Source organism: Salmo salar, chromosome 18, assembly GCF_965601325.2.
Source record: "Salmo salar chromosome 18, fSalSal1, whole genome shotgun sequence".
NCBI classification, from domain to species: domain Eukaryota; kingdom Metazoa; phylum Chordata; class Actinopteri; order Salmoniformes; family Salmonidae; genus Salmo; species Salmo salar.
In genome coordinates, this window is record NC_138308.1 from 97,569,691 (window position 1) to 97,641,779 (window position 72,089).

At 39.4% G+C, this 72,089-nt stretch overlaps 3 protein-coding genes across 3 annotated transcripts; 2 read left to right on the forward strand and 1 right to left on the reverse strand.

The window, feature by feature from the left end:
- The first annotated feature begins 20,239 nt into the window (after positions 1-20,239).
- Positions 20,240-22,020, forward strand: LOC106598088 (equistatin-like). The gene is made up of 5 exons (XM_045701706.2): positions 20,240-20,276; positions 20,784-20,847; positions 21,492-21,623; positions 21,718-21,813; positions 21,897-22,020. The coding sequence occupies exons 2-4, from the start codon at positions 20,796-20,798 to the stop codon at positions 21,795-21,797; spliced, it is 264 nt and encodes an 87-aa protein (XP_045557662.1). The 5' UTR covers positions 20,240-20,276; positions 20,784-20,795; the 3' UTR covers positions 21,798-21,813; positions 21,897-22,020.
- Positions 22,021-29,347: 7,327 nt separating this feature from the next.
- LOC145861682 (equistatin-like) lies at positions 29,348-31,130 on the forward strand. The gene is made up of 5 exons (XM_082964533.1): positions 29,348-29,384; positions 29,894-29,957; positions 30,602-30,733; positions 30,828-30,923; positions 31,007-31,130. The coding sequence occupies exons 2-4, from the start codon at positions 29,906-29,908 to the stop codon at positions 30,905-30,907; spliced, it is 264 nt and encodes an 87-aa protein (XP_082820659.1). The 5' UTR covers positions 29,348-29,384; positions 29,894-29,905; the 3' UTR covers positions 30,908-30,923; positions 31,007-31,130.
- Positions 31,131-53,232: 22,102 nt separating this feature from the next.
- Positions 53,233-55,009, reverse strand: LOC145861683 (equistatin-like). Its single transcript, XM_082964534.1, has 5 exons — positions 54,973-55,009; positions 54,406-54,469; positions 53,630-53,761; positions 53,440-53,535; positions 53,233-53,356 (listed from the first exon to the last, which is right to left on the reverse strand). The coding sequence occupies exons 2-4, from the start codon at positions 54,455-54,457 to the stop codon at positions 53,456-53,458; spliced, it is 264 nt and encodes an 87-aa protein (XP_082820660.1). The 5' UTR covers positions 54,458-54,469; positions 54,973-55,009; the 3' UTR covers positions 53,233-53,356; positions 53,440-53,455.
- Positions 55,010-72,089: the final 17,080 nt, after the last annotated feature.

The window sequence follows — 72,089 nt, forward strand, 5'->3', positions numbered from 1 at the left end:
TGGTCTATTGATTCTGTATCCTCACAACAAAATCTGCAGAGCTTCGATGATTTTATTACCCAAATATTCAGCATTTTGTTGGTAGCAAGAATTCTATATAATCATTTTAGCTGAAAAGCACGAAGTCTTGAATCTTGTGTTTCATATATCAACTCAAATCTCTTCCCAACTATTTTGCAATCTGTATGGCGCAGTTGTCAACATCCTGGTCCTCAAATGAAACTGGTATACTTTCCTATTTATGCTATTTTTATTCCTCCGCAAGTTTTGATCCTTTATGTTGGGCAGACAGACCAGTTCCCTACCTCCTCCCGCTGCCACTTGCCTCCTCCATTTTTGGGGTAATGCTGTAATCAATTGGTTGTACTCTTGGATTGAGCAGACCTTTCCTTACAGTTCTGATAACTCCATGAAGGCCATAATTCTACCATTCCAATTTACAATATCATTTATGAACAAAATACCCTGTTCAAACATATTTCCCATAAATACAGGTATTTTATCAACCAGCACATTTGACTTCAGCCATAATATGTGTTGTAATATTTGTTTTATCTTTTCAGGGGGGTGACATAGAACTTGTAGCCAGCTCTGCAATGCTTGTTTGAAAAAGAGAGATACTTTGAAAAAAGTATCATTTTCAATTAATCGAAAATGAGACATGGCAATCTGCACAAAGGCAAAATGGCCATTTTTAAACAATGGATGAGCTTTTCTTAGTAATCTACTTGAGAACCATATAGGGTTCAAGTAAAACCTTTGAATGAGTGAAGCTTTTAGAGAGAGGTTTAGTGCTTTTATGTTGAATAATCTCAACCCACCCAATTCATATTCATTATATAGATGGGCACATTCTATTTTGAAATTCATTGTGTAGAGCTTATTTATATCTTTTGTGATATGAATACTGAGTATGTCCACTTCACCATCAGCCCATTTTATGGGTAAACTGCAGGATAATGTAAAAGTCGAATTTTTGAAGGATTCAATACATAATATTGAACACTTATCATAATTAGGTTTATGTCCAGAGAGTACAGAAAAGTTATCTAGATCTTCAATGACACATTGCAGAGATCTAGCTTGCGGACTTAATTTAAAACTTGAGCCATCGAAATACATGGACACCTTTGTTTTAAACCTTGGATATCTAATCCTCTAATGTTGTTATTGGATCTGATTTTCATAGCTAACATTTCGATGGCCATAACGAATAGATATGGTGACCACGGACACCCTTGTTTATTCCTCTTGACAATTCAAAACTCTCTGAGAAGTAGCCGTTATTTTACACCTGGGGTTGCTATACATTATTTTTACCCATTTTATAAGAGAATTGCCGAAATTGAAAAAATCCAGGCATTTATAAATAAAATCCAGTTTTACTTTATCAAATGCCTTTTCAAAATCCGCTATAAATACCATTCCTGGCTTATTATACGTTTCATGATGTTCTATTATGTCTAGTAGTTGTCGTATATAATCTCCAATGTATCGTCCATGTAAAAAAAAATGTCTGATCATGATGAACAATACCAGGTAAAACCCTTTAAATTCTGAGTGCTATGCATTTTGCTAGTATTTTTACATCACAACATTGAAGTGTAAGGGGCCTCCAGTTTTTTAGATAGACTGGGTCTTTATATTTGCCATCTGGGTAGTGTTTTAATAATAGAGAAATCAGACCTTCCTGCTGAATACCTGACAAACTACCATTTCTATAGGAGTAGTTAAAACAAATCTAACAATGGAGCTTTTAGTATATAACAAAAAAAACTTGATATACCTCTACCGGTATGCCATCAAGCCCTGGGATTTTCCCAGACTGAAAGGATTTAACCTCTATGGGCTATGTGGGACGCAAGCGTCCCACCCGTGGTGCACTCCATCAACAGCAGGTGCATTTCAAGAGCGGCAAATTTGAATCCAAATAAATGTCAAAATTCAAATTTTTCAAACATACAACTATTTTACACCCTTTGAAAGATAAACATCTCCTTAATCTAACCACGTTTTACGATTTCAAAAAGGTTTTACGGCGAAAGCATAAATTTAGAGTATGTTAGGACAGTACATTTACAAGAGTTGTGTGTAATGTTGTGCCAATTCAAAGACAGGCGTCACCAAAACCATAAAATCAGCTAAAATTATGCACTAACCTTTTACAATCTCCAACAGATGACACTCCTAGGACATTGTGTTAGACAATGCATGCATTTTTAGTTCTATCAAGTTCATATTTATATCCAAAAACAGCGTTTTACTGTGGCGTTGATGTTCAGGAAATCGTTTCCCTCCAATAACCGGCATTCAAGTCAGCACCACAAATTAAATAATTAAAATGAGAAAACATTGGTAAAATATTATATTGTCATTTAAAGAATTATAGATTTACATCTCTTGAACGCAATCAACTTGCCAGATTTAAAAATAACCTTACTGGGAAATCACACTTTGCAATAATCTGAGCACTGCGCCCAGAAAAATACGCGTTGCGATACAGACTAGCCGCCATGTTGGGGAGATCTAAAATCGAAAATACTATGTAAATAATCCATTACCTTTGATTCTCTTCATCAGATGTCACTTCCAGGTATCACAGGTCCATAACGAATGTAGTTTTGTTCAAAAAAGCTCATCATTTATGTCCAAAAATCTCCGTCTTGTTAGCACATGATCTAAGCCCGCCGGACTTCACTTCATGAACGAGGGGAAAAAATATATTTACGTTCGTTCAAACATGTCAAACGTTGTATAGCATAAATCATTAGGGCCTTTTTTAACCAGAACATGAATAATATTCAAGGTGGACGAATGCATTCTCTTTTATAACGTATTGGAACGAGGGTACCCAACATGAACTCGCGCGCCAGGTGTCTAATGGGCCATCATCGTTCCATGGCTCTTGTTCGGTCAGATCTCCCTCCAGAAGACTCAAAACACTTTGTAAAGGCTGGTGACATCTAGTGGAAGCAATAGGAAGTGCCAAAATATTCCTCAGCCCCTGTGTTTTTCAATGGCATAGGTTTAAAGGTAATACAACACATCAGGTATCCACTTCCTGTCAGAAAATGTCTCAGGGTTTTGCCTGCCAAATGAGTTCTGTTATACTCACAGACACCATTCAAACAGTTTTAGAAACTTTAGGGTGTTTTCTATCCATATATAATAAGTATATGCATATTCTAGTTACTGGGTAGGATTAGTAACCAGATTAAATCGGGTACATTTTTTTATCCAGCCGTGCAAATACTGCCCCCTAGCCCTAACAGGTTAACGGGTGTGACTTAATTTGTGGAATTTCTTTCCTCAATGCGTAAGAGCTGATCAGTTGTGACAAGGTAGGGGTGGTATACAGAAAATAGCCCTATTTGTTATTTTAAGCCCAAGTCCATATTATGGCAAGAACAGCTCAATGCAAAGAGAAACAGCCCATTACTTTAAGACAGGAAGGTCAGTCAATGCGGAACATTGCACTTAAAGAAACGTTCAAAGTTCTTAGTCTCAAAAACCAAGAGCTACGATGACTCATGAGGCTCACCACAGGAAAGGAAGACCCAGAGTTACCTCTCTTGCAGAGGATATGTTCAATAGAGATACCAGTCTTAGAATATGTGTTTCACAGAGTTCAAGTAAGACACCTCAACATCAACTGTTCGGAGGAGACTGCGTGAATCAGGCCTTCATGTTCGAATTGCTGCCAAGATACTACTTTCCGGAACAGACTATGGGAGGTGCACAGTACTACATGGAACTCTATTCCACATCAAGAAACTCATGCCAGCAGTAAGATTAGATTTTAAAAAACGGAGAAAAATACACTGAAGCAACACATGCATACAAACACACGATAACATACACCCATGTACGCTTGGATTTTGTGTTATAGATATGTGGTAGAGTAGAGGCCTGAGGGCACACACTTAATATGTTGTGAAATCTGTTATGAATGTATGGTAATGTCTTTAAAATGTATAACTGCCTTGATTTTGCTGAACCCCAGGATGAGTAGCTTCTGCCTTGGCAGCAGCTAATGGGGATCCATAATAAATACTGCATTGGCTGAGTCCTTTTTTATTAAAATATTTTATTAATTATTTTTTTTTTACTTTATTGAATATTCGAAACATACAATATACTTGCAGTGAAGCCGCTCAATAACTACATCATCCCAGTCGTCCAACAGATTCCCATTCAGAGCGACACACAGAAGCATCCAGGGTCAATTCTCTGCTCAAGGGCATGTTGAGCCCTCCCTGTGGCTCAGTTGGTAGAGCTTGGTGTGTGCAATGCCAGGGTTGTGGGTTCGATTCCCAGTACAAAAAAAAAATGCATGAAATGAAATGTATGTATTCACTACTGTAAGTCGCTCTGGATAAGAGTGTCTGCTAAATGACTAAAATGTAAATGTAATGTTGGCCGATCTACCACCAGGCCAAAAACTTGATCCCGAACCCTCCAATATCCCCCCCACAGTTCCCCAATAGCTGTCCCTCAACCATTCGAGACCCCTCCCACAGCCCCCCCAGGAAGAAAATAATAAAAAATACAATTAATTCCATTCCCCACCCCCAAGAACCCCCCAATGCACCAACAACCATGAGAATGAACTAAAGAGAGAAAAAAGGAAAAGACAGAAGAAAACAGCAAACAACAACGCAATTTAAAACAAAGGATATCAAGGACAATTAAATCATAACAGCAACGCCAACTGTAAATGTTTGTGTGCATGTCTGGCACTATTACATGTATGTGTTTATTTGAATGAGAGTGTGTGTATATGCATGTTCACAAACACTTGCACGGCATCAGCCTCAGGCAAACCGGCATTTGTTGTAAAAACACTGCCACTTAGTGTCATTCAAATGTACTTTTTTAAATGTTTTATTTGGACTTTTATCTTTGACCATCATTCTATCTCCCACACAGCAACTCCACTCCCACTTGTCTCCAATTCCACATACCAACCCTCAGCTTCCCTCAGCCCATCCCATGTATCTCTGCTGGCCACCCACTTCGGGTTTCCACGCAACACATATCTTTCAACTATGCTGTGATGTTTAACGTACAATATCAATCTATGTAATCGAATAGAATCCACAGATTGCGAGTTGAAGATAAATACTTTTACTAAGAGTTTTAGTATATTAGTAATTGACTGCATTTTCAGCCATTCCTGAACCTGAGACCAGAAACAGGCTACCTGAGGGCAATACCAAAACAAATGGTCTATTGATTCTGTATCCTCACAACAAAATCTGCAGAGCTTCGATGATTTTATTACCCAAATATTCAGCATTTTGTTGGTAGCAAGAATTCTATATAATCATTTTAGCTGAAAAGCACGAAGTCTTGAATCTTGTGTTTCATATATCAACTCAAATCTCTTCCCAACTATTTTGCAATCTGTATGGCGCAGTTGTCAACATCCTGGTCCTCAAATGAAACTGGTATACTTTCCTATTTATGCTATTTTTATTCCTCCGCAAGTTTTGATCCTTTATGTTGGGCAGACAGACCAGTTCCCTACCTCCTCCCGCTGCCACTTGCCTCCTCCATTTTTGGGGTAATGCTGTAATCAATTGGTTGTACTCTTGGATTGAGCAGACCTTTCCTTACAGTTCTGATAACTCCATGAAGGCCATAATTCTACCATTCCAATTTACAATATCATTTATGAACAAAATACCCTGTTCAAACATATTTCCCATAAATACAGGTATTTTATCAACCAGCACATTTGACTTCAGCCATAATATGTGTTGTAATATTTGTTTTATCTTTTCAGGGGGGTGACATAGAACTTGTAGCCAGCTCTGCAATGCTTGTTTGAAAAAGAGAGATACTTTGAAAAAAGTATCATTTTCAATTAATCGAAAATGAGACATGGCAATCTGCACAAAGGCAAAATGGCCATTTTTAAACAATGGATGAGCTTTTCTTAGTAATCTACTTGAGAACCATATAGGGTTCAAGTAAAACCTTTGAATGAGTGAAGCTTTTAGAGAGAGGTTTAGTGCTTTTATGTTGAATAATCTCAACCCACCCAATTCATATTCATTATATAGATGGGCACATTCTATTTTGAAATTCATTGTGTAGAGCTTATTTATATCTTTTGTGATATGAATACTGAGTATGTCCACTTCACCATCAGCCCATTTTATGGGTAAACTGCAGGATAATGTAAAAGTCGAATTTTTGAAGGATTCAATACATAATATTGAACACTTATCATAATTAGGTTTATGTCCAGAGAGTACAGAAAAGTTATCTAGATCTTCAATGACACATTGCAGAGATCTAGCTTGCGGACTTAATTTAAAACTTGAGCCATCGAAATACATGGACACCTTTGTTTTAAACCTTGGATATCTAATCCTCTAATGTTGTTATTGGATCTGATTTTCATAGCTAACATTTCGATGGCCATAACGAATAGATATGGTGACCACGGACACCCTTGTTTATTCCTCTTGACAATTCAAAACTCTCTGAGAAGTAGCCGTTATTTTACACCTGGGGTTGCTATACATTATTTTTACCCATTTTATAAGAGAATTGCCGAAATTGAAAAAATCCAGGCATTTATAAATAAAATCCAGTTTTACTTTATCAAATGCCTTTTCAAAATCCGCTATAAATACCATTCCTGGCTTATTATACGTTTCATGATGTTCTATTATGTCTAGTAGTTGTCGTATATAATCTCCAATGTATCGTCCATGTAAAAAAAAATGTCTGATCATGATGAACAATACCAGGTAAAACCCTTTAAATTCTGAGTGCTATGCATTTTGCTAGTATTTTTACATCACAACATTGAAGTGTAAGGGGCCTCCAGTTTTTTAGATAGACTGGGTCTTTATATTTGCCATCTGGGTAGTGTTTTAATAATAGAGAAATCAGACCTTCCTGCTGAATACCTGACAAACTACCATTTCTATAGGAGTAGTTAAAACAAATCTAACAATGGAGCTTTTAGTATATAACAAAAAAAACTTGATATACCTCTACCGGTATGCCATCAAGCCCTGGGATTTTCCCAGACTGAAAGGATTTAACCTCTATGGGCTATGTGGGACGCAAGCGTCCCACCCGTGGTGCACTCCATCAACAGCAGGTGCATTTCAAGAGCGGCAAATTTGAATCCAAATAAATGTCAAAATTCAAATTTTTCAAACATACAACTATTTTACACCCTTTGAAAGATAAACATCTCCTTAATCTAACCACGTTTTACGATTTCAAAAAGGTTTTACGGCGAAAGCATAAATTTAGAGTATGTTAGGACAGTACATTTACAAGAGTTGTGTGTAATGTTGTGCCAATTCAAAGACAGGCGTCACCAAAACCATAAAATCAGCTAAAATTATGCACTAACCTTTTACAATCTCCAACAGATGACACTCCTAGGACATTGTGTTAGACAATGCATGCATTTTTAGTTCTATCAAGTTCATATTTATATCCAAAAACAGCGTTTTACTGTGGCGTTGATGTTCAGGAAATCGTTTCCCTCCAATAACCGGCATTCAAGTCAGCACCACAAATTAAATAATTAAAATGAGAAAACATTGGTAAAATATTATATTGTCATTTAAAGAATTATAGATTTACATCTCTTGAACGCAATCAACTTGCCAGATTTAAAAATAACCTTACTGGGAAATCACACTTTGCAATAATCTGAGCACTGCGCCCAGAAAAATACGCGTTGCGATACAGACTAGCCGCCATGTTGGGGAGATCTAAAATCGAAAATACTATGTAAATAATCCATTACCTTTGATTCTCTTCATCAGATGTCACTTCCAGGTATCACAGGTCCATAACGAATGTAGTTTTGTTCAAAAAAGCTCATCATTTATGTCCAAAAATCTCCGTCTTGTTAGCACATGATCTAAGCCCGCCGGACTTCACTTCATGGACGAGGGGAAAAAATATATTTACGTTCGTTCAAACATGTCAAACGTTGTATAGCATAAATCATTAGGGCCTTTTTTAACCAGAACATGAATAATATTCAAGGTGGACGAATGCATTCTCTTTTATAACGTATTGGAACGAGGGTACCCAACATGAACTCGCGCGCCAGGTGTCTAATGGGCCATCATCGTTCCATGGCTCTTGTTCGGTCAGATCTCCCTCCAGAAGACTCAAAACACTTTGTAAAGGCTGGTGACATCTAGTGGAAGCAATAGGAAGTGCCAAAATATTCCTCAGCCCCTGTGTTTTTCAATGGCATAGGTTTAAAGGTAATACAACACATCAGGTATCCACTTCCTGTCAGAAAATGTCTCAGGGTTTTGCCTGCCAAATGAGTTCTGTTATACTCACAGACACCATTCAAACAGTTTTAGAAAATTTAGGGTGTTTTCTATCCATATATAATAAGTATATGCATATTCTAGTTACTGGGTAGGATTAGTAACCAGATTAAATCGGGTACATTTTTTTATCCAGCCGTGCAAATACTGCCCCCTAGCCCTAACAGGTTACCAAAATGTCTTAAGCCCGGTATCGGGATTGTTTGACAACATCCGGCGAAATATGACATTAACCATTCTTGAAAATACATGTGTCTTACACCCTTCAAAAGATTAGAATGTTGGTAATCAAACTCCGTTGTCCGATTTAAAATAGCTAATACAGAGATAAAATTGCATGCTTTTCTTTGAGAAGAGCGAAAAACAACAACAAACTTTTTCTGCCATGACAGGTATGACACATTCACATCCGACGGTAAAAATATGACATACATTTTGATATCTTGCTCTTATTTCTCATCCTGGCGGTCCCAATGATCAAATGAAGTGCCGTTTTCTTTGATAAAATCCATTTCTATAGCCTAACACGAAACATTTTGTAAACCGCTTGTGTCGTGAATTCTGTGTCTATCAACTTTTGACGATGCGTTTGGTCTAATTACACACACTAAGCAGACGTGTATCTAGTCATGGTTGGTTTCGTTGCAATCCTCTGGATGTTTGTAACACAGCCAAACTTGCTGTTTTTTTTTTGTGGGGCATATTGACCGAGATAATCTGATTTGAAGACAACGAGCAATGACGTCATTACGCACCAATAATATTCGCGATGTTTTGTTGATTGACAGTATTTTTGTCCAATGGTCATAGATTTTTTTGAAATCTTGCTTGGTAGATAGCCAATGAGCTGAGGGTAAAGCCAGTATGGGATGGTTATGGGTTGGAACACCAGCCCTTATCAGTAAATGCACGCGTAACGAACTTCATTCGTTCTTGAAGATCCGACTTGTTGCAGGCTTACACCGTTACGCACAGTTGTATTTTGTGAAGAGTAGTTTCAGCGATTTTTAGCGATTCCAAAGAAAATATCATGGCGATGAAATCTGGAAAAGCGAAGTCTAAGGTTAACTTTACTGATTTGCAAATTTTAGAAGAAATGGATAGAGAAAGTGAGACCGAATATTTGCTTGACGATGACTCGTCATCCAGCCATAGCTTTGATTCGGAAGCTGAAGAACTGTTTCTACAGGGAGAGGACATTCTTCTGGATCGGTGAGTACGAATGCCATTGTTTGTAATATAAATACGTTGTAATTTTTTGGCAAAATAGTTTTTTTGTGTAATTTGTTGGGGGAGAACAGCAAAAAAACACATGGCCACTGTTGGGGGAGGGCAGGCAGGCAGGCCCACAACGGTCATAGTTGAATGAAACAGCACTTGACCATAGTGACTGCTCTATATATTACATATGACCCATAACCTATGTGTTTGTTTTTGGTGAATGTGTGTGTGTGTGTATGTATGCATTACATTTTTTATAAAAATATAATGGGGTCGTAGAACAGCAAAAAAGCACATGGCCACTGTTGGGGGAGGGCAGGCAGGCAGGCCCACAACGGTCATAGTTGAATGAAACAGCACTTGACCATAGTGACTGCTCTATATGACCCATAACCTATGTGTTTGTTTGGGTGAATGTGTGTGTGTGTGTGTATGTATGCATTACATATTTTATAAAAATAGAATGGGGTCGTAGAACAGCAAAAAAGCACATGGCCACTGTTGGGGGAGGGCAGGCAGGCAGGCCCACAATGGTCATAGTTGAATGAAACAGCACTTGACCATAGTGACTGCTCTATATGACCCATAACCTATGTGTTTGTTTGGGTGAGTGTGTGTGTGTGTATGTATGCATTACATATTTTATAAAAATAGAATGGGGTCGTAGAACAGCAAAAAAGCACATGGCCACTGTTGGGGGAGGGCAGGCAGGCAGGCCCACAACGGTCATAGTTGAATGAAACAGCACTTGACCATAGTGACTGCTCTATATGACCCATAACCTATGTGTTTGTTTGGGTGAGTGTGTGTGTGTGTATGTATGCATTACATATTTTATAAAAATAGAATGGGGTCGTAGAACAGCAAAAAAGCACATGGCCACTGTTGGGGGAGGGCAGGCAGGCAGGCCCACAACGGTCATAGTTGAATGAAACAGCACTTGACCATAGTGACTGCTCTATATGACCCATAACCTATGTGTTTGTTTGGGTGAATGTGTGTGTGTATGTATGCATTACATTTTTTATAAAAATAGAATGGGGTAGAACATGTGTTTATTTTACGTGATGATACAAGGCTCATATAACAAATATTTTTTGAAATGTTTTCTTTCAGTGGTAGCGACTCTGACTGGGAGCCCCCGGTGTCAAGGTGCCCATCCCCCGATGAAGCTGGTTCGTCCAGCCAGAGACCTGCTGTCTCTGGCGCCACACCTACCCCCGCCCGGCCATCTCGAGGTGGGAAGAAGTCAAATAAGCGGAGGAAGGGAACCGTGGAACCTGCTGGCAGAGAGGTAGATGAGCGTTGGCACACTGTGCTGGTGGAGGATGAAGATCAAGTTCCACCAGTATTTTGGCCGAAAAGGCAGCCTGGGCCACAACTGGACATGACAGCGAAGTACAGCCCCCTTCAACTATTTCAGCTGTTTTTCACCCCGTCAGTTATTGATTCACTTGTGTGCAACACCAACAAGTATGGAGCAAAAAAGCTAGCAGGCAAGAAAGATGCATGGAAGCCCATTTTCATGCAAGAGCTTTTCTGCTTCCTTTCAATTGTAATTTACATGGGGCTGGTGAAGCTGAAATCCCTCAAGGCTTACTGGAAAACATCCCCGCTCTATCAACTGCCTTTCCCACCCACTGTGATGTCCTGTAAAAGGTTTTTATATATCTTACGGGCGCTTCACATCAGTGACCCTAAAGTTGATGAGGCCAATGACAAGAGGAGAGGCACCGCAAAGTTTGATAAGCTATGTAAAATCAAACCTCTCTACCCCAGCATGGTTGAGGCCTGCAAGACTTATTTTCAGCCCGCCCAGAACTTGTCAATTGATGAGAGGATGGTAGCCTCAAAGGCCCGAATCAGTCTAAAGCAATACATGCGGAACAAACCAACAAAATGGGGATACAAGCTGTTTGTTTTGGCGGATTCTGTGTGTGCGTACACCTGCAATTTTTTTGTTTATGAGGGGAAAAGCTCTTTTGCAACCGGTAAGGGACTGAGTTATGACTCTGTGATGGATCTGTTGGATTTTAAACTTCTGGGGAGTGGCTACAAACTCTGTGGACAATTTTTACACAAGCCCTGCCCTTTTCACAGACCTCAGGAAGCTGAATGTGTGGGCTTGTGGCACCATTCGGTCCAACAGAGTGGGTTTTCCGAAGACGAAGGTGAATGACATGCCTAAGCGGGCTGAGCGGGGAGCGATACGATGGATTCGCCAAGATGGCCTGCTCTTCGTGAAGTGGATGGATACCAGAGAGGTGGTGATGTGCAGTACTATCCACAAGTCCTTCAGTGGCGATCACGTCGTTAGGCGTGTGAAGGGCGCTACTGGGGAATGGGCCACAAAACATGTCCCCATTCCTGCGGCTATCAAGGATTACAACAAGGGCATGGGAGGTGTGGACCTTTCAGACGCACTGATCGGATATTACAATGTTCTCCACAAGACCATGAAATGGTACAAGACATTGTTTTATCACTTCATCGACATTGCTGTCGTCAATTCCTTCATACTCCAGAAGGAAATGGCTAAGAGCTGTGGACAGCCCCCCATCTCCCAGCTAGCCTTCAGGGAGCAGCTCATCCAGGAGCTTGCAGACTACAGCACAAAGTCAACTGCATCACCTTCTGCCCCCTCTACCCCTGCCCCCTATACTCCGGCCGCCAGTAGTGTTCACATGCCGAAGTTTATAACAGCAGGGATGAATGTGCCTCCGGGCCAAAAGGCCACAGCATGGAGGCGGCGTTGTGTTCTTTGCCGCATGAAGTCCCCCATCACCTGCAACACATGTTCGGTTTGCCTGTGCTTTACATCAGAAAGGGACTGCTATGGGACATGGCACGAGCAGCGGAATATTGTGTAGAGGACTGAGGGTCTTCCAAGGGTCTACCTACCACTGTTATTTTTTTGTAAATATTTTTTTATTTTTTGGGGGGCATTTTGTGTAGGTATTTGCATAAAAATGTACCTTTTTTTTGTAAATATTGTTTTATTTTTGGGGGGGCATTTTGTGTAGGTATTTGCATAAAAATGTACCTTTTGGCAGCTTTTCTGACCAATGTTTTTTGCACATTTGCATTTTCCTACTTTGTATATAGTTATTTGCACAAAAAATGTACCTTTTGGCAGCTTTTCTGACCAATGTTTTTTGCACACTTTCATTCCAAAAATTGTTGGATTAGCATTTTCTTACTTTGTATATAGTTATTTGCACTAAAAATGTACCTTCTTTTGACAACTCTTTTCTGACCAATAACCTCTGCACATTTTTACAAAAAAATATTTTATAGGTATTTGCATAAAAATTTATAAAAAATAAAAAAGTGCCACATTTTTATAAAAAGTGTTTTTTTTTATGATACAATTGCATATTGTTATGTTGTATATAGTTAGTGGCATAAAAATATCACTTCACCAATTCGGCCACTTGGACACATTAGGGAAACTTGTGTGGGACACCTGGGTGACTTCATGCTAAATGTCATGTAGCTCACTCATTTTTTAAGTTATCAATCTGAAACTTTGCACAACTACAGTTGCCCTCATGTGTTCTCCAACTAAATTGTCCCCAGCATCCTATCTGACTGTTTGGCATTTCTTTTACATTGAAAGATGATGCTACAACAATAACAAAACAGAAAATGTATGCTCTTTCTCTTTTCTTCTACCAGATCTATTGTGTTACATTCTCCTACATTCAAATTTACATTGCCACAAACTTCAGAATGTTTCCTTTCAAATGATACCAAGAATATGCATATCCTTGCTTCTGGGCCTGAGCTGCAGGCAGTTAGATTTGGGTATGTCTTCAGGCAGAAATTGAGACGAAGGGGGGGGATCCCCAACAGGTTAACGGGTGTGACTTAATTTGTGGAATTTCTTTCCTCAATGCGTAAGAGCTGATCAGTTGTGACAAGGTAGGGGTGGTATACAGAAAATAGCCCTATTTGTTATTTTAAGCCCAAGTCCATATTATGGCAAGAACAGCTCAATGCAAAGAGAAACAGCCCATTACTTTAAGACAGGAAGGTCAGTCAATGCGGAACATTGCACTTAAAGAAACGTTCAAAGTTCTTAGTCTCAAAAACCAAGAGCTACGATGACTCATGAGGCTCACCACAGGAAAGGAAGACCCAGAGTTACCTCTCTTGCAGAGGATATGTTCAATAGAGATACCAGTCTTAGAATATGTGTTTCACAGAGTTCAAGTAAGACACCTCAACATCAACTGTTCGGAGGAGACTGCGTGAATCAGGCCTTCATGTTCGAATTGCTGCCAAGATACTACTTTCCGGAACAGACTATGGGAGGTGCACAGTACTACATGGAACTCTATTCCACATCAAGAAACTCATGCCAGCAGTAAGATTAGATTTTAAAAAACGGAGAAAAATACACTGAAGCAACACATGCATACAAACACACGATAACATACACCCATGTACGCTTGGATTTTGTGTTATAGATATGTGGTAGAGGCCTGAGGGCACACACTTAATATGTTGTGAAATCTGTTATGAATGTATGGTAATGTCTTTAAAATGTATAACTGCCTTGATTTTGCTGAACCCCAGGATGAGTAGCTTCTGCCTTGGCAGCAGCTAATGGGGATCCATAATAAATACTGCATTGGCTGAGTCCTTCTTTATTAAAATATTTTATTAATTATTTTTTTTTACTTTATTGAATATTCGAAACATACAATATACTTGCAGTGAAGCCGCTCAATAACTACATCATCCCAGTCGTCCAACAGATTCCCATTCAGAGCGACACACAGAAGCATCCAGGGTCAATTCTCTGCTCAAGGGCATGTTGAGCCCTCCCTGTGGCTCAGTTGGTAGAGCTTGGTGTGTGCAATGCCAGGGTTGTGGGTTCGATTCCCAGTACAAAAAAAAAATGCATGAAATGAAATGTATGTATTCACTACTGTAAGTCGCTCTGGATAAGAGTGTCTGCTAAATGACTAAAATGTAAATGTAATGTTGGCCGATCTACCACCAGGCCAAAAACTTGATCCCGAACCCTCCAATATCCCCCCCACAGTTCCCCAATAGCTGTCCCTCAACCATTCGAGACCCCTCCCACAGCCCCCCCAGGAAGAAAATAATAAAAAATACAATTAATTCCATTCCCCACCCCCAAGAACCCCCCAATGCACCAACAACCATGAGAATGAACTAAAGAGAGAAAAAAGGAAAAGACAGAAGAAAACAGCAAACAACAACGCAATTTAAAACAAAGGATATCAAGGACAATTAAATCATAACAGCAACGCCAACTGTAAATGTTTGTGTGCATGTCTGGCACTATTACATGTATGTGTTTATTTGAATGAGAGTGTGTGTATATGCATGTTCACAAACACTTGCACGGCATCAGCCTCAGGCAAACCGGCATTTGTTGTAAAAACACTGCCACTTAGTGTCATTCAAATGTACTTTTTTAAATGTTTTATTTGGACTTTTATCTTTGACCATCATTCTATCTCCCACACAGCAACTCCACTCCCACTTGTCTCCAATTCCACATACCAACCCTCAGCTTCCCTCAGCCCATCCCATGTATCTCTGCTGGCCACCCACTTCGGGTTTCCACGCAACACATATCTTTCAACTATGCTGTGATGTTTAACGTACAATATCAATCTATGTAATCGAATAGAATCCACAGATTGCGAGTTGAAGATAAATACTTTTACTAAGAGTTTTAGTATATTAGTAATTGACTGCATTTTCAGCCATTCCTGAACCTGAGACCAGAAACAGGCTACCTGAGGGCAATACCAAAACAAATGGTCTATTGATTCTGTATCCTCACAACAAAATCTGCAGAGCTTCGATGATTCTATTACCCAAATATTCAGCATTTTGTTGGTAGCAAGAATTCTATATAATCATTTTAGCTGAAAAGCACGAAGTCTTGAATCTTGCGTTTTATATATCAACTCAAATCTCTTCCCAACTATTTTGCAATCTGTATGGCGCAGTTGTCAACATCCTGGTCCTCAAATGAAACTGGTATACTTTCCTATTTATGCTATTTTTATTCCTCCGCAAGTTTTGATCCTTTATGTTGGGCAGACAGACCAGTTCCCTACCTCCTCCCGCTGCCACTTGCCTCCTCCATTTTTGGGGTAATGCTGTAATCAATTGGTTGTACTCTTGGATTGAGCAGACCTTTCCTTACAGTTCTGATAACTCCATGAAGGCCATAATTCTACCATTCCAATTTACAATATCATTTATGAACAAAATACCCTGTTCAAACATATTTCCCATAAATACAGGTATTTTATCAACCAGCACATTTGACTTCAGCCATAATATGTGTTGTAATATTTGTTTTATCTTTTCAGGGGGGTGACATAGAAATTGTAGCCAGCTCTGCAATGCTTGTTTGAAAAAGAGAGATACTTTGAAAAAAGTATCATTTTCAATTAATCGAAAATGAGACATGGCAATCTGCACAAAGGCAAAATGGCCATTTTTAAACAATGGATGAGCTTTTCTTAGTAATCTACTTGAGAACCATATAGGGTTCAAGTAAAACCTTTGAATGAGTGAAGCTTTTAGAGAGAGGTTTAGTGCTTTTATGTTGAATAATCTCAACCCACCCAATTCATATTCATTATATAGATGGGCACATTCTATTTTGAAATTCATTGTGTAGAGCTTATTTATATCTTTTGTGATATGAATACTGAGTATGTCTACTTCACCATCAGCCCATTTTATGGGTAAACTGCAGGATAATGTAAAAGTCGAATTTTTGAAGGATTCAATACATAATATTGAACACTTATCATAATTAGGTTTATGTCCAGAGAGTACAGATAAGTTATCTAGATCTTCAATGACACATTGCAGAGATCTAGCTTGCGGACTTAATTTAAAACTTGAGCCATCGAAATACATGGACACCTTTGTTTTAAACCTTGGATATCTAATCCTCTAATGTTGTTATTGGATCTGATTTTCATAGCTACGTAACAGCCACTTGCAGCCTGTGGCGCGAATTTCAAAACCTTAAAAATCCTATTACTTCAATTTCTCAAACATATGACTATTTTACAGCTATTTAAAGACAAGACTCTCGTTAATCTAACCACACTGTCCGATTTCAAAAAGGCTTTACAACGAAAGCAAAACATTAGATTATGTCAGCAGAGTACCAAGCCAGAAATAATCAGACACCCATTTTTCAAGCCAGCATATAATGTCACCAAAACCCAGAAGACAGCTAAATGCAGCACTCACCTTTGATGATCTTCATCAGATGACAACCCTAGGACATTATGTTATACAATACATGCATGTTTTGTTCAATCAAGTTCATATTTATATCAAAAACCAGCTTAGCATGTGACGTTCAGAACTAGCATACCCCCCGCAAACTTCCGGGGAATTCGCTAACATTTTACTAAATTACTCACGATAAACGTTCACAAAAAGCATAACAATTATTTTAAGAATTTTAGATACAGACCTCCTCTATGCACTCGATATGTCCGATTTTAAAATAGCTTTTTGGTGAAAGCACATTTTGCAATATTCTAAGTACATAGCCCAGGCATCACGGGCTCGCTATTTAGACACCCGGCAAGTTTAGCACTCACCATAATCATATTTACTATTATAAAAGTTTGATTACCTTTTGTTGTCTTCGTCAGAATGCACTCCCAGGTCTGCTACTTCAATAACAAATGTTGGTTTGGTCCAAAATAATCCATCGTTATATCCGAATAGCGGCGTTTTGTTCGTGCGTTCCAGACACTATCCGAAATGGTAAAGAAGTGTCGCGCGCATGGCGCAATTCGTGACAATAAAATTCTAAATATTCCATTACCGTACTTCGAAGCATGTCAACCGCTGTTTAAAATCAATTTTTACGCCATTTTTCTCGTAGAAAAGCGATAATATTCCGACAGGGAATCTCCTTTTCGGCAAACCGAGGAAAAAATCACAAAGGCGGGGGCGGTTGGGTCACGCGCATAAGCCCAGAGTCCCTTGATCGGCCACTTGAGAAAGGCGATAATGTGTTTCAGCCTGGGGCTGGAATGACGACATTCTGTATTTTCCCGGGCTCTGAGCGCCTATGGAAGACGTGGGAAGTGTCACGTTAGAGCAGAGATCCTTAGTAAAAGATAGAGATGGAAAAGAAGTTCAAGAAATGGTCAGACAGGCCACTTCCTGTAAAGGAATCTCTCAGGTTTTGACCTGCCATTTGAGTTCTGTTATACTCACAGACACCATTCAAACAGTTTTAGAAACTTTAGGGTGTTTTCTATCCATATGTAATAAGTATATGCATATTCTAGTTACTGGGTAGGAGTGGTAACCAGATTAAATCGGGTATGTTTTTTATCCAGCCGTGTCAATACTGCCCCCTAGCCCTAACAGGTTAAAACAAATCTAACAATGGAGCTTTTAGTATATAAAAAAAACACTTGATATACCTCTACCGGTATACCATCAAGCCCTGGGATTTTCCCAGACTGAAAGGATTTAATAGTTTCAAAACGTTTTTCTTCTGTAATTTGGTCTTCGCACTGATCTTTCTGTACATTTGTTAATTTTCCAGTTTTTATATTATTTGGAAAGAATTGCTTACCATAATACGGGGAAAAAAAATGTATGAAATGTACGAAATGCATGCATTCACTACTGTAAGTCGCTCTGGATAAGAGCATCTGCTAAATGTTCAAATTTAAATGTAAATGTACAATCTTCATTCAGTGGGAAAGGATGAGACGGAAAAGTGAACATCTGCCTAAAATAATTAGCTTCCTCTTCTAAAATATCATTGGGAGAATCATAGATGACTCCGTCTTCAGTAACGATTTTATGCAAATCATTTTTGTTAGCGTTCCTGTATGGGAGATTCAGGAATAATTGCTGCATTTTTCTCCATATTCCATACACTTTGCTTTATTTTTGTAATAGATTACATTAGATTGTTCTTGAATAAGTTCCACATGTTCGATTTGTTTTTTCTCTAACTTATTTTGTACCTCTGTAGTATATTTTTTTATTGCTATCTACCTGTACTATTAGTTCATGGATTTCCCTTGTTAGTCTTGTCTCTTTAGCCAGAAACTGTTTTTTTATGGGTGGTGGTCCCCAACAACAAGATATGGGTGGTCCCCAGTCCACCTGGCCATGCTGATGCTCCAGTTTCAACTGTTCTGCTGCGGCTATCGAGCCCTGACCTGTTCACCGGACGTGCTACCTGTCCCAGACCTGCTGTTTTCAATTCTCTAGAGACAGCAGGAGCGATAGAGATACTCTGAATGATCGACGACAACTGTGATTATTATTATTTGACCCTGCTGGTCATCTATGAACATTTGAACATCTTAGCCATGTTCTGTTATAATCTCCACCTGGCACAGCCAGAAGAGGACTGGCCACCCCTCATAGCCTGGTTCCTCTCTAGGTTTCTTCCTAGGTTCTGGCCTTTCTAGGGAGTTTTTCCTATCCACCGTGCTTCTACACCTGCAATGCTTGCTGTTTGGGGTTTTAGGCTGGGTTTCTGTACAGCACTTTGTGACATCAGCTGACGTAAGATGGGCTTTATCAATCAATTTGATTGATTCGATTGATTGCATGTGACGCACAATCCAGCTACGCTCTGAAGATGCAAGTCTACATGGGCTAGGATGCAAGTCTACGTGAGCTGAGTTCTACCGCATGGGCTTTGTCCTACAGCAGGCCGGCAGCCTGGGAAAACGGGACACTATCGTTCATCACACCTTATAACTCTTCTGCGGTAAAATCTCATAACCCAACGAGTTATCTGCAGCTACCGCCACAACATATATTTTCAGTGATTTATGTTCCATTTCTGCGGTACAGTTGATAACCATGGCTATGAATGCTAAGAAACCAACCTTACTGAAACACATGTTATTCCTATCACTCTCTATTGGCCTCGGCATACTCACAGGGAGCCTCTCAGGATCCCTTGAAACTGGACCCATCTTCCTCTACTACTCTCTTCACTGCCTATGAAGATTCCTTCAGAGAAAATGACTCAAGTAAAAGTGTAAATCACCCAGTAAATATTACTTGAGTAAAGTTTTAAAAGTTTCAGCAAATATACTGAAGTATCAACATGAAATGTAATTGATAAAATATACTTAAGTTCAAAAGTAAAAGTATAAATCATTTCAAATTCATTATATTAAGCAAACCAGACGGCACCATTTTCTTGTTTTTTTATTTGATTACGGATAGCCAGTGTCACACCAACTCTCAGACATAATTTGCAAAGGAAGCATTTGTGTTTAGTGAGTCTGTTAGATCAGAGGCAGTAGGGATGACCAGGGATGTTCTCTTGATAAGTGTGTGAATTAGACCATTTTTTTCTGTCCTGCTAATCATTCAAAATCTAACGAGTACTTTTGGGTGTCGGGGAAAATGTATGGAGTAAAAAGTACATTATTTTCTTTAGGAATGTAGTGAAGTGAAAGTTGAAATAAATAGAAGTAGTAAAGTAAAGATACCCCAAAATACTACTTAAGTAGTACTTTAAAGAATTTTTACATAAGTACTTTACACCACCAGCTAATGGCCGACATCGGGATCTCTTGTTGGGTTAATGAGGCAACTAGTCACACCTGTGACAGATCCTTTAAAAGGAGAGGTGGAAGAGGTAGACCATAACTCACAGACAACAGAGAGACAACCAGTGAATCCCTTGGAAGAGTGCAGAAGGTGAGCTTGTGATATTATTTAGTAGACTTGCTGCCTCTCAAATGGCACGTTAATCTTATGTGGCCCTGGTCAAGTGTAGTGCACTATATATGACCCCCCTGAATTTAAGAGCATAGACTAATAGTTACCTTTGTAGTGAATAGAAGTCTCTGTCAAGATCTAGTCTGCTTCCCCTTCCCTGCGTAGTGCACTGTGGGCCCTCGTCAAAGGTGGTTCACTACATAAGGAATGAGGAGCCATTTGGGAAGGATTCATATTCCTGTGTGCCAGGCTCTTCAACCACATACAATAGATTAGATGATACCTGAATTTTAGTGGAAGAATCGTAGCGCGCCGTGTTGCCGATACTCGCTTGTTGGGGTCCTCAGGACTGGGTTTAGCAATTGTTGCATAAGTTTTGTACTTAACACAGGGTTTCCTCAACCTCTCCTCTAGTACCCACAGCCATTCCAGATGATTTAAAATGCTCAACTAATCTCGCTCTTGTTCGCTCTCTCTCTCTCTCAGGAGACTATCACCATGGCGATATTGACCATCATTCTGCTTGTTAGCACAGCTTTTGCTCTGGGAGGTAAGAGTGATGTACCTCACACTTACTCACCAACATTTGAATAAAAACGTTAGTGGGTGTTGATCTGTCCTATTCACACACGTACGTATTAATGTTTTGTTTCATAACCAGTTGTCCCTTGGGCAGCCATTATCAACCGTGACACTGGAGAGAAGGTTGTCTTGCTCAAGGGCACATAGACAGATATTTTAACTTGACATTCAGGGATTAAAACTAGGAACCTTTGTGTTACTGGCCCAACTCTCTAACCGCTAGGCTACCTGCCACTCCTCTTGTTCCAGAGATGTATATTGGTGTCTAGATGCTGGACTGAGGTATTCTGATATGAATGGTTTGATCATTCAACTGGATGTATGATTGGATTGTCAGGAAGTAACACTGACACAACTTACCCCCACTTTCAGTCTTAGTTTCATCAGCTGTTATACAAAAGACAGAAACTGAATTGACTGCACAGGGCTTTTAAACAAGTAGCGCAATTTCAGTATTTAGCCAGGAAGTACCTAGGTTACATCTGAAATGGAACATATTCCGTATAAAATACTTCTGACCAGGGCCCATATGGGACGCAACCCAAGATTCCGGCATGCATGTGCTGCAATGTTATGTCCACATTACAATCAATCTATGTTACCTGTGTCCAGATGCTACGTTACGACCCATGACCCCCTGTGAGCGTGCTAGATATGCCGCGACACATGGCCCAATTGGAGCCTACATCCCCACGTGTGACGCCGCTGGACGATACACCCCTAAGCAATGTTCGGGCTCTACAGGTTAACACGGACGCACATATACACACACTAAATTCTCCAATTCAGTTGAATGTTACAGTAAATATTGTATGTGCAACATGTCTATTTCTGGTAGGTTACTGTTGGTGTGTGACCACTACTGGACAGAAGATTCAGGGTACGGAGACTCCACCAGGCACTGCTATCAACTGCTAGCAACTGTTCCACCAAGGTGTGTGTATATACATACTCATTCACTAAATGTTATTTCTTTGCAGCTGATTCTGGATGTTAATGTTTTTTGTCTAATTGTAGATGAAAGGCGTTGGAATGAAGTCTTTGAAAAGACGGACAGTTGTCTTTACTGTACGACAGGAACTGATTCACGCCCCATATAAATGCATGAAGAAATCCAGAGATTAAACTGTTGATTTACTTACTTTATTGTTGGTGTGATTATCTGAACCAGTCCATTTCTGGGAAATGGAGGAAGGAGTAGGACTGTATTACCGGCAGTTACAAGAAATGAAGGCAGTCAAATTCCACGTGACCATTTAGTAATTAGGCTTCTCCAAGCTCTGATGCTGGTGATGGTCATTAGTTGCCTGGTACTCAGCACTCTATTGTCCCTCTAATCACTCTGACATCAATGCAAATGTAAAACATTTCATGAGCTCATGTTGCGCAACATTTCTATAACCTATGCAATTGTCTGAGAACTGCCTCATGGCTTCTATTAGAAAGAGGATCCCATCAGCTTTCTATAGGTTAGATCTACTATATTTGCAGTACCAGTCAAAAGTTTGAACACACCTACTCATTCCAGGGTTTTCATCTAATATTTTCAACTATGACATAACACATGGAATCACATCTTAAACCAAAATATATTGAGATTCTTCAAAGTAGCCACCCTTTGCCTTGACAGCTTTGTACACTCTTGGCATTCTCTCAACCAGATTCATGGAATGCATTTCAATTAACGGGTGTGACTTAATTTGTGGAATTTCTTTAATGCGTAAGAGCCGATCAGTTGTGACAAGGTAGGGGTGGTATACAGAAAATAGCCCTATTTGTTATTTTAAGCCCAAGAACAGCTCAATGCAAAGAGAAACAGCCCATTACTTTAAGACAGGAAGGTCAGTCAATGCGGAACATTGCACTTAAAGAAACGTTCAAAGTTCTTAGTCTCAAAAACCAAGAGCTACGATGACTCATGAGGCTCACCACAGGAAAGGAAGACCCAGAGTTACCTCTCTTGCAGAGGATATGTTCAATAGAGATACCAGTCTTAGAATATGTGTTTCACAGAGTTCAAGTAAGACACCTCAACATCAACTGTTCGGAGGAGACTGCGTGAATCAGGCCTTCATGTTCGAATTGCTGCCAAGATACTACTTTCCGGAACAGACTATGGGAGGTGCACAGTACTACATGGAACTCTATTCCACATCAAGAAACTCATGCCAGCAGTAAGATTAGATTTAAAAAAACGGAGAAAAATACACTGAAGCAACACATGCATACAAACACACGATAACATACACACTACACCCATGTACGCTTGGATTTTGTGTTATAGATATGTGGTAGAGGCCTGAGGGCACACACTTAATATGTTGTGAAATCTGTTATGAATGTATGGTAATGTCTTTAAAATGTATAACTGCCTTGATTTTGCTGAACCCCAGGATGAGTAGCTTCTGCCTTGGCAGCAGCTAATGGGGATCCATAATAAATACTGCGTGGGCTGAGTCCTTTTTTATTAAAATATTTTAATTTTTTTTACTTTATTGAATATTCGAAACATACAATATACTTGCAGTGAAGCCGCTCAATAACTACATCATCCCAGTCGTCCAACAGATTCCCATTCAGAGCGACACACAGAAGCATCCAGGGTCAATTCTCTGCTCAAGGGCATGTTGAGCCCTCCGTGTGGCTCAGTTGGTAGAGCTTGGTGTGATTCCCAGTACAAAAAAAAATGCATGAAATGTATGTATTCACTACTGTAAGTCGCTCTGGATAAGAGTGTCTGCTAAATGACTAAAATGTAAATGTAATGTTGGCCGATCTACCACCAGGCCAAAAACTTGATCCCGAACCCTCCAAGATCCCCCCCACAGTTCCCCAATAGCTGTCCCTCAACCATTCGAGACCCCTCCCACAGCCCCCCCAGGAAGAAAAATAATAAAAAATAAAAAATACAATTAATTCCATTCCCCACCCCCAAGAACCCCCCAATGCACCAACAACCATGAGAATGAACTAAAGAGAGAAAAAAGGAAAAGACAGAAGAAAACAGCAAACAACAATGCAATTTAAAACAAAGGATATCAAGGACAATTAAATCATAACAGCAACGCCAACTGTAAATGTTTGTGTGCATGTCTGGCACTATTACATGTATGTGTTTATTTGAATGAGAGTGTGTGTATATGCATGTTCACAAACACTTGCACGGCATCAGCCTCAGGCAAACCGGCATTTGTTGTAAAAACACTGCCACTTAGTGTCATTCAAATGTACTTTTTTAAATGTTTTATTTGGACTTTTATCTTTGACCATCATTCTATCTCCCACACAGCAACTCCACTCCCACTTGTCTCCAATTCCACATACTAACCCTCAGCTTCCCTCAGCCCATCCCATGTATCTCTGCTGGCCACCCACTTCGGGTTTCCACGCAACACATATCTTTCAACTATGCTGTGATGTTTAACGTACAATATCAATCTATGTAATCGAATAGAATCCACAGATTGCGAGTTGAAGATAAATACTTTTACTAAGAGTTTTAGTATATTAGTAATTGACTGCATTTTCAGCCATTCCTGAACCTGAGACCAGAAACAGGCTACCTGAGGGCAATACCAAAACAAATGGTCTATTGATTCTGTATCCTCACAACAAAATCTGCAGAGCTTCGATGATTTTATTACCCAAATATTCAGCATTTTGTTGGTAGCAAGAATTCTATATAATCATTTTAGCTGAAAAGCACGAAGTCTTGAATCTTGCGTTTTATATATCAACTCAAATCTCTTCCCAACTATTTTGCAATCTGTATGGCGCAGTTGTCAACATCCTGGTCCTCAAATGAAACTGGTATACTTTCCTATTTATGCTATTTTTATTCCTCCGCAAGTTTTGATCCTTTATGTTGGGCAGACAGACCAGTTCCCTACCTCCTCCCGCTGCCACTTGCCTCCTCCATTTTTGGGGTAATACTGTAATCAATTGGTTGTACTCTTGGATTGAGCAGACCTTTCCTTACAATTCTGATAACTCCATGAAGGCCATAATTCTACCATTCCAATTTACAATATCATTTATGAACAAAATACCCTGTTCAAACATATTTCCCATAAATACAGGTATTTTATCAACCAGCACATTTGACTTCAGCCATAATATGTGTTGTAATATTTGTTTTATCTTTTCAGGGGGGTGACATAGAACTTGTAGCCAGCTCTGCAATGCTTGTTTGAAAAAGAGAGATACTTTGAAAAAAGTATCATTTTCAATTAATCGAAAATGAGACATGGCAATTTGCACAAAGGCAAAATGGCCATTTTTAAACAATGGATGAGCTTTTCTTAGTAATCTACTTGAGAACCATATAGGGTTCAAGTAAAACCTTTGAATGAGTGAAGCTTTTAGAGAGAGGTTTAGTGCTTTTATGTTTAATAATCTCAACCCACCCAATTCATATTCATTATATAGATGGGCACATTCTATTTTGAAATTCATTGTGTAGAGCTTATTTATATCTTTTGTGATATGAATACTGAGTATGTCTACTTCACCATCAGCCCATTTTATGGGTAAACTGCAGGATAATGTAAAAGTCGAATTTTTGAAGGATTCAATACATAATATTGAACACTTATCATAATTAGGTTTATGTCCAGAGAGTACAGAAAAGTTATCTAGATCTTCAATGACACATTGCAGAGATCTAGCTTGCGGACTTCATTTAAAACTTGAGCCATCGAAATACATGGACACCTTTGTTTTAAACCTTGGATATCTAATCCTCTAATGTTGTTATTGGATCTGATTTTCATAGCTACGTAACAGCCACTTGCAGCCTGTGGCGCGAATTTCAAAACCTTAAAAATCCTATTACTTCAATTTCTCAAACATATGACTATTTTACAGCTATTTAAAGACAAGACTCTCGTTAATCTAACCACACTGTCCGATTTCAAAAAGGCTTTACAACGAAAGCAAAACATTAGATTATGTCAGCAGAGTACCAAGCCAGAAATAATCAGACACCCATTTTTCAAGCCAGCATATAATGTCACCAAAACCCAGAAGACAGCTAAATGCAGCACTCACCTTTGATGATCTTCATCAGATGACAACCCTAGGACATTATGTTATACAATACATGCATGTTTTGTTCAATCAAGTTCATATTTATATCAAAAACCAGCTTAGCATGTGACGTTCAGAACTAGCATACCCCCCGCAAACTTCCGGGGAATTCGCTAACATTTTACTAAATTACTCACGATAAACGTTCACAAAAAGCATAACAATTATTTTAAGAATTTTAGATACAGACCTCCTCTATGCACTCGATATGTCCGATTTTAAAATAGCTTTTTGGTGAAAGCACATTTTGCAATATTCTAAGTACATAGCCCAGGCATCACGGGCTCCCTATTTAGACACCCGGCAAGTTTAGCACTCACCATAATCATATTTACTATTATAAAAGTTTGATTACCTTTTGTTGTCTTCGTCAGAATGCACTCCCAGGTCTGCTACTTCAATAACAAATGTTGGTTTGGTCCAAAATAATCCATCGTTATATCCGAATAGCGGCGTTTTGTTCGTGCGTTCCAGACAATATCCGAAATGGTAAAGAAGTGTCGCGCGCATGGCGCAATTCGTGACATATAATTCTAAATATTCCATTACCGTACTTCGAAGCATGTCAACCGCTGTTTAAAATCAATTTTTACGCCATTTTTCTCGTAGAAAAGCGATAATATTCCGACAGGGAATCTCCTTTTCGGCAAACCGAGGAAAAAATCACAAAGGCGGGGGCGGTCGGGTCACGCGCACAAGCCCAGAGTCCCTTGATCGGCCACTTGAGAAAGGCGATAATGTGTTTCAGCCTGGGGCTGGAATGACGACATTCTGTTTTTTCCCGGGCTCTGAGCGCCTATGGAAGACGTGGGAAGTGTCACGTTAGAGCAGAGATCCTTAGTAAAAGATAGAGATGGAAAAGAAGTTCAAGAAATGGTCAGACAGGCCACTTCCTGTAAAGGAATCTCTCAGGTTTTGACCTGCCATTTGAGTTCTGTTATACTCACAGACACCATTCAAACAGTTTTAGAAACTTTAGGGTGTTTTCTATCCATATGTAATAAGTATATGCATATTCTAGTTACTGGGTAGGAGTGGTAACCAGATTAAATCGGGTATGTTTTTTATCCAGCCGTGTCAATACTGCCCCCTAGCCCTAACAGGTTAAAACAAATCTAACAATGGAGCTTTTAGTATATAAAAAAAACACTTGATATACCTCTACCGGTATGCCATCAAGCCCTGGGATTTTCCCAGACTGAAAGGATTTAATAGTTTCAAAACGTTTTTCTTCTGTAATTTGGTCTTCGCACTGATCTTTCTGTACATTTGTTAATTTTCCAGTTTTTATATTATTTGGAAAGAATTGCTTACCATAATACAGAAAAAAAAATGTATGAAATGTACGAAATGCATGCATTCACTACTGTAAGTCGCTCTGGATAAGAGCATCTGCTAAATGTTCAAATTTAAATGTAAATGTACAATCTTCATTCAGTGGGAAAGGATGAGACGGAAAAGTGAACATCTGCCTAAAATAATTAGCTTCCTCTTCTAAAATATCATTGGGAGAATCATAGATGACTCCGTCTTCAGTAACGATTTTATGCAAATCATTTTTGTTAGCGTTCCTGTATGGGAGATTCAGGAATAATTGCTGCATTTTTCTCCATATTCCATACACTTTGCTTTATTTTTGTAATAGATTACATTAGATTGTTCTTGAATAAGTTCCACATGTTCGATTTGTTTTTTCTCTAACTTATTTTGTACCTCTGTAGTATATTTTTTTATTGCTATCTACCTGTACTATTAGTTCATGGATTTCCCTTGTTAGTCTTGTCTCTTTAGCCAGAAACTGTTTTTTTATGGGTGGTGGTCCCCAACAACAAGATATGGGTGGTCCCCAGTCCACCTGGCCATGCTGATGCTCCAGTTTCAACTGTTCTGCTGCGGCTATCGAGCCCTGACCTGTTCACCGGACGTGCTACCTGTCCCAGACCTGCTGTTTTCAACTCTCTAGAGACAGCAGGAGCGATAGAGATACTCTGAATGATCGACAACAACTGTGATTATTATTATTTGACCCTGCTGGTCATCTATGAACATTTGAACATCTTAGCCATGTTCTGTTATAATCTCCACCTGGCACAGCCAGAAGAGGACTGGCCACCCCTCATAGCCTGGTTCCTCTCTAGGTTTCTTCCTAGGTTCTGGCCTTTCTAGGGAGTTTTTCCTATCCACCGTGCTTCTACACCTGCAATGCTTGCTGTTTGGGGTTTTAGGCTGGGTTTCTGTACAGCACTTTGTGACATCAGCTGACGTAAGATGGGCTTTATCAATCAATTTGATTGATTCGATTGATTGCATGTGACGCACAATCCAGCTACGCTCTGAAGATGCAAGTCTACATGGGCTAGGATGCAAGTCTACGTGAGCTGAGTTCTACCGCATGGGCTTTGTCCTACAGCAGGCCGGCAGCCTGGGAAAACGGGACACTATCGTTCATCACACCTTATAACTCTTCTGCGGTAAAATCTCATAACCCAACGAGTTATCTGCGGCTACCGCCACAACATATATTTTCAGTGATTTATGTTCCATTTCTGCGGTACAGTTGATAACCATGGCTATGAATGCTAAGAAACCAACCTTACTGAAACACATGTTATTCCTATCACTCTCTATTGGCCTCGGCATACTCACAGGGAGCCTCTCAGGATCCCTTGAAACTGGACCCATCTTCCTCTACTACTCTCTTCACTGCCTATGAAGATTCCTTCAGAGAAAATGACTCAAGTAAAAGTGTAAATCACCCAGTAAATATTACTTGAGTAAAGTTTTAAAAGTTTCAGCAAATATACTGAAGTATCAACATGAAATGTAATTGATAAAATATACTTAAGTTCAAAAGTAAAAGTATAAATAATTTCAAATTCATTATATTAAGCAAACCAGACGGCACCATTTTCTTGTTTTTTTATTTGATTACGGATAGCCAGTGTCACACCAACTCTCAGACATAATTTGCAAAGGAAGCATTTGTGTTTAGTGAGTCTGTTAGATCAGAGGCAGTAGGGATGACCAGGGATGTTCTCTTGATAAGTGTGTGAATTAGACCATTTTTTCTGTCCTGCTAATCATTCAAAATCTAACGAGTACTTTTGGGTGTCGGGGAAAATGTATGGAGTAAAAAGTACATTATTTTCTTTAGGAATGTAGTGAAGTGAAAGTTGAAATAAATAGAAGTAGTAAAGTAAAGATACCCCAAAATACTACTTAAGTAGTACTTTAAAGAATTTTTACATAAGTACTTTACACCACCAGCTAATGGCCGACATCGGGATCTCTTGTTGGGTTAATGAGGCAACTAGTCACACCTGTGACAGATCCTTTAAAAGGAGAGGTGGAAGAGGTAGACCATAACTCACAGACAACAGAGAGACAACCAGTGAATCCCTTGGAAGAGTGCAGAAGGTGAGCTTGTGATATTATTTAGTAGACTTGCTGCCTCTCAAATGGCACGTTAATCTTATGTGGCCCTGGTCAAGTGTAGTGCACTATATATGACCCCCCTGAATTTAAGAGCATAGACTAATAGTTACCTTTGTAGTGAATAGAAGTCTCTGTCAAGATCTAGTCTGCTTCCCCTTCCCTGCGTAGTGCACTGTGGGCCCTCGTCAAAGGTGGTTCACTACATAAGGAATGAGGAGCCATTTGGGAAGGATTCATATTCCTGTGTGCCAGGCTCTTCAACCACATACAATAGATTAGATGATACCTGAATTTTAGTGGAAGAATCGTAGCGCGCCGTGTTGCCGATACTCGCTTGTTGGGGTCCTCAGGACTGGGTTTAGCAATTGTTGCATAAGTTTTGTACTTAACACAGGGTTTCCTCAACCTCTCCTCTAGTACCCACAGCCATTCCAGATGATTTAAAATGCTCAACTAATCTCGCTCTTGTTCGCTCTCTCTCTCTCTCTCAGGAGACTATCACCATGGCGATATTGACCATCATTCTGCTTGTTAGCACAGCTTTTGCTCTGGGAGGTAAGAGTGATGTACCTCACACTTACTCACCAACATTTGAATAAAAACGTTAGTGGGTGTTGATCTGTCCTATTCACACACGTACGTATTAATGTTTTGTTTCATAACCAGTTGTCCCTTGGGCAGCCATTATCAACCGTGACACTGGAGAGAAGGTTGTCTTGCTCAAGGGCACATAGACAGATATTTTAACTTGACATTCAGGGATTAAAACTAGGAACCTTTGTGTTACTGGCCCAACTCTCTAACCGCTAGGCTACCTGCCACTCCTCTTGTTCCAGAGATGTATATTGGTGTCTAGATGCTGGACTGAGGTATTCTGATATGAATGGTTTGATCATTCAACTGGATGTATGATTGGATTGTCAGGAAGTAACACTGACACAACTTACCCCCACTTTCAGTCTTAGTTTCATCAGCTGTTATACAAAAGACAGAAACTGAATTGACTGCACAGGGCTTTTAAACAAGTAGCGCAATTTCAGTATTTAGCCAGGAAGTACCTAGGTTACATCTGAAATGGAACATATTCCGTATAAAATACTTCTGACCAGGGCCCATATGGGACGCAACCCAAGATTCCGGCATGCATGTGCTGCAATGTTATGTCCACATTACAATCAATCTATGTTACCTGTGTCCAGATGCTACGTTACGACCCATGACCCCCTGTGAGCGTGCTAGATATGCCGCGACACATGGCCCAATTGGAGCCTACATCCCCACGTGTGACGCCGCTGGACGATACACCCCTAAGCAATGTTCGGGCTCTACAGGTTAACACGGACGCACATATACACACACTAAATTCTCCAATTCAGTTGAATGTTACAGTAAATATTGTATGTGCAACATGTCTATTTCTGGTAGGTTACTGTTGGTGTGTGACCACTACTGGACAGAAGATTCAGGGTACGGAGACTCCACCAGGCACTGCTATCAACTGCTAGCAACTGTTCCACCAAGGTGTGTGTATATACATACTCATTCACTAAATGTTATTTCTTTGCAGCTGATTCTGGATGTTAATGTTTTTTGTCTAATTGTAGATGAAAGGCGTTGGAATGAAGTCTTTGAAAAGACGGACAGTTGTCTTTACTGTACGACAGGAACTGATTCACGCCCCATATAAATGCATGAAGAAATCCAGAGATTAAACTGTTGATTTACTTACTTTATTGTTGGTGTGATTATCTGAACCAGTCCATTTCTGGGAAATGGAGGAAGGAGTAGGACTGTATTACCGGCAGTTACAAGAAATGAAGGCAGTCAAATTCCACGTGACCATTTAGTAATTAGGCTTCTCCAAGCTCTGATGCTGGTGATGGTCATTAGTTGCCTGGTACTCAGCACTCTATTGTCCCTCTAATCACTCTGACATCAATGCAAATGTAAAACATTTCATGAGCTCATGTTGCGCAACATTTCTATAACCTATGCAATTGTCTGAGAACTGCCTCATGGCTTCTATTAGAAAGAGGATCCCATCAGCTTTCTATAGGTTAGATCTACTATATTTGCAGTACCAGTCAAAAGTTTGAACACACCTACTCATTCCAGGGTTTTCATCTAATATTTTCAACTATGACATAACACATGGAATCACATCTTAAACCAAAATATATTGAGATTCTTCAAAGTAGCCACCCTTTGCCTTGACAGCTTTGTACACTCTTGGCATTCTCTCAACCAGATTCATGGAATGCATTTCAATTAACGGGTGTGACTTAATTTGTGGAATTTCTTTCCTCAATGCGTAAGAGCCGATCAGTTGTGACAAGGTAGGGGTGGTATACAGAAAATAGCCCTATTTGTTATTTTAAGCCCAAGAACAGCTCAATGCAAAGAGAAACAGCCCATTACTTTAAGACAGGAAGGTCAGTCAATGCGGAACATTGCACTTAAAGAAACGTTCAAAGTTCTTAGTCTCAAAAACCAAGAGCTACGATGACTCATGAGGCTCACCACAGGAAAGGAAGACCCAGAGTTACCTCTCTTGCAGAGGATATGTTCAATAGAGATACCAGTCTTAGAATATGTGTTTCACAGAGTTCAAGTAAGACACCTCAACATCAACTGTTCGGAGGAGACTGCGTGAATCAGGCCTTCATGTTCGAATTGCTGCCAAGATACTACTTTCCGGAACAGACTATGGGAGGTGCACAGTACTACATGGAACTCTATTCCACATCAAGAAACTCATGCCAGCAGTAAGATTAGATTTAAAAAAACGGAGAAAAATACACTGAAGCAACACATGCATACAAACACACGATAACATACACCCATGTACGCTTGGATTTTGTGTTATAGATATGTGGTAGAGGCCTGAGGGCACACACTTAATATGTTGTGAAATCTGTTATGAATGTATGGTAATGTCTTTAACCTGTTAGGGCTAGGGGGCAGTATTTGCACGGCTGGATAAAAAAATGTACCCGATTTAATCTGGTTACTAATCCTACCCAGTAACTAGAATATGCATATACTTATTATATATGGATAGAAAACACCCTAAAGTTTCTAAAACTGTTTGAATGGTGTCTGTGAGTATAACAGAACTCATTTGGCAGGCAAAACCCTGAGACATTTTCTGACAGGAAGTGGATACCTGATGTGTTGTATTACCTTTAAACCTATGCCATTGAAAAACACAGGGGCTGAGGAATATTTTGGCACTTCCTATTGCTTCCACTAGATGTCACCAGCCTTTACAAAGTGTTTTGAGTCTTCTGGAGGGAGATCTGACCGAACAAGAGCCATGGAACGATGATGGCCCATTAGACACCTGGCGCGCGAGTTCATGTTGGGTACCCTCGTTCCAATACGTTATAAAAGAGAATGCATTCGTCCACCTTGAATATTATTCATGTTCTGGTTAAAAAAGGCCCTAATGATTTATGCTATACAACGTTTGACATGTTTGAACGAACGTAAATATATTTTTTCCCCTCGTTCATGAAGTGAAGTCCGGCGGGCTTAGATCATGTGCTAACAAGACGGAGATTTTTGGACATAAATGATGAGCTTTTTTGAACAAAACTACATTCGTTATGGACCTGTGATACCTGGAAGTGACATCTGATGAAGAGAATCAAAGGTAATGGATTATTTACATAGTATTTTCGATTTTAGATCTCCCCAACATGGCGGCTAGTCTGTATCGCAACGCGTATTTTTCTGGGCGCAGTGCTCAGATTATTGCAAAGTGTGATTTCCCAGTAAGGTTATTTTTAAATCTGGCAAGTTGATTGCGTTCAAGAGATGTAAATCTATAATTCTTTAAATGACAATATAATATTTTACCAATGTTTTCTCATTTTAATTATTTAATTTGTGGTGCTGACTTGAATGCCGGTTATTGGAGGGAAACGATTTCCTGAACATCAACGCCACAGTAAAACGCTGTTTTTGGATATAAATATGAACTTGATAGAACTAAAAATGCATGCATTGTCTAACACAATGTCCTAGGAGTGTCATCTGTTGGAGATTGTAAAAGGTTAGTGCATAATTTTAGCTGATTTTATGGTTTTGGTGACGCCTGTCTTTGAATTGGCACAACATTACACACAACTCTTGTAAATGTACTGTCCTAACATACTCTAAATTTATGCTTTCGCCGTAAAACCTTTTTGAAATCGTAAAACGTGGTTAGATTAAGGAGATGTTTATCTTTCAAAGGGTGTAAAATAGTTGTATGTTTGAAAAATTTGAATTTTGACATTTATTTGGATTCAAATTTGCCGCTCTTGAAATGCACCTGCTGTTGATGGAGTGCACCACGGGTGGGACGCTTGCGTCCCACATAGCCCATAGAGGTTAAATCCTTTCAGTCTGGGAAAATCCCAGGGCTTGATGGCATACCGGTAGAGGTATATCAAGTTTTTTTTGTTATATACTAAAAGCTCCATTGTTAGATTTGTTTTAACTACTCCTATAGAAATGGTAGTTTGTCAGGTATTCAGCAGGAAGGTCTGATTTCTCTATTATTAAAACACTACCCAGATGGCAAATATAAAGACCCAGTCTATCTAAAAAACTGGAGGCCCCTTACACTTCAATGTTGTGATGTAAAAATACTAGCAAAATGCATAGCACTCAGAATTTAAAGGGTTTTACCTGGTATTGTTCATCATGATCAGACATTTTTTTTTACATGGACGATACATTGGAGATTATATACGACAACTACTAGACATAATAGAACATCATGAAACGTATAATAAGCCAGGAATGGTATTTATAGCGGATTTTGAAAAGGCATTTGATAAAGTAAAACTGGATTTTATTTATAAATGCCTGGATTTTTTCAATTTCGGCAATTCTCTTATAAAATGGGTAAAAATAATGTATAGCAACCCCAGGTGTAAAATAACGGCTACTTCTCAGAGAGTTTTGAATTGTCAAGAGGAATAAACAAGGGTGTCCGTGGTCACCATATCTATTCGTTATGGCCATCGAAATGTTAGCTATGAAAATCAGATCCAATAACAACATTAGAGGATTAGATATCCAAGGTTTAAAACAAAGGTGTCCATGTATTTCGATGGCTCAAGTTTTAAATTAAGTCCGCAAGCTAGATCTCTGCAATGTGTCATTGAAGATCTAGATAACTTTTCTGTACTCTCTGGACATAAACCTAATTATGATAAGTGTTCAATATTATGTATTGAATCCTTCAAAAATTCGACTTTTACATTATCCTGCAGTTTACCCATAAAATGGGCTGATGGTGAAGTGGACATACTCAGTATTCATATCACAAAAGATATAAATAAGCTCTACACAATGAATTTCAAAATAGAATGTGCCCATCTATATAATGAATATGAATTGGGTGGGTTGAGATTATTCAACATAAAAGCACTAAACCTCTCTCTAAAAGCTTCACTCATTCAAAGGTTTTACTTGAACCCTATATGGTTCTCAAGTAGATTACTAAGAAAAGCTCATCCATTGTTTAAAAATGGCCATTTTGCCTTTGTGCAGATTGCCATGTCTCATTTTCGATTAATTGAAAATGATACTTTTTTCAAAGTATCTCTCTTTTTCAAACAAGCATTGCAGAGCTGGCTACAAGTTCTATGTCACCCCCCTGAAAAGATAAAACAAATATTACAACACATATTATGGCTGAAGTCAAATGTGCTGGTTGATAAAATACCTGTATTTATGGGAAATATGTTTGAACAGGGTATTTTGTTCATAAATGATATTGTAAATTGGAATGGTAGAATTATGGCCTTCATGGAGTTATCAGAACTGTAAGGAAAGGTCTGCTCAATCCAAGAGTACAACCAATTGATTACAGCATTACCCCAAAAATGGAGGAGGCAAGTGGCAGCGGGAGGAGGTAGGGAACTGGTCTGTCTGCCCAACATAAAGGATCAAAACTTGCGGAGGAATAAAAATAGCATAAATAGGAAAGTATACCAGTTTCATTTGAGGACCAGGATGTTGACAACTGCGCCATACAGATTGCAAAATAGTTGGGAAGAGATTTGAGTTGATATATGAAACACAAGATTCAAGACTTCGTGCTTTTCAGCTAAAATGATTATATAGAATTCTTGCTACCAACAAAATGCTGAATATTTGGGTAATAAAATCATCGAAGCTCTGCAGATTTTGTTGTGAGGATACAGAATCAATAGACCATTTGTTTTGGTATTGCCCTCAGGTAGCCTGTTTCTGGTCTCAGGTTCAGGAATGGCTGAAAATGCAGTCAATTACTAATATACTAAAACTCTTAGTAAAAGTATTTATCTTCAACTCGCAATCTGTGGATTCTATTCGATTACATAGATTGATATTGTACGTTAAACATCACAGCATAGTTGAAAGATATGTGTTGCGTGGAAACCCGAAGTGGGTGGCCAGCAGAGATACATGGGATGGGCTGAGGGAAGCTGAGGGTTGGTATGTGGAATTGGAGACAAGTGGGAGTGGAGTTGCTGTGTGGGAGATAGAATGATGGTCAAAGATAAAAGTCCAAATAAAACATTTAAAAAAGTACATTTGAATGACACTAAGTGGCAGTGTTTTTACAACAAATGCCGGTTTGCCTGAGGCTGATGCCGTGCAAGTGTTTGTGAACATGCATATACACACACTCTCATTCAAATAAACACATACATGTAATAGTGCCAGACATGCACACAAACATTTACAGTTGGCGTTGCTGTTATGATTTAATTGTCCTTGATATCCTTTGTTTTAAATTGCGTTGTTGTTTGCTGTTTTCTTCTGTCTTTTCCTTTTTTCTCTCTTTAGTTCATTCTCATGGTTGTTGGTGCATTGGGGGGTTCTTGGGGGTGGGGAATGGAATTAATTGTATTTTTTATTATTTTCTTCCTGGGGGGGCTGTGGGAGGGGTCTCGAATGGTTGAGGGACAGCTATTGGGGAACTGTGGGGGGGATATTGGAGGGTTCGGGATCAAGTTTTTGGCCTGGTGGTAGATCGGCCAACATTACATTTACATTTTAGTCATTTAGCAGACACTCTTATCCAGAGCGACTTACAGTAGTGAATACATACATTTCATTTCATGCATTTTTTTTTTGTACTGGGAATCGAACCCACAACCCTGGCATTGCACACACCAAGCTCTACCAACTGAGCCACAGGGAGGGCTCAACATGCCCTTGAGCAGAGAATTGACCCTGGATGCTTCTGTGTGTCGCTCTGAATGGGAATCTGTTGGACGACTGGGATGATGTAGTTATTGAGCGGCTTCACTGCAAGTATATTGTATGTTTCGAATATTCAATAAAGTAAAAAAAAAATAATTAATAAAATATTTTAATAAAAAAGGACTCAGCCAATGCAGTATTTATTATGGATCCCCATTAGCTGCTGCCAAGGCAGAAGCTACTCATCCTGGGGTTCAGCAAAATCAAGGCAGTTATACATTTTAAAGACATTACCATACATTCATAACAGATTTCACAACATATTAAGTGTGTGCCCTCAGGCCTCTACCACATATCTATAACACAAAATCCAAGCGTACATGGGTGTATGTTATCGTGTGTTTGTATGCATGTGTTGCTTCAGTGTATTTTTCTCCGTTTTTTAAAATCTAATCTTACTGCTGGCATGAGTTTCTTGATGTGGAATAGAGTTCCATGTAGTACTGTGCACCTCCCATAGTCTGTTCCGGAAAGTAGTATCTTGGCAGCAATTCGAACATGAAGGCCTGATTCACGCAGTCTCCTCCGAACAGTTGATGTTGAGGTGTCTTACTTGAACTCTGTGAAACACATATTCTAAGACTGGTATCTCTATTGAACATATCCTCTGCAAGAGAGGTAACTCTGGGTCTTCCTTTCCTGTGGTGAGCCTCATGAGTCATCGTAGCTCTTGGTTTTTGAGACTAAGAACTTTGAACGTTTCTTTAAGTGCAATGTTCCGCATTGACTGACCTTCCTGTCTTAAAGTAATGGGCTGTTTCTCTTTGCATTGAGCTGTTCTTGCCATAATATGGACTTGGGCTTAAAATAACAAATAGGGCTATTTTCTGTATACCACCCCTACCTTGTCACAACTGATCAGCTCTTACGCATTGAGGAAAGAAATTCCACAAATTAAGTCACACCCGTTAACCTGTTAGGGCTAGGGGGCAGTATTTGCACGGCTGGATAAAAAAATGTACCCGATTTAATCTGGTTACTAATCCTACCCAGTAACTAGAATATGCATATACTTATTATATATGGATAGAAAACACCCTAAAGTTTCTAAAACTGTTTGAATGGTGTCTGTGAGTATAACAGAACTCATTTGGCAGGCAAAACCCTGAGACATTTTCTGACAGGAAGTGGATACCTGATGTGTTGTATTACCTTTAAACCTATGCCATTGAAAAACACAGGGGCTGAGGAATATTTTGGCACTTCCTATTGCTTCCACTAGATGTCACCAGCCTTTACAAAGTGTTTTGAGTCTTCTGGAGGGAGATCTGACCGAACAAGAGCCATGGAACGATGATGGCCCATTAGACACCTGGCGCGCGAGTTCATGTTGGGTACCCTCGTTCCAATACGTTATAAAAGAGAATGCATTCGTCCACCTTGAATATTATTCATGTTCTGGTTAAAAAAGGCCCTAATGATTTATGCTATACAACGTTTGACATGTTTGAACGAACGTAAATATATTTTTTCCCCTCGTTCATGAAGTGAAGTCCGGCGGGCTTAGATCATGTGCTAACAAGACGGAGATTTTTGGACATAAATGATGAGCTTTTTTGAACAAAACTACATTCGTTATGGACCTGTGATACCTGGAAGTGACATCTGATGAAGAGAATCAAAGGTAATGGATTATTTACATAGTATTTTCGATTTTAGATCTCCCCAACATGGCGGCTAGTCTGTATCGCAACGCGTATTTTTCTGGGCGCAGTGCTCAGATTATTGCAAAGTGTGATTTCCCAGTAAGGTTATTTTTAAATCTGGCAAGTTGATTGCGTTCAAGAGATGTAAATCTATAATTCTTTAAATGACAATATAATATTTTACCAATGTTTTCTCATTTTAATTATTTAATTTGTGGTGCTGACTTGAATGCCGGTTATTGGAGGGAAACGATTTCCTGAACATCAACGCCACAGTAAAACGCTGTTTTTGGATATAAATATGAACTTGATAGAACTAAAAATGCATGCATTGTCTAACACAATGTCCTAGGAGTGTCATCTGTTGGAGATTGTAAAAGGTTAGTGCATAATTTTAGCTGATTTTATGGTTTTGGTGACGCCTGTCTTTGAATTGGCACAACATTACACACAACTCTTGTAAATGTACTGTCCTAACATACTCTAAATTTATGCTTTCGCCGTAAAACCTTTTTGAAATCGTAAAACGTGGTTAGATTAAGGAGATGTTTATCTTTCAAAGGGTGTAAAATAGTTGTATGTTTGAAAAATTTGAATTTTGACATTTATTTGGATTCAAATTTGCCGCTCTTGAAATGCACCTGCTGTTGATGGAGTGCACCACGGGTGGGACGCTTGCGTCCCACATAGCCCATAGAGGTTAAATCCTTTCAGTCTGGGAAAATCCCAGGGCTTGATGGCATACCGGTAGAGGTATATCAAGTTTTTTTTGTTATATACTAAAAGCTCCATTGTTAGATTTGTTTTAACTACTCCTATAGAAATGGTAGTTTGTCAGGTATTCAGCAGGAAGGTCTGATTTCTCTATTATTAAAACACTACCCAGATGGCAAATATAAAGACCCAGTCTATCTAAAAAACTGGAGGCCCCTTACACTTCAATGTTGTGATGTAAAAATACTAGCAAAATGCATAGCACTCAGAATTTAAAGGGTTTTACCTGGTATTGTTCATCATGATCAGACATTTTTTTTTACATGGACGATACATTGGAGATTATATACGACAACTACTAGACATAATAGAACATCATGAAACGTATAATAAGCCAGGAATGGTATTTATAGCGGATTTTGAAAAGGCATTTGATAAAGTAAAACTGGATTTTATTTATAAATGCCTGGATTTTTTCAATTTCGGCAATTCTCTTATAAAATGGGTAAAAATAATGTATAGCAACCCCAGGTGTAAAATAACGGCTACTTCTCAGAGAGTTTTGAATTGTCAAGAGGAATAAACAAGGGTGTCCGTGGTCACCATATCTATTCGTTATGGCCATCGAAATGTTAGCTATGAAAATCAGATCCAATAACAACATTAGAGGATTAGATATCCAAGGTTTAAAACAAAGGTGTCCATGTATTTCGATGGCTCAAGTTTTAAATTAAGTCCGCAAGCTAGATCTCTGCAATGTGTCATTGAAGATCTAGATAACTTTTCTGTACTCTCTGGACATAAACCTAATTATGATAAGTGTTCAATATTATGTATTGAATCCTTCAAAAATTCGACTTTTACATTATCCTGCAGTTTACCCATAAAATGGGCTGATGGTGAAGTGGACATACTCAGTATTCATATCACAAAAGATATAAATAAGCTCTACACAATGAATTTCAAAATAGAATGTGCCCATCTATATAATGAATATGAATTGGGTGGGTTGAGATTATTCAACATAAAAGCACTAAACCTCTCTCTAAAAGCTTCACTCATTCAAAGGTTTTACTTGAACCCTATATGGTTCTCAAGTAGATTACTAAGAAAAGCTCATCCATTGTTTAAAAATGGCCATTTTGCCTTTGTGCAGATTGCCATGTCTCATTTTCGATTAATTGAAAATGATACTTTTTTCAAAGTATCTCTCTTTTTCAAACAAGCATTGCAGAGCTGGCTACAAGTTCTATGTCACCCCCCTGAAAAGATAAAACAAATATTACAACACATATTATGGCTGAAGTCAAATGTGCTGGTTGATAAAATACCTGTATTTATGGGAAATATGTTTGAACAGGGTATTTTGTTCATAAATGATATTGTAAATTGGAATGGTAGAATTATGGCCTTCATGGAGTTATCAGAACTGTAAGGAAAGGTCTGCTCAATCCAAGAGTACAACCAATTGATTACAGCATTACCCCAAAAATGGAGGAGGCAAGTGGCAGCGGGAGGAGGTAGGGAACTGGTCTGTCTGCCCAACATAAAGGATCAAAACTTGCGGAGGAATAAAAATAGCATAAATAGGAAAGTATACCAGTTTCATTTGAGGACCAGGATGTTGACAACTGCGCCATACAGATTGCAAAATAGTTGGGAAGAGATTTGAGTTGATATATGAAACACAAGATTCAAGACTTCGTGCTTTTCAGCTAAAATGATTATATAGAATTCTTGCTACCAACAAAATGCTGAATATTTGGGTAATAAAATCATCGAAGCTCTGCAGATTTTGTTGTGAGGATACAGAATCAATAGACCATTTGTTTTGGTATTGCCCTCAGGTAGCCTGTTTCTGGTCTCAGGTTCAGGAATGGCTGAAAATGCAGTCAATTACTAATATACTAAAACTCTTAGTAAAAGTATTTATCTTCAACTCGCAATCTGTGGATTCTATTCGATTACATAGATTGATATTGTACGTTAAACATCACAGCATAGTTGAAAGATATGTGTTGCGTGGAAACCCGAAGTGGGTGGCCAGCAGAGATACATGGGATGGGCTGAGGGAAGCTGAGGGTTGGTATGTGGAATTGGAGACAAGTGGGAGTGGAGTTGCTGTGTGGGAGATAGAATGATGGTCAAAGATAAAAGTCCAAATAAAACATTTAAAAAAGTACATTTGAATGACACTAAGTGGCAGTGTTTTTACAACAAATGCCGGTTTGCCTGAGGCTGATGCCGTGCAAGTGTTTGTGAACATGCATATACACACACTCTCATTCAAATAAACACATACATGTAATAGTGCCAGACATGCACACAAACATTTACAGTTGGCGTTGCTGTTATGATTTAATTGTCCTTGATATCCTTTGTTTTAAATTGCGTTGTTGTTTGCTGTTTTCTTCTGTCTTTTCCTTTTTTCTCTCTTTAGTTCATTCTCATGGTTGTTGGTGCATTGGGGGGTTCTTGGGGGTGGGGAATGGAATTAATTGTATTTTTTATTATTTTCTTCCTGGGGGGGCTGTGGGAGGGGTCTCGAATGGTTGAGGGACAGCTATTGGGGAACTGTGGGGGGGGATATTGGAGGGTTCGGGATCAAGTTTTTGGCCTGGTGGTAGATCGGCCAACATTACATTTACATTTTAGTCATTTAGCAGACACTCTTATCCAGAGCGACTTACAGTAGTGAATACATACATTTCATTTCATGCATTTTTTTTTTGTACTGGGAATCGAACCCACAACCCTGGCATTGCACACACCAAGCTCTACCAACTGAGCCACAGGGAGGGCTCAACATGCCCTTGAGCAGAGAATTGACCCTGGATGCTTCTGTGTGTCGCTCTGAATGGGAATCTGTTGGACGACTGGGATGATGTAGTTATTGAGCGGCTTCACTGCAAGTATATTGTATGTTTCGAATATTCAATAAAGTAAAAAAAAATAATTAATAAAATATTTTAATAAAGAAGGACTCAGCCAATGCAGTATTTATTATGGATCCCCATTAGCTGCTGCCAAGGCAGAAGCTACTCATCCTGGGGTTCAGCAAAATCAAGGCAGTTATACATTTTAAAGACATTACCATACATTCATAACAGATTTCACAACATATTAAGTGTGTGCCCTCAGGCCTCTACCACATATCTATAACACAAAATCCAAGCGTACATGGGTGTATGTTATCGTGTGTTTGTATGCATGTGTTGCTTCAGTGTATTTTTCTCCGTTTTTTAAAATCTAATCTTACTGCTGGCATGAGTTTCTTGATGTGGAATAGAGTTCCATGTAGTACTGTGCACCTCCCATAGTCTGTTCCGGAAAGTAGTATCTTGGCAGCAATTCGAACATGAAGGCCTGATTCACGCAGTCTCCTCCGAACAGTTGATGTTGAGGTGTCTTACTTGAACTCTGTGAAACACATATTCTAAGACTGGTATCTCTATTGAACATATCCTCTGCAAGAGAGGTACCTCTGGGTCTTCCTTTCCTGTGGTGAGCCTCATGAGTCATCGTAGCTCTTGGTTTTTGAGACTAAGAACTTTGAACGTTTCTTTAAGTGCAATGTTCCGCATTGACTGACCTTCCTGTCTTAAAGTAATGGGCTGTTTCTCTTTGCATTGAGCTGTTCTTGCCATAATATGGACTTGGGCTTAAAATAACAAATAGGGCTATTTTCTGTATACCACCCCTACCTTGTCACAACTGATCAGCTCTTACGCATTGAGGAAAGAAATTCCACAAATTAAGTCACACCCGTTAACCTGTTGGGGATCCCCCCCCTTCGTCTCAATTTCTGCCTGAAGACATACCCAAATCTAACTGCCTGCAGCTCAGGCCCAGAAGCAAGGATATGCATATTCTTGGTATCATTTGAAAGGAAACATTCTGAAGTTTGTGGCAATGTAAATTTGAATGTAGGAGAATGTAACACAATAGATCTGGTAGAAGAAAAGAGAAAGAGCATACATTTTCTGTTTTGTTATTGTTGTAGCATCATCTTTCAATGTAAAAGAAATGCCAAACAGTCAGATAGGATGCTGGGGACAATTTAGTTGGAGAACACATGAGGGCAACTGTAGTTGTGCAAAGTTTCAGATTGATAACTTAAAAAATGAGTGAGCTACATGACATTTAGCATGAAGTCACCCAGGTGTCCCACACAAGTTTCCCTAATGTGTCCAAGTGGCCGAATTGGTGAAGTGATATTTTTATGCCACTAACTATATACAACATAACAATATGCAATTGTATCATAAAAAAAAACACTTTTTATAAAAATGTGGCACTTTTTTATTTTTTATAAATTTTTATGCAAATACCTATAAAATATTTTTTTGTAAAAATGTGCAGAGGTTATTGGTCAGAAAAGAGTTGTCAAAAGAAGGTACATTTTTAGTGCAAATAACTATATACAAAGTAAGAAAATGCTAATCCAACAATTTTTGGAATGAAAGTGTGCAAAAAACATTGGTCAGAAAAGCTGCCAAAAGGTACATTTTTTGTGCAAATAACTATATACAAAGTAGGAAAATGCAAATGTGCAAAAAACATTGGTCAGAAAAGCTGCCAAAAGGTACATTTTTATGCAAATACCTACACAAAATGCCCCCCCAAAAATAAAACAATATTTACAAAAAAAAGGTACATTTTTATGCAAATACCTACACAAAATGCCCCCCAAAAAATAAAAAAATATTTACAAAAAAATAACAGTGGTAGGTAGACCCTTGGAAGACCCTCAGTCCTCTACACAATATTCCGCTGCTCGTGCCATGTCCCATAGCAGTCCCTTTCTGATGTAAAGCACAGGCAAACCGAACATGTGTTGCAGGTGATGGGGGACTTCATGCGGCAAAGAACACAACGCCGCCTCCATGCTGTGGCCTTTTGGCCCGGAGGCACATTCATCCCTGCTGTTATAAACTTCGGCATGTGAACACTACTGGCGGCCGGAGTATAGGGGGCAGGGGTAGAGGGGGCAGAAGGTGATGCAGTTGACTTTGTGCTGTAGTCTGCAAGCTCCTGGATGAGCTGCTCCCTGAAGGCTAGCTGGGAGATGGGGGGCTGTCCACAGCTCTTAGCCATTTCCTTCTGGAGTATGAAGGAATTGACGACAGCAATGTCGATGAAGTGATAAAACAATGTCTTGTACCATTTCATGGTCTTGTGGAGAACATTGTAATATCCGATCAGTGCGTCTGAAAGGTCCACACCTCCCATGCCCTTGTTGTAATCCTTGATAGCCGCAGGAATGGGGACATGTTTTGTGGCCCATTCCCCAGTAGCGCCCTTCACACGCCTAACGACGTGATCGCCACTGAAGGACTTGTGGATAGTACTGCACATCACCACCTCTCTGGTATCCATCCACTTCACGAAGAGCAGGCCATCTTGGCGAATCCATCGTATCGCTCCCCGCTCAGCCCGCTTAGGCATGTCATTCACCTTCGTCTTCGGAAAACCCACTCTGTTGGACCGAATGGTGCCACAAGCCCACACATTCAGCTTCCTGAGGTCTGTGAAAAGGGCAGGGCTTGTGTAAAAATTGTCCACAGAGTTTGTAGCCACTCCCCAGAAGTTTAAAATCCAACAGATCCATCACAGAGTCATAACTCAGTCCCTTACCGGTTGCAAAAGAGCTTTTCCCCTCATAAACAAAAAAATTGCAGGTGTACGCACACACAGAATCCGCCAAAACAAACAGCTTGTATCCCCATTTTGTTGGTTTGTTCCGCATGTATTGCTTTAGACTGATTCGGGCCTTTGAGGCTACCATCCTCTCATCAATTGACAAGTTCTGGGCGGGCTGAAAATAAGTCTTGCAGGCCTCAACCATGCTGGGGTAGAGAGGTTTGATTTTACATAGCTTATCAAACTTTGCGGTGCCTCTCCTCTTGTCATTGGCCTCATCAACTTTAGGGTCACTGATGTGAAGCGCCCGTAAGATATATAAAAACCTTTTACAGGACATCACAGTGGGTGGGAAAGGCAGTTGATAGAGCGGGGATGTTTTCCAGTAAGCCTTGAGGGATTTCAGCTTCACCAGCCCCATGTAAATTACAATTGAAAGGAAGCAGAAAAGCTCTTGCATGAAAATGGGCTTCCATGCATCTTTCTTGCCTGCTAGCTTTTTTGCTCCATACTTGTTGGTGTTGCACACAAGTGAATCAATAACTGACGGGGTGAAAAACAGCTGAAATAGTTGAAGGGGGCTGTACTTCGCTGTCATGTCCAGTTGTGGCCCAGGCTGCCTTTTCGGCCAAAATACTGGTGGAACTTGATCTTCATCCTCCACCAGCACAGTGTGCCAACGCTCATCTACCTCTCTGCCAGCAGGTTCCACGGTTCCCTTCCTCCGCTTATTTGACTTCTTCCCACCTCGAGAGGGCCGGGCGGGGGTAGGTGTGGCGCCAGAGACAGCAGGTCTCTGGCTGGACGAACCAGCTTCATCGGGGGATGGGCACCTTGACACCGGGGGCTCCCAGTCAGAGTCGCTACCACTGAAAGAAAACATTTCAAAAAATATTTGTTATATATGAGCCTTGTATCATCACGTAAAATAAACACATGTTCTACCCCATTCTATTTTTATAAAAAATGTAATGCATACATACACACACACATTCACCCAAACAAACACATAGGTTATGGGTCATATAGAGCAGTCACTATGGTCAAGTGCTGTTTCATTCAACTATGACCGTTGTGGGCCTGCCTGCCTGCCCTCCCCCAACAGTGGCCATGTGCTTTTTTGCTGTTCTACGACCCCATTCTATTTTTATAAAATATGTAATGCATACATACACACACACACACTCACCCAAACAAACACATAGGTTATGGGTCATATAGAGCAGTCACTATGGTCAAGTGCTGTTTCATTCAACTATGACCATTGTGGGCCTGCCTGCCTGCCCTCCCCCAACAGTGGCCATGTGCTTTTTTGCTGTTCTACGACCCCATTCTATTTTTATAAAATATGTAATGCATACATACACACACACACACACATTCACCCAAACAAACACATAGGTTATGGGTCATATAGAGCAGTCACTATGGTCAAGTGCTGTTTCATTCAACTATGACCGTTGTGGGCCTGCCTGCCTGCCCTCCCCCAACAGTGGCCATGTGCTTTTTTGCTGTTCTACGACCCCATTATATTTTTATAAAAAATGTAATGCATACATACACACACACATTCACCAAAAACAAACACATAGGTTATGGGTCATATGTAATATATAGAGCAGTCACTATGGTCAAGTGCTGTTTCATTCAACTATGACCGTTGTGGGCCTGCCTGCCTGCCCTCCCCCAACAGTGGCCATGTGTTTTTTTGCTGTTCTCCCCCAACAAATTACACAAAAAAACTATTTTGCCAAAAAATTACAACTTATTTATATTACAAACAATGGCATTCGTACTCACCGATCCAGAAGAATGTCCTCTCCCTGTAGAAACAGTTCTTCAGCTTCCGAATCAAAGCTATGGCTGGATGACGAGTCATCGTCAAGCAAATATTCGGTCTCACTTTCTCTATCCATTTCTTCTAAAATTTGCAAATCAGTAAAGTTAACCTTAGACTTCGCTTTTCCAGATTTCATCGCCATGATATTTTCTTTGGAATCGCTAAAAATCGCTGAAACTACTCTTCACAAAATACAACTGTGCGTAACGGTGTAAGCCTGCAACAAGTCGGATCTTCAAGAACGAATGAAGTTCGTTACGCGTGCATTTACTGATAAGGGCTGGTGTTCCAACCCATAACCATCCCATACTGGCTTTACCCTCAGCTCATTGGCTATCTACCAAGCAAGATTTCAAAAAAATCTATGACCATTGGACAAAAATACTGTCAATCAACAAAACATCGCGAATATTATTGGTGCGTAATGACGTCATTGCTCGTTGTCTTCAAATCAGATTATCTCGGTCAATATGCCCCACAAAAAAAAAACAGCAAGTTTGGCTGTGTTACAAACATCCAGAGGATTGCAACGAAACCAACCATGACTAGATACACGTCTGCTTAGTGTGTGTAATTAGACCAAACGCATCGTCAAAAGTTGATAGACACAGAATTCACGACACAAGCGGTTTACAAAATGTTTCGTGTTAGGCTATAGAAATGGATTTTATCAAAGAAAACGGCACTTCATTTGATCACTGGGACCGCCAGGATGAGAAATAAGAGCAAGATATCAAAATGTATGTCATATTTTTACCGTCGGATGTGAATGTGTCATACCTGTCATGGCAGAAAAAGTTTGTTGTTGTTTTTCGCTCTTCTCAAAGAAAAGCATGCAATTTTATCTCTGTATTAGCTATTTTAAATCGGACAACGGAGTTTGATTACCAACATTCTAATCTTTTGAAGGGTGTAAGACACATGTATTTTCAAGAATGGTTAATGTCATATTTCGCCGGATGTTGTCAAACAATCCCGATACCGGGCTTAAGACATTTTGGTAACCTGTTAGGGCTAGGGGGCAGTATTTGCACGGCTGGATAAAAAAATGTACCCGATTTAATCTGGTTACTAATCCTACCCAGTAACTAGAATATGCATATACTTATTATATATGGATAGAAAACACCCTAAATTTTCTAAAACTGTTTGAATGGTGTCTGTGAGTATAACAGAACTCATTTGGCAGGCAAAACCCTGAGACATTTTCTGACAGGAAGTGGATACCTGATGTGTTGTATTACCTTTAAACCTATGCCATTGAAAAACACAGGGGCTGAGGAATATTTTGGCACTTCCTATTGCTTCCACTAGATGTCACCAGCCTTTACAAAGTGTTTTGAGTCTTCTGGAGGGAGATCTGACCGAACAAGAGCCATGGAACGATGATGGCCCATTAGACACCTGGCGCGCGAGTTCATGTTGGGTACCCTCGTTCCAATACGTTATAAAAGAGAATGCATTCGTCCACCTTGAATATTATTCATGTTCTGGTTAAAAAAGGCCCTAATGATTTATGCTATACAACGTTTGACATGTTTGAACGAACGTAAATATATTTTTTCCCCTCGTTCATGAAGTGAAGTCCGGCGGGCTTAGATCATGTGCTAACAAGACGGAGATTTTTGGACATAAATGATGAGCTTTTTTGAACAAAACTACATTCGTTATGGACCTGTGATACCTGGAAGTGACATCTGATGAAGAGAATCAAAGGTAATGGATTATTTACATAGTATTTTCGATTTTAGATCTCCCCAACATGGCGGCTAGTCTGTATCGCAACGCGTATTTTTCTGGGCGCAGTGCTCAGATTATTGCAAAGTGTGATTTCCCAGTAAGGTTATTTTTAAATCTGGCAAGTTGATTGCGTTCAAGAGATGTAAATCTATAATTCTTTAAATGACAATATAATATTTTACCAATGTTTTCTCATTTTAATTATTTAATTTGTGGTGCTGACTTGAATGCCGGTTATTGGAGGGAAACGATTTCCTGAACATCAACGCCACAGTAAAACGCTGTTTTTGGATATAAATATGAACTTGATAGAACTAAAAATGCATGCATTGTCTAACACAATGTCCTAGGAGTGTCATCTGTTGGAGATTGTAAAAGGTTAGTGCATAATTTTAGCTGATTTTATGGTTTTGGTGACGGCTGTCTTTGAATTGGCACAACATTACACACAACTCTTGTAAATGTACTGTCCTAACATACTCTAAATTTATGCTTTCGCCGTAAAACCTTTTTGAAATCGTAAAACGTGGTTAGATTAAGGAGATGTTTATCTTTCAAAGGGTGTAAAATAGTTGTATGTTTGAAAAATTTGAATTTTGACATTTATTTGGATTCAAATTTGCCGCTCTTGAAATGCACCTGCTGTTGATGGAGTGCACCACGGGTGGGACGCTTGCGTCCCACATAGCCCATAGAGGTTAAATCCTTTCAGTCTGGGAAAATCCCAGGGCTTGATGGCATACCGGTAGAGGTATATCAAGTTTTTTTTGTTATATACTAAAAGCTCCATTGTTAGATTTGTTTTAACTACTCCTATAGAAATGGTAGTTTGTCAGGTATTCAGCAGGAAGGTCTGATTTCTCTATTATTAAAACACTACCCAGATGGCAAATATAAAGACCCAGTCTATCTAAAAAACTGGAGGCCCCTTACACTTCAATGTTGTGATGTAAAAATACTAGCAAAATGCATAGCACTCAGAATTTAAAGGGTTTTACCTGGTATTGTTCATCATGATCAGACATTTTTTTTTACATGGACGATACATTGGAGATTATATACGACAACTACTAGACATAATAGAACATCATGAAACGTATAATAAGCCAGGAATGGTATTTATAGCGGATTTTGAAAAGGCATTTGATAAAGTAAAACTGGATTTTATTTATAAATGCCTGGATTTTTTCAATTTCGGCAATTCTCTTATAAAATGGGTAAAAATAATGTATAGCAACCCCAGGTGTAAAATAACGGCTACTTCTCAGAGAGTTTTGAATTGTCAAGAGGAATAAACAAGGGTGTCCGTGGTCACCATATCTATTCGTTATGGCCATCGAAATGTTAGCTATGAAAATCAGATCCAATAACAACATTAGAGGATTAGATATCCAAGGTTTAAAACAAAGGTGTCCATGTATTTCGATGGCTCAAGTTTTAAATTAAGTCCGCAAGCTAGATCTCTGCAATGTGTCATTGAAGATCTAGATAACTTTTCTGTACTCTCTGGACATAAACCTAATTATGATAAGTGTTCAATATTATGTATTGAATCCTTCAAAAATTTGACTTTTACATTATCCTGCAGTTTACCCATAAAATGGGCTGATGGTGAAGTAGACATACTCAGTATTCATATCACAAAAGATATAAATAAGCTCTACACAATGAATTTCAAAATAGAATGTGCCCATCTATATAATGAATATGAATTGGGTGGGTTGAGATTATTCAACATAAAAGCACTAAACCTCTCTCTAAAAGCTTCACTCATTCAAAGGTTTTACTTGAACCCTATATGGTTCTCAAGTAGATTACTAAGAAAAGCTCATCCATTGTTTAAAAATGGCCATTTTGCCTTTGTGCAGATTGCCATGTCTCATTTTCGATTAATTGAAAATGATACTTTTTTCAAAGTATCTCTCTTTTTCAAACAAGCATTGCAGAGCTGGCTACAATTTCTATGTCACCCCCCTGAAAAGATAAAACAAATATTACAACACATATTATGGCTGAAGTCAAATGTGCTGGTTGATAAAATACCTGTATTTATGGGAAATATGTTTGAACAGGGTATTTTGTTCATAAATGATATTGTAAATTGGAATGGTAGAATTATGGCCTTCATGGAGTTATCAGAATTGTAAGGAAAGGTCTGCTCAATCCAAGAGTACAACCAATTGATTACAGCATTACCCCAAAAATGGAGGAGGCAAGTGGCAGCGGGAGGAGGTAGGGAACTGGTCTGTCTGCCCAACATAAAGGATCAAAACTTGCGGAGGAATAAAAATAGCATAAATAGGAAAGTATACCAGTTTCATTTGAGGACCAGGATGTTGACAACTGCGCCATACAGATTGCAAAATAGTTGGGAAGAGATTTGAGTTGATATATAAAACGCAAGATTCAAGACTTCGTGCTTTTCAGCTAAAATGATTATATAGAATTCTTGCTACCAACAAAATGCTGAATATTTGGGTAATAGAATCATCGAAGCTCTGCAGATTTTGTTGTGAGGATACAGAATCAATAGACCATTTGTTTTGGTATTGCCCTCAGGTAGCCTGTTTCTGGTCTCAGGTTCAGGAATGGCTGAAAATGCAGTCAATTACTAATATACTAAAACTCTTAGTAAAAGTATTTATCTTCAACTCGCAATCTGTGGATTCTATTCGATTACATAGATTGATATTGTACGTTAAACATCACAGCATAGTTGAAAGATATGTGTTGCGTGGAAACCCGAAGTGGGTGGCCAGCAGAGATACATGGGATGGGCTGAGGGAAGCTGAGGGTTGGTATGTGGAATTGGAGACAAGTGGGAGTGGAGTTGCTGTGTGGGAGATAGAATGATGGTCAAAGATAAAAGTCCAAATAAAACATTTAAAAAAGTACATTTGAATGACACTAAGTGGCAGTGTTTTTACAACAAATGCCGGTTTGCCTGAGGCTGATGCCGTGCAAGTGTTTGTGAACATGCATATACACACACTCTCATTCAAATAAACACATACATGTAATAGTGCCAGACATGCACACAAACATTTACAGTTGGCGTTGCTGTTATGATTTAATTGTCCTTGATATCCTTTGTTTTAAATTGCATTGTTGTTTGCTGTTTTCTTCTGTCTTTTCCTTTTTTCTCTCTTTAGTTCATTCTCATGGTTGTTGGTGCATTGGGGGGTTCTTGGGGGTGGGGAATGGAATTAATTGTATTTTTTATTTTTTATTATTTTTCTTCCTGGGGGGGCTGTGGGAGGGGTCTCGAATGGTTGAGGGACAGCTATTGGGGAACTGTGGGGGGGATCTTGGAGGGTTCGGGATCAAGTTTTTGGCCTGGTGGTAGATCGGCCAACATTACATTTACATTTTAGTCATTTAGCAGACACTCTTATCCAGAGCGACTTACAGTAGTGAATACATACATTTCATGCATTTTTTTTTTGTACTGGGAATCGAACCCACAACCCTGGCATTGCACACACCAAGCTCTACCAACTGAGCCACAGGGAGGGCTCAACATGCCCTTGAGCAGAGAATTGACCCTGGATGCTTCTGTGTGTCGCTCTGAATGGGAATCTGTTGGACGACTGGGATGATGTAGTTATTGAGCGGCTTCACTGCAAGTATATTGTATGTTTCGAATATTCAATAAAGTAAAAAAAATTAAAATATTTTAATAAAAAACGACTCAGCCCACGCAGTATTTATTATGGATCCCCATTAGCTGCTGCCAAGGCAGAAGCTACTCATCCTGGGGTTCAGCAAAATCAAGGCAGTTATACCTTTTAAAGACATTACCATACATTCATAACAGATTTCACAACATATTAAGTGTGTGCCCTCAGGCCTCTACCACATATCTATAACACAAAATCCAAGCGTACATGGGTGTATGTTATCGTGTGTTTGTATGCATGTGTTGCTTCAGTGTATTTTTCTCCGTTTTTTTAAATCTAATCTTACTGCTGGCATGAGTTTCTTGATGTGGAATAGAGTTCCATGTAGTACTGTGCACCTCCCATAGTCTGTTCCGGAAAGTAGTATCTTGGCAGCAATTCGAACATGAAGGCCTGATTCACGCAGTCTCCTCCGAACAGTTGATGTTGAGGTGTCTTACTTGAACTCTGTGAAACACATATTCTAAGACTGGTATCTCTATTGAACATATCCTCTGCAAGAGAGGTAACTCTGGGTCTTCCTTTCCTGTGGTGAGCCTCATGAGTCATCGTAGCTCTTGGTTTTTGAGACTAAGAACGTTTCTTTAAGTGCAATGTTCCGCATTGACTGACCTTCCTGTCTTAAAGTAATGGGCTGTTTCTCTTTGCATTGAGCTGTTCTTGGGCTTAAAATAACAAATAGGGCTATTTTCTGTATACCACCCCTACCTTGTCACAACTGATCGGCTCTTACGCATTGAGGAAAGAAATTCCACAAATTAAGTCACACCCGTTAATTGAAATGCATTCCATGAATCTGGTTGAGAGAATGCCAAGAGTGTACAAAGCTGTCAAGGCAAAGGGTGGCTACTTTGAAGAATCTCAATATATTTTGGTTTAAGATGTGATTCCATGTGTTATGTCATAGTTGAAAATATTAGATGAAAACCCTGGAATGAGTAGGTGTGTTCAAACTTTTGACTGGTACTGCAAATATAGTAGATCTAACCTATAGAAAGCTGATGGGATCCTCTTTCTAATAGAAGCCATGAGGCAGTTCTCAGACAATTGCATAGGTTATAGAAATGTTGCGCAACATGAGCTCATGAAATGTTTTACATTTGCATTGATGTCAGAGTGATTAGAGGGACAATAGAGTGCTGAGTACCAGGCAACTAATGACCATCACCAGCATCAGAGCTTGGAGAAGCCTAATTACTAAATGGTCACGTGGAATTTGACTGCCTTCATTTCTTGTAACTGCCGGTAATACAGTCCTACTCCTTCCTCCATTTCCCAGAAATGGACTGGTTCAGATAATCACACCAACAATAAAGTAAGTAAATCAACAGTTTAATCTCTGGATTTCTTCATGCATTTATATGGGGCGTGAATCAGTTCCTGTCGTACAGTAAAGACAACTGTCCGTCTTTTCAAAGACTTCATTCCAACGCCTTTCATCTACAATTAGACAAAAAACATTAACATCCAGAATCAGCTGCAAAGAAATAACATTTAGTGAATGAGTATGTATATACACACACCTTGGTGGAACAGTTGCTAGCAGTTGATAGCAGTGCCTGGTGGAGTCTCCGTACCCTGAATCTTCTGTCCAGTAGTGGTCACACACCAACAGTAACCTACCAGAAATAGACATGTTGCACATACAATATTTACTGTAACATTCAACTGAATTGGAGAATTTAGTGTGTGTATATGTGCGTCCGTGTTAACCTGTAGAGCCCGAACATTGCTTAGGGGTGTATCGTCCAGCGGCGTCACACGTGGGGATGTAGGCTCCAATTGGGCCATGTGTCGCGGCATATCTAGCACGCTCACAGGGGGTCATGGGTCGTAACGTAGCATCTGGACACAGGTAACATAGATTGATTGTAATGTGGACATAACATTGCAGCACATGCATGCCGGAATCTTGGGTTGCGTCCCATATGGGCCCTGGTCAGAAGTATTTTATACGGAATATGTTCCATTTCAGATGTAACCTAGGTACTTCCTGGCTAAATACTGAAATTGCGCTACTTGTTTAAAAGCCCTGTGCAGTCAATTCAGTTTCTGTCTTTTGTATAACAGCTGATGAAACTAAGACTGAAAGTGGGGGTAAGTTGTGTCAGTGTTACTTCCTGACAATCCAATCATACATCCAGTTGAATGATCAAACCATTCATATCAGAATACCTCAGTCCAGCATCTAGACACCAATATACATCTCTGGAACAAGAGGAGTGGCAGGTAGCCTAGCGGTTAGAGAGTTGGGCCAGTAACACAAAGGTTCCTAGTTTTAATCCCTGAATGTCAAGTTAAAATATCTGTCTATGTGCCCTTGAGCAAGACAACCTTCTCTCCAGTGTCACGGTTGATAATGGCTGCCCAAGGGACAACTGGTTATGAAACAAAACATTAATACGTACGTGTGTGAATAGGACAGATCAACACCCACTAACGTTTTTATTCAAATGTTGGTGAGTAAGTGTGAGGTACATCACTCTTACCTCCCAGAGCAAAAGCTGTGCTAACAAGCAGAATGATGGTCAATATCGCCATGGTGATAGTCTCCTGAGAGAGAGAGCGAACAAGAGCGAGATTAGTTGAGCATTTTAAATCATCTGGAATGGCTGTGGGTACTAGAGGAGAGGTTGAGGAAACCCTGTGTTAAGTACAAAACTTATGCAACAATTGCTAAACCCAGTCCTGAGGACCCCAACAAGCGAGTATCGGCAACACGGCGCGCTACGATTCTTCCACTAAAATTCAGGTATCATCTAATCTATTGTATGTGGTTGAAGAGCCTGGCACACAGGAATATGAATCCTTCCCAAATGGCTCCTCATTCCTTATGTAGTGAACCACCTTTGACGAGGGCCCACAGTGCACTACGCAGGGAAGGGGAAGCAGACTAGATCTTGACAGAGACTTCTATTCACTACAAAGGTAACTATTAGTCTATGCTCTTAAATTCAGGGGGGTCATATATAGTGCACTACACTTGACCAGGGCCACATAAGATTAACGTGCCATTTGAGAGGCAGCAAGTCTACTAAATAATATCACAAGCTCACCTTCTGCACTCTTCCAAGGGATTCACTGGTTGTCTCTCTGTTGTCTGTGAGTTATGGTCTACCTCTTCCACCTCTCCTTTTAAAGGATCTGTCACAGGTGTGACTAGTTGCCTCATTAACCCAACAAGAGATCCCGATGTCGGCCATTAGCTGGTGGTGTAAAGTACTTATGTAAAAATTCTTTAAAGTACTACTTAAGTAGTATTTTGGGGTATCTTTACTTTACTACTTCTATTTATTTCAACTTTCACTTCACTACATTCCTAAAGAAAATAATGTACTTTTTACTCCATACATTTTCCCCGACACCCAAAAGTACTCGTTAGATTTTGAATGATTAGCAGGACAGAAAAAATGGTCTAATTCACACACTTATCAAGAGAACATCCCTGGTCATCCCTACTGCCTCTGATCTAACAGACTCACTAAACACAAATGCTTCCTTTGCAAATTATGTCTGAGAGTTGGTGTGACACTGGCTATCCGTAATCAAATAAAAAAACAAGAAAATGGTGCCGTCTGGTTTGCTTAATATAATGAATTTGAAATGATTTATACTTTTACTTTTGAACTTAAGTATATTTTATCAATTACATTTCATGTTGATACTTCAGTATATTTGCTGAAACTTTTAAAACTTTACTCAAGTAATATTTACTGGGTGATTTACACTTTTACTTGAGTCATTTTCTCTGAAGGAATCTTCATAGGCAGTGAAGAGAGTAGTAGAGGAAGATGGGTCCAGTTTCAAGGGATCCTGAGAGGCTCCCTGTGAGTATGCCGAGGCCAATAGAGAGTGATAGGAATAACATGTGTTTCAGTAAGGTTGGTTTCTTAGCATTCATAGCCATGGTTATCAACTGTACCGCAGAAATGGAACATAAATCACTGAAAATATATGTTGTGGCGGTAGCTGCAGATAACTCGTTGGGTTATGAGATTTTACCGCAGAAGAGTTATAAGGTGTGATGAACGATAGTGTCCCGTTTTCCCAGGCTGCCGGCCTGCTGTAGGACAAAGCCCATGCGGTAGAACTCAGCTCACGTAGACTTGCATCCTAGCCCATGTAGACTTGCATCTTCAGAGCGTAGCTGGATTGTGCGTCACATGCAATCAATCGAATCAATCAAATTGATTGATAAAGCCCATCTTACGTCAGCTGATGTCACAAAGTGCTGTACAGAAACCCAGCCTAAAACCCCAAACAGCAAGCATTGCAGGTGTAGAAGCACGGTGGATAGGAAAAACTCCCTAGAAAGGCCAGAACCTAGGAAGAAACCTAGAGAGGAACCAGGCTATGAGGGGTGGCCAGTCCTCTTCTGGCTGTGCCAGGTGGAGATTATAACAGAACATGGCTAAGATGTTCAAATGTTCATAGATGACCAGCAGGGTCAAATAATAATAATCACAGTTGTCGTCGATCATTCAGAGTATCTCTATCGCTCCTGCTGTCTCTAGAGAGTTGAAAACAGCAGGTCTGGGACAGGTAGCACGTCCGGTGAACAGGTCAGGGCTCGATAGCCGCAGCAGAACAGTTGAAACTGGAGCATCAGCATGGCCAGGTGGACTGGGGACCACCCATATCTTGTTGTTGGGGACCACCACCCATAAAAAAACAGTTTCTGGCTAAAGAGACAAGACTAACAAGGGAAATCCATGAACTAATAGTACAGGTAGATAGCAATAAAAAAATATACTACAGAGGTACAAAATAAGTTAGAGAAAAAACAAATCGAACATGTGGAACTTATTCAAGAACAATCTAATGTAATCTATTACAAAAATAAAGCAAAGTGTATGGAATATGGAGAAAAATGCAGCAATTATTCCTGAATCTCCCATACAGGAACGCTAACAAAAATGATTTGCATAAAATCGTTACTGAAGACGGAGTCATCTATGATTCTCCCAATGATATTTTAGAAGAGGAAGCTAATTATTTTAGGCAGATGTTCACTTTTCCGTCTCATCCTTTCCCACTGAATGAAGATTGTACATTTACATTTAAATTTGAACATTTAGCAGATGCTCTTATCCAGAGCGACTTACAGTAGTGAATGCATGCATTTCGTACATTTCATACATTTTTTTTTCTGTATTATGGTAAGCAATTCTTTCCAAATAATATAAAAACTGGAAAATTAACAAATGTACAGAAAGATCAGTGCGAAGACCAAATTACAGAAGAAAAACGTTTTGAAACTATTAAATCCTTTCAGTCTGGGAAAATCCCAGGGCTTGATGGCATACCAGTAGAGGTATATCAAGTGTTTTTTTTATATACTAAAAGCTCCATTGTTAGATTTGTTTTAACCTGTTAGGGCTAGGGGGCAGTATTGACACGGCTGGATAAAAAACATACCCGATTTAATCTGGTTACCACTCCTACCCAGTAACTAGAATATGCATATACTTATTACATATGGATAGAAAACACCCTAAAGTTTCTAAAACTGTTTGAATGGTGTCTGTGAGTATAACAGAACTCAAATGGCAGGTCAAAACCTGAGAGATTCCTTTACAGGAAGTGGCCTGTCTGACCATTTCTTGAACTTCTTTTCCATCTCTATCTTTTACTAAGGATCTCTGCTCTAACGTGACACTTCCCACGTCTTCCATAGGCGCTCAGAGCCCGGGAAAAAACAGAATGTCGTCATTCCAGCCCCAGGCTGAAACACATTATCGCCTTTCTCAAGTGGCCGATCAAGGGACTCTGGGCTTGTGCGCGTGACCCGACCGCCCCCGCCTTTGTGATTTTTTCCTCTGTTTGCCGAAAAGGAGATTCCCTGTCGGAATATTATCGCTTTTCTACGAGAAAAATGGCGTAAAAATTGATTTTAAACAGCGGTTGACATGCTTCGAAGTACGGTAATGGAATATTTAGAATTTTATTGTCACGAATTGCGCCATGCGCGCGACACTTCTTTACCATTTCGGATAGTGTCTGGAACGCACGGACAAAACGCCGCTATTCGGATATAACGATGGATTATTTTGGACCAAACCAACATTTGTTATTGAAGTAGCAGACCTGGGAGTGCATTCTGACGAAGACAACAAAAGGTAATCAAACTTTTATAATAGTAAATATGATTATGGTGAGTGCTAAACTTGCCGGGTGTCTAAATAGCGAGCCCGTGATGCCTGGGCTATGTACTTAGAATATTGCAAAATGTGCTTTCACCAAAAAGCTATTTTAAAATCGGACATATCGAGTGCATAGAGGAGGTCTGTATCTATAATTCTTAAAATAATTGTTATGCTTTTTGTCAACGTTTATCGTGAGTAATTTAGTAAAATGTTAGCGAATTCCCGGGAAGTTTGCGGGGGGTATGCTAGTTCTGAACGTCACATGCTAAGCTGGTTTTTGATATAAATATGAACTTGATTGAACAAAACATGCATGTATTGTATAACATAATGTCCTAGGGTTGTCATCTGATGAAGATCATCAAAGGTGAGTGCTGCATTTAGCTGTCTTCTGGGTTTTTGTGACATTATATGCTAGCTTGAAAAATGGGTGTCTGATTATTTCTGGCTTGGTACTCTGCTGACATAATCTAATGTTTTGCTTTCGTTGTAAAGCCTTTTTGAAATCGGACAGTGTGGTTAGATTAACGAGAGTCTTGTCTTTAAATAGCTGTAAAATAGTCATATGTTTGAGAAATTGAAGTAATAGGATTTTTAAGGTTTTGAAATTCGCGCCACAGGCTGCAAGTGGCTGTTACGTAGCTATGAAAATCAGATCCAATAACAACATTAGAGGATTAGATATCCAAGGTTTAAAACAAAGGTGTCCATGTATTTCGATGGCTCAAGTTTTAAATTAAGTCCGCAAGCTAGATCTCTGCAATGTGTCATTGAAGATCTAGATAACTTTTCTGTACTCTCTGGACATAAACCTAATTATGATAAGTGTTCAATATTATGTATTGAATCCTTCAAAATTTTGACTTTTACATTATCCTGCAGTTTACCCATAAAATGGGCTGATGGTGAAGTAGACATACTCAGTATTCATATCACAAAAGATATAAATAAGCTCTACACAATGAATTTCAAAATAGAATGTGCCCATCTATATAATGAATATGAATTGGGTGGGTTGAGATTATTCAACATAAAAGCACTAAACCTCTCTCTAAAAGCTTCACTCATTCAAAGGTTTTACTTGAACCCTATATGGTTCTCAAGTAGATTACTAAGAAAAGCTCATCCATTGTTTAAAAATGGCCATTTTGCCTTTGTGCAGATTGCCATGTCTCATTTTCGATTAATTGAAAATGATACTTTTTTCAAAGTATCTCTCTTTTTCAAACAAGCATTGCAGAGCTGGCTACAATTTCTATGTCACCCCCCTGAAAAGATAAAACAAATATTACAACACATATTATGGCTGAAGTCAAATGTGCTGGTTGATAAAATACCTGTATTTATGGGAAATATGTTTGAACAGGGTATTTTGTTCATAAATGATATTGTAAATTGGAATGGTAGAATTATGGCCTTCATGGAGTTATCAGAATTGTAAGGAAAGGTCTGCTCAATCCAAGAGTACAACCAATTGATTACAGCATTACCCCAAAAATGGAGGAGGCAAGTGGCAGCGGGAGGAGGTAGGGAACTGGTCTGTCTGCCCAACATAAAGGATCAAAACTTGCGGAGGAATAAAAATAGCATAAATAGGAAAGTATACCAGTTTCATTTGAGGACCAGGATGTTGACAACTGCGCCATACAGATTGCAAAATAGTTGGGAAGAGATTTGAGTTGATATATAAAACGCAAGATTCAAGACTTCGTGCTTTTCAGCTAAAATGATTATATAGAATTCTCGCTACCAACAAAATGCTGAATATTTGGGTAATAGAATCATCGAAGCTCTGCAGATTTTGTTGTGAGGATACAGAATCAATAGACCATTTGTTTTGGTATTGCCCTCAGGTAGCCTGTTTCTGGTCTCAGGTTCAGGAATGGCTGAAAATGCAGTCAATTACTAATATACTAAAACTCTTAGTAAAAGTATTTATCTTCAACTCGCAATCTGTGGATTCTATTCGATTACATAGATTGATATTGTACGTTAAACATCACAGCATAGTTGAAAGATATGTGTTGCGTGGAAACCAGAAGTGGGTGGCCAGCAGAGATACATGGGATGGGCTGAGGGAAGCTGAGGGTTGGTATGTGGAATTGGAGACAAGTGGGAGTGGAGTTGCTGTGTGGGAGATAGAATGATGGTCAAAGATAAAAGTCCAAATAAAACATTTAAAAAAGTACATTTGAATGACACTAAGTGGCAGTGTGTTTACAACAAATGCCGGTTTGCCTGAGGCTGATGCCGTGCAAGTGTTTGTGAACATGCATATACACACACTCTCATTCAAATAAACACATACATGTAATAGTGCCAGACATGCACACAAACATTTACAGTTGGCGTTGCTGTTATGATTTAATTGTCCTTGATATCCTTTGTTTTAAATTGCATTGTTGTTTGCTGTTTTCTTCTGTCTTTTCCTTTTTTCTCTCTTTAGTTCATTCTCATGGTTGTTGGTGCATTGGGGGGTTCTTGGGGGTGGGGAATGGAATTAATTGTATTTTTTATTTTTTATTATTTTTCTTCCTGGGGGGGCTGTGGGAGGGGTCTCGAATGGTTGAGGGACAGCTATTGGCGAACTGTGGGGGGGGATCTTGGAGGGTTCGGGATCAAGTTTTTGGCCTGGTGGTAGATCGGCCAACATTACATTTACATTTTAGTCATTTAGCAGACACTCTTATCCAGAGCGACTTACAGTAGTGAATACATACATTTCATGCATTTTTTTTTGTACTGGGAATCACACCAAGCTCTACCAACTGAGCCACAGGGAGGGCTCAACATGCCCTTGAGCAGAGAATTGACCCTGGATGCTTCTGTGTGTCGCTCTGAATGGGAATCTGTTGGACGACTGGGATGATGTAGTTATTGAGCGGCTTCACTGCAAGTATATTGTATGTTTCGAATATTCAATAAAGTAAAAAAAAAATAATTAATAAAATATTTTAATAAAAAAGGACTCAGCCAATGCAGTATTTATTATGGATCCCCATTAGCTGCTGCCAAGGCAGAAGCTACTCATCCTGGGGTTCAGCAAAATCAAGGCAGTTATACATTTTAAAGACATTACCATACATTCATAACAGATTTCACAACATATTAAGTGTGTGCCCTCAGGCCTCTACTCTACCACATATCTATAACACAAAATCCAAGCGTACATGGGTGTATGTTATCGTGTGTTTGTATGCATGTGTTGCTTCAGTGTATTTTTCTCCGTTTTTTAAAATCTAATCTTACTGCTGGCATGAGTTTCTTGATGTGGAATAGAGTTCCATGTAGTACTGTGCACCTCCCATAGTCTGTTCCGGAAAGTAGTATCTTGGCAGCAATTCGAACATGAAGGCCTGATTCACGCAGTCTCCTCCGAACAGTTGATGTTGAGGTGTCTTACTTGAACTCTGTGAAACACATATTCTAAGACTGGTATCTCTATTGAACATATCCTCTGCAAGAGAGGTAACTCTGGGTCTTCCTTTCCTGTGGTGAGCCTCATGAGTCATCGTAGCTCTTGGTTTTTGAGACTAAGAACTTTGAACGTTTCTTTAAGTGCAATGTTCCGCATTGACTGACCTTCCTGTCTTAAAGTAATGGGCTGTTTCTCTTTGCATTGAGCTGTTCTTGCCATAATATGGACTTGGGCTTAAAATAACAAATAGGGCTATTTTCTGTATACCACCCCTACCTTGTCACAACTGATCAGCTCTTACGCATTGAGGAAAGAAATTCCACAAATTAAGTCACACCCGTTAACCTGTTAGGGCTAGGGGGCAGTATTTGCACGGCTGGATAAAAAAATGTACCCGATTTAATCTGGTTACTAATCCTACCCAGTAACTAGAATATGCATATACTTATTATATATGGATAGAAAACACCCTAAAGTTTCTAAAACTGGTTGAATGGTGTCTGTGAGTATAACAGAACTCATTTGGCAGGCAAAACCCTGAGACATTTTCTGACAGGAAGTGGATACCTGGTGTTGTATTACCTTTAAACCTATGCCATTGAAAAACACAGGGGCTGAGGAATATTTTGGCACTTCCTATTGCTTCCACTAGATGTCACCAGCCTTTACAAAGTGTTTTGAGTCTTCTGGAGGGAGATCTGACCGAACAAGAGCCATGGAACGATGATGGCCCATTAGACACCTGGCGCGCGAGTTCAAGTTGGGTACCCTCGTTCCAATACGTTATAAAAGAGAATGCATTCGTCCACCTTGAATATTATTCATGTTCTGGTTCAAAAAGGCCCTAATGATTTATGCTATACAACGTTTGACATGTTTGAACGAACGTAAATATATTTTTTCCCCTCGTTCATGATGTGAAGTCCGGCGGGCTTAGATCATGTGCTAACAAGACGGAGATTTTTGGACATAAATGATGAGCTTTTTTGAACAAAACTACATTCGTTATGGACCTGTGATACCTGGAAGTGACATCTGATGAGGAGAATCAAAGGTAATGGATTATTTACATAGTATTTTCGATTTTAGATCTCCCCAACATGACGGCTAGTCTGTATCGCAACGCGTATTTTTCTGGGCGCAGTGCTCAGATTATTGCAAAGTGTGATTTCCCAGTAAGGTTATTTTTAAATCTGGCAAGTTGATTGCGTTCAAGAGATGTAAATCTATAATTCTTTAAATGACAATATAATATTTTACCAATGTTTTCTAATTTTAATTATTTAATTTGTGGTGCTGACTTGACTGCCGGTTATTGGAGGGAAACGATTTCCTCAACATCAATGCCATAGTAAAACGCTGTTTTTGGATATAAATATGAACTTGATAGAACTAAAAATGCATGCATTGTCTAACATAATGTCCTAGGAGTGTCATCTGATGGAGATTGTAAAAGGTTAGTGCATCATTTTAGCTGGTTTTATGGTTTTGGTGACCCTGTCTTTGAATTGACAAAACATTACACACAACTCTTGTAAATGTACTGTCCTAACATACTCTAAATTTATGCTTTCGCCGTAAAACCTTTTTGAAACCGTAAAACGTGGTTAGATTAAGGAGATGTTTATCCTCTCTGGGCTAGGCGGGACGAATTCGTCCCACCTACGTAACAGCCACTTGCAGCCTGTGGCGCAATTTTCAAAACCTTAAAAATCCTATTACTTCAATTTCTCAAACATATGACTATTTTACAGCTATTTAAAGACAAGACTCTCGTTAATCTAACCACACTGTCCGATTTCAAAAAGGCTTTACAACGAAAGCAAAACATTAGATTATGTCAGCAGAGTACCAAGCCAGAAATAATCAGACACCCATTTTTCAAGCCAGCATATAATGTCACCAAAACCCAGAAGACAGCTAAATGCAGCACTCACCTTTGATGATCTTCATCAGATGACAACCCTAGGACATTATGTTATACAATACATGCATGTTTTGTTCAATCAAGTTCATATTTATATCAAAAACCAGCTTAGCATGTGACGTTCAGAACTAGCATACCCCCCGCAAACTTCCGGGGAATTCGCTAACATTTTACTAAATTACTCACGATAAACGTTCACAAAAAGCATAACAATTATTTTAAGAATTTTAGATACAGACCTCCTCTATGCACTCGATATGTCCGATTTTAAAATAGCTTTTTGGTGAAAGCACATTTTGCAATATTCTAAGTACATAGCCCAGGCATCACGGGCTCGCTATTTAGACACCCGGCAAGTTTAGCACTCACCATAATCATATTTACTATTATAAAAGTTTGATTACCTTTTGTTGTCTTCGTCAGAATGCACTCCCAGGTCTGCTACTTCAATAACAAATGTTGGTTTGGTCCAAAATAATCCATCGTTATATCCGAATAGCGGCGTTTTGTTCGTGCGTTCCAGACACTATCCGAAATGGTAAAGAAGTGTCGCGCGCATGGCGCAATTCGTGACAATAAAATTCTAAATATTCCATTACCGTACTTCGAAGCATGTCAACCGCTGTTTAAAATCAATTTTTACGCCATTTTTCTCGTAGAAAAGCGATAATATTCCGACAGGGAATCTCCTTTTCGGCAAACCGAGGAAAAAATCACAAAGGCGGGGGCGGTTGGGTCACGCGCATAAGCCCAGAGTCCCTTGATCGGCCACTTGAGAAAGGCGATAATGTGTTTCAGCCTGGGGCTGGAATGACGACATTCTGTTTTTTCCCGGGCTCTGAGCGCCTATGGAAGACGTGGGAAGTGTCACGTTAGAGCAGAGATCCTTAGTAAAAGATAGAGATGGAAAAGAAGTTCAAGAAATGGTCAGACAGGCCACTTCCTGTAAAGGAATCTCTCAGGTTTTGACCTGCCATTTGAGTTCTGTTATACTCACAGACACCATTCAAACAGTTTTAGAAACTTTAGGGTGTTTTCTATCCATATGTAATAAGTATATGCATATTCTAGTTACTGGGTAGGAGTGGTAACCAGATTAAATCGGGTATGTTTTTTATCCAGCCGTGTCAATACTGCCCCCTAGCCCTAACAGGTTAAAACAAATCTAACAATGGAGCTTTTAGTATATAAAAAAAACACTTGATATACCTCTACCGGTATACCATCAAGCCCTGGGATTTTCCCAGACTGAAAGGATTTAATAGTTTCAAAACGTTTTTCTTCTGTAATTTGGTCTTCGCACTGATCTTTCTGTACATTTGTTAATTTTCCAGTTTTTATATTATTTGGAAAGAATTGCTTACCATAATACGGGGAAAAAAAATGTATGAAATGTACGAAATGCATGCATTCACTACTGTAAGTCGCTCTGGATAAGAGCATCTGCTAAATGTTCAAATTTAAATGTAAATGTACAATCTTCATTCAGTGGGAAAGGATGAGACGGAAAAGTGAACATCTGCCTAAAATAATTAGCTTCCTCTTCTAAAATATCATTGGGAGAATCATAGATGACTCCGTCTTCAGTAACGATTTTATGCAAATCATTTTTGTTAGCGTTCCTGTATGGGAGATTCAGGAATAATTGCTGCATTTTTCTCCATATTCCATACACTTTGCTTTATTTTTGTAATAGATTACATTAGATTGTTCTTGAATAAGTTCCACATGTTCGATTTGTTTTTTCTCTAACTTATTTTGTACCTCTGTAGTATATTTTTTTATTGCTATCTACCTGTACTATTAGTTCATGGATTTCCCTTGTTAGTCTTGTCTCTTTAGCCAGAAACTGTTTTTTTATGGGTGGTGGTCCCCAACAACAAGATATGGGTGGTCCCCAGTCCACCTGGCCATGCTGATGCTCCAGTTTCAACTGTTCTGCTGCGGCTATCGAGCCCTGACCTGTTCACCGGACGTGCTACCTGTCCCAGACCTGCTGTTTTCAACTCTCTAGAGACAGCAGGAGCGATAGAGATACTCTGAATGATCGACGACAACTGTGATTATTATTATTTGACCCTGCTGGTCATCTATGAACATTTGAACATCTTAGCCATGTTCTGTTATAATCTCCACCTGGCACAGCCAGAAGAGGACTGGCCACCCCTCATAGCCTGGTTCCTCTCTAGGTTTCTTCCTAGGTTCTGGCCTTTCTAGGGAGTTTTTCCTATCCACCGTGCTTCTACACCTGCAATGCTTGCTGTTTGGGGTTTTAGGCTGGGTTTCTGTACAGCACTTTGTGACATCAGCTGACGTAAGATGGGCTTTATCAATCAATTTGATTGATTCGATTGATTGCATGTGACGCACAATCCAGCTACGCTCTGAAGATGCAAGTCTACATGGGCTAGGATGCAAGTCTACGTGAGCTGAGTTCTACCGCATGGGCTTTGTCCTACAGCAGGCCGGCAGCCTGGGAAAACGGGACACTATCGTTCATCACACCTTATAACTCTTCTGCGGTAAAATCTCATAACCCAACGAGTTATCTGCAGCTACCGCCACAACATATATTTTCAGTGATTTATGTTCCATTTCTGCGGTACAGTTGATAACCATGGCTATGAATGCTAAGAAACCAACCTTACTGAAACACATGTTATTCCTATCACTCTCTATTGGCCTCGGCATACTCACAGGGAGCCTCTCAGGATCCCTTGAAACTGGACCCATCTTCCTCTACTACTCTCTTCACTGCCTATGAAGATTCCTTCAGAGAAAATGACTCAAGTAAAAGTGTAAATCACCCAGTAAATATTACTTGAGTAAAGTTTTAAAAGTTTCAGCAAATATACTGAAGTATCAACATGAAATGTAATTGATAAAATATACTTAAGTTCAAAAGTAAAAGTATAAATCATTTCAAATTCATTATATTAAGCAAACCAGACGGCACCATTTTCTTGTTTTTTTATTTGATTACGGATAGCCAGTGTCACACCAACTCTCAGACATAATTTGCAAAGGAAGCATTTGTGTTTAGTGAGTCTGTTAGATCAGAGGCAGTAGGGATGACCAGGGATGTTCTCTTGATAAGTGTGTGAATTAGACCATTTTTTCTGTCCTGCTAATCATTCAAAATCTAACGAGTACTTTTGGGTGTCGGGGAAAATGTATGGAGTAAAAAGTACATTATTTTCTTTAGGAATGTAGTGAAGTGAAAGTTGAAATAAATAGAAGTAGTAAAGTAAAGATACCCCAAAATACTACTTAAGTAGTACTTTAAAGAATTTTTACATAAGTACTTTACACCACCAGCTAATGGCCGACATCGGGATCTCTTGTTGGGTTAATGAGGCAACTAGTCACACCTGTGACAGATCCTTTAAAAGGAGAGGTGGAAGAGGTAGACCATAACTCACAGACAACAGAGAGACAACCAGTGAATCCCTTGGAAGAGTGCAGAAGGTGAGCTTGTGATATTATTTAGTAGACTTGCTGCCTCTCAAATGGCACGTTAATCTTATGTGGCCCTGGTCAAGTGTAGTGCACTATATATGACCCCTTTTTGTGGGTCGACCCCCTGAATTTAAGAGCATAGACTAATAGTTACCTTTGTAGTGAATAGAAGTCTCTGTCAAGATCTAGTCTGCTTCCCCTTCCCTGCGTAGTGCACTGTGGGCCCTCGTCAAAGGTGGTTCACTACATAAGGAATGAGGAGCCATTTGGGAAGGATTCATATTCCTGTGTGCCAGGCTCTTCAACCACATACAATAGATTAGATGATACCTGAATTTTAGTGGAAGAATCGTAGCGCGCCGTGTTGCCGATACTCGCTTGTTGGGGTCCTCAGGACTGGGTTTAGCAATTGTTGCATAAGTTTTGTACTTAACACAGGGTTTCCTCAACCTCTCCTCTAGTACCCACAGCCATTCCAGATGATTTAAAATGCTCAACTAATCTCGCTCTTGTTCGCTCTCTCTCTCTCAGGAGACTATCACCATGGCGATATTGACCATTCTGCTTGTTAGCACAGCTTTTGCTCTGGGAGGTAAGAGTGATGTACCTCACACTTACTCACCAACATTTGAATAAAAACGTTAGTGGGTGTTGATCTGTCCTATTCACACACGTACGTATTAATGTTTTGTTTCATAACCAGTTGTCCCTTGGGCAGCCATTATCAACCGTGACACTGGAGAGAAGGTTGTCTTGCTCAAGGGCACATAGACAGATATTTTAACTTGACATTCAGGGATTAAAACTAGGAACCTTTGTGTTACTGGCCCAACTCTCTAACCGCTAGGCTACCTGCCACTCCTCTTGTTCCAGAGATGTATATTGGTGTCTAGATGCTGGACTGAGGTATTCTGATATGAATGGTTTGATCATTCAACTGGATGTATGATTGGATTGTCAGGAAGTAACACTGACACAACTTACCCCCACTTTCAGTCTTAGTTTCATCAGCTGTTATACAAAAGACAGAAACTGAATTGACTGCACAGGGCTTTTAAACAAGTAGCGCAATTTCAGTATTTAGCCAGGAAGTACCTAGGTTACATCTGAAATGGAACATATTCCGTATAAAATACTTCTGACCAGGGCCCATATGGGACGCAACCCAAGATTCCGGCATGCATGTGCTGCAATGTTATGTCCACATTACAATCAATCTATGTTACCTGTGTCCAGATGCTACGTTACGACCCATGACCCCCTGTGAGCGTGCTAGATATGCCGCGACACATGGCCCAATTGGAGCCTACATCCCCACGTGTGACGCCGCTGGACGATACACCCCTAAGCAATGTTCGGGCTCTACAGGTTAACACGGACGCACATATACACACACTAAATTCTCCAATTCAGTTGAATGTTACAGTAAATATTGTATGTGCAACATGTCTATTTCTGGTAGGTTACTGTTGGTGTGTGACCACTACTGGACAGAAGATTCAGGGTACGGAGACTCCACCAGGCACTGCTATCAACTGCTAGCAACTGTTCCACCAAGGTGTGTGTATATACATACTCATTCACTAAATGTTATTTCTTTGCAGCTGATTCTGGATGTTAATGTTTTTTGTCTAATTGTAGATGAAAGGCGTTGGAATGAAGTCTTTGAAAAGACGGACAGTTGTCTTTACTGTACGACAGGAACTGATTCACGCCCCATATAAATGCATGAAGAAATCCAGAGATTAAACTGTTGATTTACTTACTTTATTGTTGGTGTGATTATCTGAACCAGTCCATTTCTGGGAAATGGAGGAAGGAGTAGGACTGTATTACCGGCAGTTACAAGAAATGAAGGCAGTCAAATTCCACGTGACCATTTAGTAATTAGGCTTCTCCAAGCTCTGATGCTGGTGATGGTCATTAGTTGCCTGGTACTCAGCACTCTATTGTCCCTCTAATCACTCTGACATCAATGCAAATGTAAAACATTTCATGAGCTCATGTTGCGCAACATTTCTATAACCTATGCAATTGTCTGAGAACTGCCTCATGGCTTCTATTAGAAAGAGGATCCCATCAGCTTTCTATAGGTTAGATCTACTATATTTGCAGTACCAGTCAAAAGTTTGAACACACCTACTCATTCCAGGGTTTTCATCTAATATTTTCAACTATGACATAACACATGGAATCACATCTTAAACCAAAATATATTGAGATTCTTCAAAGTAGCCACCCTTTGCCTTGACAGCTTTGTACACTCTTGGCATTCTCTCAACCAGATTCATGGAATGCATTTCAATTAACGGGTGTGACTTAATTTGTGGAATTTCTTTCCTCAATGCGTAAGAGCCGATCAGTTGTGACAAGGTAGGGGTGGTATACAGAAAATAGCCCTATTTGTTATTTTAAGCCCAAGAACAGCTCAATGCAAAGAGAAACAGCCCATTACTTTAAGACAGGAAGGTCAGTCAATGCGGAACATTGCACTTAAAGAAACGTTCTTAGTCTCAAAAACCAAGAGCTACGATGACTCATGAGGCTCACCACAGGAAAGGAAGACCCAGAGTTACCTCTCTTGCAGAGGATATGTTCAATAGAGATACCAGTCTTAGAATATGTGTTTCACAGAGTTCAAGTAAGACACCTCAACATCAACTGTTCGGAGGAGACTGCGTGAATCAGGCCTTCATGTTCGAATTGCTGCCAAGATACTACTTTCCGGAACAGACTATGGGAGGTGCACAGTACTACATGGAACTCTATTCCACATCAAGAAACTCATGCCAGCAGTAAGATTAGATTTAAAAAAACGGATAAAAATACACTGAAGCAACACATGCATACAAACACACGATAACATACACACTACACCCATGTACGCTTGGATTTTGTGTTATAGATATGTGGTAGAGGCCTGAGGGCACACACTTAATATGTTGTGAAATCTGTTATGAATGTATGGTAATGTCTTTAAAATGTATAACTGCCTTGATTTTGCTGAACCCCAGGATGAGTAGCTTCTGCCTTGGCAGCAGCTAATGGGGATCCATAATAAATACTGCATTGGCTGAGTCGTTTTTTATTAAAATATTTAAAAAATTTTTACTTTATTGAATATTCGAAACATACAATATACTTGCAGTGAAGCCGCTCAATAACTACATCATCCCAGTCGTCCAACAGATTCCCATTCAGAGCGACACACAGAAGCATCCAGGGTCAATTCTCTGCTCAAGGGCATGTTGAGCCCTCCGTGTGGCTCAGTTGGTAGAGCTTGGTGTGATTCCCAGTACAAAAAAAAATGCATGAAATGTATGTATTCACTACTGTAAGTCGCTCTGGATAAGAGTGTCTGCTAAATGACTAAAATGTAAATGTAATGTTGGCCGATCTACCACCAGGCCAAAAACTTGATCCCGAACCCTCCAAGATCCCCCCCACAGTTCCCCAATAGCTGTCCCTCAACCATTCGAGACCCCTCCCACAGCCCCCCCAGGAAGAAAAATAATAAAAAATAAAAAATACAATTAATTCCATTCCCCACCCCCAAGAACCCCCCAATGCACCAACAACCATGAGAATGAACTAAAGAGAGAAAAAAGGAAAAGACAGAAGAAAACAGCAAACAACAACGCAATTTAAAACAAAGGATATCAAGGACAATTAAATCATAACAGCAACGCCAACTGTAAATGTTTGTGTGCATGTCTGGCACTATTACATGTATGTGTTTATTTGAATGAGAGTGTGTTCACAAATGCATGTTCACAAACACTTGCACGGCATCAGCCTCAGGCAAACCGGCATTTGTTGTAAAAACACTGCCACTTAGTGTCATTCAAATGTACTTTTTTAAATGTTTTATTTGGACTTTTATCTTTGACCATCATTCTATCTCCCACACAGCAACTCCACTCCCACTTGTCTCCAATTCCACATACCAACCCTCAGCTTCCCTCAGCCCATCCCATGTATCTCTGCTGGCCACCCACTTCGGGTTTCCACGCAACACATATCTTTCAACTATGCTGTGATGTTTAACGTACAATATCAATCTATGTAATCGAATAGAATCCACAGATTGCGAGTTGAAGATAAATACTTTTACTAAGAGTTTTAGTATATTAGTAATTGACTGCATTTTCAGCCATTCCTGAACCTGAGACCAGAAACAGGCTACCTGAGGGCAATACCAAAACAAATGGTCTATTGATTCTGTATCCTCACAACAAAATCTGCAGAGCTTCGATGATTCTATTACCCAAATATTCAGCATTTTGTTGGTAGCAAGAATTCTATATAATCATTTTAGCTGAAAAGCACGAAGTCTTGAATCTTGCGTTTTATATATCAACTCAAATCTCTTCCCAACTATTTTGCAATCTGTATGGCGCAGTTGTCAACATCCTGGTCCTCAAATGAAACTGGTATACTTTCCTATTTATGCTATTTTTATTCCTCCGCAAGTTTTGATCCTTTATGTTGGGCAGACAGACCAGTTCCCTACCTCCTCCCGCTGCCACTTGCCTCCTCCATTTTTGGGGTAATGCTGTAATCAATTGGTTGTACTCTTGGATTGAGCAGACCTTTCCTTACAATTCTGATAACTCCATGAAGGCCATAATTCTACCATTCCAATTTACAATATCATTTATGAACAAAATACCCTGTTCAAACATATTTCCCATAAATACAGGTATTTTATCAACCAGCACATTTGACTTCAGCCATAATATGTGTTGTAATATTTGTTTTATCTTTTCAGGGGGGTGACATAGAAATTGTAGCCAGCTCTGCAATGCTTGTTTGAAAAAGAGAGATACTTTGAAAAAAGTATCATTTTCAATTAATCGAAAATGAGACATGGCAATCTGCACAAAGGCAAAATGGCCATTTTTAAACAATGGATGAGCTTTTCTTAGTAATCTACTTGAGAACCATATAGGGTTCAAGTAAAACCTTTGAATGAGTGAAGCTTTTAGAGAGAGGTTTAGTGCTTTTATGTTGAATAATCTCAACCCACCCAATTCATATTCATTATATAGATGGGCACATTCTATTTTGAAATTCATTGTGTAGAGCTTATTTATATCTTTTGTGATATGAATACTGAGTATGTCTACTTCACCATCAGCCCATTTTATGGGTAAACTGCAGGATAATGTAAAAGTCGAATTTTTGAAGGATTCAATACATAATATTGAACACTTATCATAA

Excerpts from the sequence above, each read along its gene's own strand:
- LOC145861683 (XM_082964534.1), bottom strand. The coding sequence starts at position 54,457 with ATGGCGATATTGACCATCATTCTGCTTGTTAGCACAGCTTTTGCTCTG. Across the intron at positions 53,762-54,405 it reads CACAGCTTTTGCTCTGGGAG|ATGCTACGTTACGACCCATG; the intron begins GTAAGAGTGATG and ends ACCTGTGTCCAG. Across the intron at positions 53,536-53,629 it reads GCAATGTTCGGGCTCTACAG|GTTACTGTTGGTGTGTGACC; the intron begins GTTAACACGGAC and ends TATTTCTGGTAG.
- LOC145861682 (XM_082964533.1), top strand. The coding sequence starts at position 29,906 with ATGGCGATATTGACCATCATTCTGCTTGTTAGCACAGCTTTTGCTCTG. Across the intron at positions 29,958-30,601 it reads CACAGCTTTTGCTCTGGGAG|ATGCTACGTTACGACCCATG; the intron begins GTAAGAGTGATG and ends ACCTGTGTCCAG. Across the intron at positions 30,734-30,827 it reads GCAATGTTCGGGCTCTACAG|GTTACTGTTGGTGTGTGACC; the intron begins GTTAACACGGAC and ends TATTTCTGGTAG.
- LOC106598088 (XM_045701706.2), top strand. The coding sequence starts at position 20,796 with ATGGCGATATTGACCATCATTCTGCTTGTTAGCACAGCTTTTGCTCTG. Across the intron at positions 20,848-21,491 it reads CACAGCTTTTGCTCTGGGAG|ATGCTACGTTACGACCCATG; the intron begins GTAAGAGTGATG and ends ACCTGTGTCCAG. Across the intron at positions 21,624-21,717 it reads GCAATGTTCGGGCTCTACAG|GTTACTGTTGGTGTGTGACC; the intron begins GTTAACACGGAC and ends TATTTCTGGTAG.